The sequence below is a fragment of the Thunnus maccoyii genome, chromosome 16, assembly GCF_910596095.1.
Source record: "Thunnus maccoyii chromosome 16, fThuMac1.1, whole genome shotgun sequence".
Lineage (NCBI taxonomy): Eukaryota > Metazoa > Chordata > Actinopteri > Scombriformes > Scombridae > Thunnus > Thunnus maccoyii.
In genome coordinates, this window is record NC_056548.1 from 14,634,636 (window position 1) to 14,696,782 (window position 62,147).

The 62,147-nt window shown below is 39.0% G+C and overlaps 4 protein-coding genes across 7 annotated transcripts; 2 read left to right on the forward strand and 2 right to left on the reverse strand.

Moving 5' to 3' along the window:
* The first annotated feature begins 885 nt into the window (after positions 1–885).
* LOC121881214 (antimicrobial peptide NK-lysin-like) lies at positions 886–3,332 on the forward strand. The gene is made up of 5 exons (XM_042388896.1): positions 886–960; positions 1,055–1,140; positions 1,957–2,034; positions 2,112–2,266; positions 2,891–3,332. The coding sequence occupies exons 1-5, from the start codon at positions 912–914 to the stop codon at positions 2,982–2,984; spliced, it is 462 nt and encodes a 153-aa protein (XP_042244830.1). The 5' UTR covers positions 886–911; the 3' UTR covers positions 2,985–3,332.
* A 3,068-nt stretch (positions 3,333–6,400) lies between these two features.
* tonsl (tonsoku-like, DNA repair protein) lies at positions 6,401–20,524 on the reverse strand. Its single transcript, XM_042389004.1, has 28 exons — positions 20,333–20,524; positions 20,118–20,213; positions 18,824–18,966; positions 18,471–18,654; positions 18,196–18,325; positions 17,866–18,037; positions 17,652–17,766; positions 17,374–17,525; positions 17,082–17,234; positions 16,230–16,355; positions 15,243–15,441; positions 15,096–15,151; positions 14,892–14,981; positions 14,510–14,582; positions 14,230–14,393; positions 12,418–12,541; positions 12,069–12,310; positions 11,449–11,935; positions 11,128–11,324; positions 10,198–10,304; positions 9,894–10,050; positions 9,688–9,766; positions 9,289–9,596; positions 8,181–8,352; positions 7,781–7,956; positions 7,499–7,572; positions 7,152–7,285; positions 6,401–7,032 (listed from the first exon to the last, which is right to left on the reverse strand). Exons 1-28 carry the CDS (start codon positions 20,355–20,357, stop codon positions 6,833–6,835), a joined length of 4,335 nt encoding a protein of 1,444 aa, XP_042244938.1. The 5' UTR covers positions 20,358–20,524; the 3' UTR covers positions 6,401–6,832.
* A 412-nt stretch (positions 20,525–20,936) lies between these two features.
* LOC121881490 (gamma-aminobutyric acid receptor subunit rho-1-like) lies at positions 20,937–35,979 on the forward strand. 3 transcript variants are annotated; one of them, XM_042389297.1, is made up of 11 exons: positions 20,937–21,155; positions 24,622–24,819; positions 28,770–28,820; positions 28,965–29,071; positions 30,073–30,140; positions 30,233–30,456; positions 31,308–31,390; positions 31,944–32,084; positions 32,566–32,718; positions 33,210–33,406; positions 34,448–35,979. In XM_042389297.1, the coding sequence occupies exons 2-11, from the start codon at positions 24,713–24,715 to the stop codon at positions 34,748–34,750; spliced, it is 1,434 nt and encodes a 477-aa protein (XP_042245231.1). In that variant the 5' UTR covers positions 20,937–21,155; positions 24,622–24,712; the 3' UTR covers positions 34,751–35,979. The 3 variants fall into 3 exon arrangements, with proteins under 3 accessions (XP_042245231.1, XP_042245232.1, XP_042245233.1); XM_042389298.1 differs by lacking the exon at positions 24,622–24,819 and having other exon boundaries at positions 34,448–35,978; XM_042389299.1 differs by lacking the exons at positions 20,937–21,155; positions 24,622–24,819 and adding an exon at positions 25,001–25,241 and having other exon boundaries at positions 34,448–35,978.
* Positions 35,980–37,100: 1,121 nt separating this feature from the next.
* On the reverse strand, positions 37,101–42,273 carry LOC121880870 (peptidase M20 domain-containing protein 2-like). 2 transcript variants are annotated; one of them, XM_042388454.1, is made up of 7 exons: positions 40,977–42,273; positions 39,798–39,946; positions 39,557–39,699; positions 38,871–39,025; positions 38,369–38,495; positions 38,115–38,222; positions 37,101–37,958 (listed from the first exon to the last, which is right to left on the reverse strand). In XM_042388454.1, the coding sequence occupies exons 1-7, from the start codon at positions 41,376–41,378 to the stop codon at positions 37,819–37,821; spliced, it is 1,224 nt and encodes a 407-aa protein (XP_042244388.1). In that variant the 5' UTR covers positions 41,379–42,273; the 3' UTR covers positions 37,101–37,818. The 2 variants fall into 2 exon arrangements, 1 of the variants encoding a protein (XP_042244388.1); XR_006091652.1 differs by having other exon boundaries at positions 37,868–37,958; positions 38,115–38,251.
* Positions 42,274–62,147: the final 19,874 nt, after the last annotated feature.

Sequence of the window (62,147 nt, forward strand, 5' to 3'; positions counted from 1 at the left end):
CATTCAATATCAATAAGCTGGTATGGGTAAAGTTCTACTCAGTGTGATAATGTAATGACGATTTTGCTTCTAAGTCTTAAAACATTCTTAACTCAAACTCCAATTACTGTTTTTCTTCTGGAGCTTTCAGCAACACCTTTTCATCAGTAAATGGAGATTGCATTGTTGAAAACAGACCCATCTCCATGACAATGTAACAAACACCATTCGCTGATGAATGAGATGATGGCTGAAATCTCAGAAAAAATTCTGTTAAGTCAGCATTGAGTTAAGACTTTTTTTTGTGTGTGTGTGCACATTGTTTCAGAACACACATATAAAAGCCAACAATTGATTAATGGGATGTAATGAAATGTTTCATCTTGCGGAATGAAACAACTTCTCATAAACATATAATTTCCAGCCTTTAGCCCCATTCAAAACAAAACAAAACCTTTCAGCTGAGGGGAAGCTGCTGTGTAAAACAGCACAGCGTCGTTCTTCTGTATTCGAGTGCAACACAGATGAACTGCTCAGTGGGACTTTAATCCTCGAACAGACAGATCAGAAAATAAAACAAATATTGCAGTATTGTATGTGATATTCAGATAGTGAAACATTGTAGCAGAAATACTGTGGTTCTATCATTTCCTTTCATGGCAACAGCTGATGTGAGTGAGTGCAGCAACTGGAAAAGATGACGGAGTTGATGAGTAGGAAGTGTGAGCATTTTGTGTGAAGGTGGTCTTCAGGAAACCATGTGAGAATGTTCTGCACTGTGGTCGGCTACAGGTTGTGGTTTGAATTTCCGTCAGTGAAGGCTTTGCAGTGGGGTGTTGCTGTGTTCTCACTCACCTCCTCCAGGTATAAAAGATGCGTTATTGCACACTCTCAGAGACACACACTTTGAGGCCACTGACTCGCGGGTAACAATGGAAACATCTTCAGTCCTGCTTGTTTGTGTCCTGGTGACTTGTTCAGGTTTGCTGTTGTGTCCTGCATGTTTTCCATTTTTAATTTTGTTCATCATGTAAAGTGTACTTAAACGTTTTCTCCATTCTTTGTCCTGTCATAGTTTGGACAGTCCATGGGAGATCCTTCAAGGTCAACATTAATGATGAGGAGCAGACGGATATGGAAGTCTCCGTGGAGGCGGGCAAGGTAACGTAGTCCAGTGTTCATCATTAAACTATAGATGAGAACATGTTAGATGATCAACAAAGTGTCACATGCTTATTTGCTGAATCTCTGTAGACTAAGTAAGCCTGACCTTGACTTTGGACCTGACACCAACCAAATCTTTAAACATTTCATCCCAGCCTACACCTAATCTGACTAACCACAGCTCTGAGATAGACTCTGCAGGTCACTCCATCGCTTCAGACAGAGGTTCTCAGCCTGGGGACCAAAAAAATTAACAAAACAGGAAATAAGGAGGAAAAAAAGACACAAATTATGTTGACCTGACAAAAAAACACAAATTATGTTTTTTTTCTGACTTTTCTCTAATTCTTGCTGTTTTATTGTAAAATACTGGATAGTTTTACTGCTTAAGGCCTCTTAAAACTATTCTATCTGAGACAGGAACATATACTTTTGGTTGAACTGCTCATAACTCATAGACACAGACAACTGTGACAAGGAAACAGCAATCAGCAGACATAGCTTTAGTACAAAACCTAACCTGACATAAATAATATGCAGGTTGTCCAAACTTTATTCAGACCCACACAGTTTTATATCAGATTCTAGTGCAGAACCAAAAGTTTCATTACATGCTATGTATTTATTTGAAAGACACCTTTTTTCTCAAACCAATTTACAACTGCATTATAGTGTGTTACAAACCATTTAGTGGTTGTTTACATAAAGCTTATGAATGCTCTGTGGTATTCAACATTTTTCCATCACATTAAGTATTACTTTAAAGGCTCGTGCATTTGTTAACTTTGTTAACTGTGTCACTTACATGTGCAGCTTCCAGGTGTATGCTGGGCATGCAAGTGGGCTCTGAACAAGGTGAAGAAGTCCGTTAGTCAGAACGCCACTGTAGAGGTAAAATGCCCACTAGACTTACGGCACAGTAGTCGGTGCATCTCTGAAGGAGCAGTAATGTGATTTTTCTCTTACAGAAAATGAAATCAAAGTTGTTGAGCGTCTGCGATCAAATTGGCCTCTTGAAAAGTCTGTGCCGCAAATTTGTGAAGTCCAACCTCGCAGTATTAGTTGAGGAACTCACCACCACCGATGATGTGAGGACGATCTGTGTTAACACCAGAGCCTGCAAGTAAGTCACCAGCCTGCTAGTGTACTGACCTAAAACCACATATGTATTCATATTTGACTATTACTCACCTAAAATAGTCTATATTGAGAAAGTACTTTTACAATGTTCATTACTTACAATGTTGCAACTTTAATTACAGCTTAATACTCCACAGTGGTAGAAAGTAACTAATTTACTCGGGTACTGTGGTTAAGTATAACATTAAGGTACTTGTACTTTATGAGAAAACTTTTCAGAGGGGAAACATTGTACATTTTATTTGACAACTATAGTTGCTCGTTCAAGATTTTACATACACAACATATGACTTAAGTTTATCACATATGAACTGCAGTTATAGATTCAACTACCCAACAGTACTTGAAGTAGTTAAAATGAGCACCGCAATGACCAAATGTACAAAATCTAAGAATCACTTACAAAAGAAAACCATAATAATAACAATCTTATAGTGTACTCTAAAGTATACTTCACTTCTGCAAAAGTACAATTTTGAATGCAGGACTTTAACTTGTGATGGGGTATTTTTACAGCGTGGTATTGATACTTTTACTTATTATTTTGATACTTCTTCCACCACTGATACTTAATTATTTTAATCTTTTTCTGTTGTGTTCTCTTTAGGCCAAAGGAGTTGTTGGACCTGATCCCTTATTCAGGCGATGAAGATACACAAGTTGAAATTAATGTGTATCCCCGACGTCTTATGCATGGCTGATAGTTGGAGAGACATGGGTACGACATACAACAAAGGTCACTGGCTGGAATCAAACCAGGGATGTTGCAGTTATGTGGTATGCACAGTGACCCCTCGGCTACCGGGGTGCTCTGCTTAATTTGTAGGAAAAAAACTAACTAACCAGCTGACAAAATTTTTAAAAAATTCTGTTTTAGTGAATGATTAAGAGCGCATAAAAGTATATCATGAAGGATTTCTAATGATCTTTCAGTTTTCTCTTTGTCACTGCATTAACTTTATGTTGCATTATTTTCTTTTACCTTTTATTACTTTGCAATGCCTGTTATGTTTATTCCCATGTCTGTATCAGTTCACAGCTGATATCAATAAATGTTTGCATTTCAAAAAACTTTTTTTGAATAATCTTTGTTGGACTAGATGCAATGTCAGTTTTGAATTATATAATAATACATTTTATTTATATAGCATTTTTCTTAACAAAGTTACGAAGCACTTAACAGAAGAAAAAAAAAAGAAAGAATGAAACAATTTAAAACAAATAAAAACAAACAGATCATAAAACACAGGGGAATAAAATTAAGTTACACAAAAATATAAACTGTCAAGAGTGGGATAATAAGAAACATATCAAACATTCATAAAAGCTTTCTGATAAAAGAATGTTTTCAGAAGAGGTTTAATATTGCACTTACACCCTATGTTAAAATCTCATGACTCCATATCAACCCTGACAGGTCACACGCACCTATAGTCTGAGAAGATTCACAGAACAAAGGCTGTGCTTTAAAATGATGGTCAAGTTAAAAATAAATCTCTCACTGATGTTCATCGGTCAATGACTGTGTGTGGGCTCCATTTTAAGTTTGAAATGAGCAGTCTGATCAGTCATATCATGCATGTCAGTCAAACACAATATTAATAATGTGACTACAAAGTTTACTCATCACTGCTTCTGCTGAGCAAGGCCACATGTGAAACTTTGTGGTTTTTGTGGTGAAGCTTCTCAGAAACCATTCATGTCCTCAATTTAATTTGAATTTTACAGATAACAATAGCAACTGCAAAATGCATTCAACACTTTCAAAGACACAGATAACATTTAATCCCGGTAGTGATTCAAAGAAAATTGACTAGTGGAAAAATTGAACTGTTTCTTGTGGAATCAGTTTGTGTGTTTGAAATATCTAAAAAGATAAAACTAAAAAAAAAAAAAAAAGATCGAGAAAAAGACCTTCCTCTGACAGGATGTTGCTGGATGCTGTTATTACCCCGTTTCTTTGTACAGAAGCAATGATACAAAATAAACCACATTACTGACAATTATTATTTGCAGTTGGTGTGACATGGCTCACACAGGCCTGCATGCATGTGATGACTCACTGCAGCGGGACTCACCACATCAACCACCATACTTCTCCGTAGAGCAGTTGCTAGTATTGAATTCTTAATTGCTAAGATTCCTGGAATTAATTGCAGTAATTGACATGTTGGAGCCTGATTCTGCTCATATTTCACCACATGAATGTTTGCATGTGCAAAACTGCCTGCCCACATCCAATCCTATCCTATCTAAGAGATTTTAGTGCATGATAACATTAATGGGTAAGTCTAGTGATTTTTTCATTGTCACCTAATCCTATGGAAAGACCAAAACAACAATAAATTGATCTTACTATTGCTTATCTTTCTACTGTATATGATATAGAGCTCCATTGTTGTATAGGGGAGTGGTGGCCTAAAGGTTAGAGAATCGAGCTTGTGACCAGAGTGTCGCCAGTTCAATCGCCCAGACTGGCATGTTAAATCTGGGAGCGGGAAGTCAAGACGCAGTGCTTGCCCCTCCCTCATTACCACCACCATTAAGGTGCCGCTAACCCCAACTGCCCCAGTTTAGCTCTGACTGTGGTTGTACTATGCAACTGAATGTGAATGTGTGAATATGATCAGGGTCTTCTTGAAAAAGAGAGCATTACTCTAAATGAAATTACCCTGAAAAAAAACCCTGTTAAAACACATCAGTCAGCCATCTTGTTCCACTGGTTGACACGTCCCCTCTGTAACATGAACACAACCACTACAGTTTAAGTTAGTTTGAGTCAAACCAACGTACACCATCCTGCTGCTCTAAATGCTACAGTGCTCAGTTGTTTTAGGAAATTACTTTTCCCCTTTTAAAAATAAACAATATATTTGTGACAGTTTAAAAAAAAAAAAAAAAAAGATTTATCTTTACAAGGAACTTATGAGCCACAGATTGGCTGATAAAGTGGGAAAGTACTAAGACAGACTGAAACATTGTTGGGTTTGCATTTTCATGAGATTTGTTGATAATAAAAAAACTATACATTTATAAAATATCCCTAGTCTTGCTTAATAAGACCTCAAAGTTTACTTTATTTGCATGAATACTGATATGGAAGGGGTGTCAATATTAAAATGTAATAATTTAATCAATATGCACATGTATGCTAAATTGAAATGTAAAAACATTTCAAGTAACTCTCTGAAAAAATGCCCAAATTTGCTTATGCTAAGGAGACATTTGGCATACTAGGGAGTGGAATATGATTGGCGCGTTCCAGGCAATCCGATGCCACCATTCAATGATATGAATGGTTGAAATTGACAGAAAAGAGCTTAAAATACCATTTCTATTTTAATTTCAGCAGAAATGAGCTAAACTCAGGACATACTTTAGATGCATTTTAAAGTTTTGGTCATATAGTATTCATTTCAGTTTCAGTGTATGTTACACCATGAAATACAGTTTTTATACAAAAAAAATACAAAAAGTATATATGCCTGCTGTATGCATATATAATGATTCAATTATTTTATCTCTCTACATAAAGCAGGGAATCTCTGTATGTCTGCATGTTTTTCCTTCGTATATCTTAAGAACTGTTCATCCAATCTACTTCATACCTGGCAGGTGAATTGCTGGGGAAACGAGGAAGTGCAACGTCGTTGTGTGAAGTTGTTTGGATGAGCGGTTCTTGAGAACTATATAAAAAATACCTCATAAACAACGTAATTTTGCTTCTTCTTCTGCTCATGGAGTCAACAAGCGGAAATACAGACGGCATCACTGCTATTGCAACCCACATTGTCGGAGGTGGGATTACAGCTTTCATGTTAATAACTTGAAAAAGTTAAAGACTTTCTACTCCACTCTCTACTATTGAAATGTATACTGTGAATGAAACTTGACTATCAGCATGTTTAATCTCAAAATCCTAGCGTGTCAGGTAACCACTTTGGTTAGTTGGTAAATTTGGTAGTGATCAGAACGAAAGTGTAGTGGGACACCACAGACCTGTATGTATCTATGGTCAATATAAACTGAAACAGATGAATAAAATATGTTGTTCAGGATTTACTGTATGTGAACCATAAATAATACCTTCACAGAAATTAAAAATTGGCCACTGAAAGACAAACACATCATGAGTCACTTTAATTGTTTGTTTCTTTTAAATCAAATCATACAATAATTCAGAAGGTCGAGGACAAATGTGCCTCATGACACAAATACACTGCTAACATAAACTGTCTCTACACAACTGAGACTTTCACACATACACATAAATAAGGCGTACAAAAAACATGAACCAAATAAGCTATTTACACAGAATGGCTGTGGAGGCCATTTCTCTACATTTTTTGTGCAGTTTGTTTCTTTTGAAGATTTAGGTGTTCAGCCTCTGAACAAAAACCTTAAAAGAATAGCACCCTTATTATCAAAGTTGTGTCTTTACGATTTATTTAAAATACAAGATAGCTACTGATTTCACATGGATCAGCGTCAGTGATAAAGAGAAGAGGAAAGAAATGCAGATTTGTCATCATCTTTCATTTTCACTTCCTCATGAGGAGGCTGCAGCAGAGAGAAGGCACTTGGCGTTTCGGTCGAGAAAGCGTCCGTGTGACTGACTGTTGTCCCAGCTCTGCTTTAAGGCCTGCCGATCCAGCTTGTTGAGTCCTTGAGAGCAAAGACGGAGATCCCTCACCAGCTCTGACAAACCATCCAGACCTGCACTGTCCCAGGGGCCAGACACCTGACAACCTGACGATGAATCAACAAGCATAAATTCAAAATGTAAACATGAAAAAGAAGATTTAGTATCCAAACCTAGCCTTTGTTCATTTTTGCCTACATTTTGACCCACACACATACCCATTTACCTTGAAGGTTTAGAAGGGTCAGCGGTCGACAAGCTTCTCTAAGAGAGATCAGGATGCTGTGAAGTCCTTCTGAAGTGACAGACGGGTTTCCTGATAAGTTCAGACTCACCAGAGTCGGACATGAAGGCAGGCACCTAGAAAAGATTTTCCCATGTTTTAATTTCAAGGACATTTCTATACACTGATTATTAGGCAAGTTAAAATGTCATCACTGATAGTTTAATTCTGAATACATCAATATTTTCTGAAGACATCAATATTTTCACAGACTAAAATCAGGACTTTTTGCAGCATGTGTGGCAGCGATCATTGCCAGCAGACACACACACACACTCACACACACTAACCTGGCCAAGGTGGCTACACTGCTGTCCGTTAATTCGTTTGCTGCCAGACTCAGATGAGTCAGTGAACACTCATCCTACAAGAGAAGATGAATGTTTTCATTTCACTGTTCAGGTCAGGTGTCTTAATGGTATGTGTAATGCCTGTGTGTCATGTCAGCACAAGTAGGATACTGGAGACACAGGTGCATAAAAAAAACAAAAAAAAACCCATACATAAAAGTTATTTGTGGAATAAAAAAAGTGTTGTGTGCAGTGTACAGAATATGATTCATGTGTGTGTACCTGTGACAGGACTTTGGAGAGGTGTTCCAGTGCTGGGTAATCAGTGGGCCCCCTGCGGACAGCAGACAGGTCCAGGTGTGTGAGACTATGCAGAGGCAGAGTTTTCAGCACCAGCTCAAAGCCAGTGGAGCCAAGTGCATTGTGGGATAGACACACTGATTTCAAGTGGCCCGTGCCTGTAGGATAAAAGGATATTCGTTTATTAATTTACTCAATTTAAACCCCCAAAACGCATTTTTTCAAGCTAAAATTAAAAAAGAAAAAATCATAATTTATGCCCTATCTGCTGTTATCCATCCCTTTACTGAACCCTTTCTCTGAACTTCCAGTCACATAAGCTAAATGATTTTCAGAGAAAAGATCCCACTTGAAAAGAAAACAGTGACTTTCGAACTGTTACCTGTCAGAGCGCTGGCTAGCAGCAGACGATGCTGCTGAAGGAAACGAGCAGTGAGGCCACAGGCCTGCAGAGACAGCTTAGCTAACAGAGGGCAGCAGGACAGCAGACAGGACAGGGACTCAGATACACCGTCACCCAGCGGATTCATACTGAGGTCAAGCTCCTCCAGACACTATGAGAGATCAATTCATATTAAATATATGATGTCATTCCTCATATGATGTGAAATGCATGTTGACAGTTTGTTTTGAGACTGCGGTTTGTGGCAAGTCAACAGTACATGTAGGAAGGTGTTATGACTTAACTTACTAGTCACACGATGACGGTGCAAAGAAAGACTGTGTCACAGTTGAAATCTACATGAGAATAAAAAGCCTTTTGCTTTCCTTCAGCAAACGGTCAACTGTGTGACTCACTGAGAATCTGCTAATAAACTCAAAAATTAAACTCTGCTTCTGCAGCCTTAAAAAAAAAAAACAACAACAAAAAAAACCAAACACTTGACGGCCTTTTCATGCACTATGATATCTGAATTCAATCTGCCACCACAGCAATGACATTTTTTTTTGTGTTTTGCTTTTATCTTTTTGAAATATTTATCTGTAAGAATTCTGCCACCAACGCAATAAAATAAAGATGACTAGGTGTTTGTGGCATTAAAAATTATATTTTAAAAACTTTAAGAGCAGCATGTTTTGGTGTGTTTTCACTGGAATTTTTCTACAGAAGAAATCAATAGTCATGATATCTGCTGACAAAAACATCTGTGGAATATCCAAAGTAAGTTAGACACTGGTTCTAGAGAGGCATGTTATTCGGTGTTTTTAGTTTCATTTTTCAGTGCTTTCAGTAGCTCAAAGAATTGTATCTTTAGGAGGCAGCAGAAGTTTCAGAAGTAAAAGAAATTATCTGTACTGCCCAGAGTAGAATTTATTGTGATTTTAAGCAAATATATCCTTTAAAGTTACTATGATATAAATATATATAATTTAACTACTATAATTACCATTTATAAACATAATCAGGATCCAAACAGTGTCATATATGGGACCAAATTATCACCAAATGCTGCACAGCTGCATGTAATTACAGCAGAAACACTCTTTACCGGAAATGCAGGATGGCTCTGACCCTTTAAAGCATTTACAGCCTTCTCGAGTCCTTCCCCTGTGACGTGATTGGCAGAAATGTCCAGCAGCCGAAGTCGTGGCATAGTGATTGTTGTGGCAACCAGTTCGGGGAGAAGGCTGTCGTGGAGACGGTTGCCGGAAATACGCAGCTCAGTGAGGCTGGCCTGCAGTTTTAGGGCACGGAGGAGGGGGTTGAGGGACGAGGGGGTCAAGCTGAGGCCACACACCGACACAGACGAACTCCCGTCCTGCGCCTCGCACAGCCGTGTGACACGCTTATTTTCATCTGCAGACACAGACACACCACGTTTTATAGCGGATCATCAAAATTTGCATGCCCGCGCTTGTGTGCATTTGTGTGTGTGTGTGTTGCTCACCCACTGCCAGGCTGTGACAGGCCTTCTTGTAGCGCTCAGGGAGAGGAGGGAGATCCCAGGAGGACACTTCAGCCAAGACCTGCAACACACCACGATATTACACCCGGTCTCAAAAAAAAAAAAGTCTCATATTATTGTGAAATTAAGTAAAACAGATCTTAAGGCAGCCTTTAATAACTTAATGCCTGTCCTCAAATTGGCCGAACCTCCTCATTGGTGTGCAGGACAGCCAGCAGCAGGTCCTGCGGGGAGAGCAGAGCACCTTCCTTCTGCAGCGAGAGACGAGGCAGGAGGCCACACTTCTGGTAGTAACGCTGAGCTGCCTGTTCACACAGCCACGACACAGTGCAGGAGTCCGCCTCACTGGAACACAGTGGAAGAAAATGAGCGTCAAGTCGAAACTGTTAAACCAATGTTTAATTCCCAATTTGTTAAAAAAAAAACTGCACCCAATGTAGGTGTTAGAGAGCAGGATCATTTTCAGGAAAATAAATAACAGAGTCATTCAACCTTTGTGGAACTGGGATGAGGAAAACGTCCTCCTGAACTCTGACCCTCATTCTGATTGGTGGAGGCAGTGATGTGGGGATGGGAGCGGCCAGTGTTTGAGTTGGAGGCTGAAAAAAACAAAAATCGACAAATTAACAAGAAAAAAACTAAACATAAATATAATCAAAACAAACAGGCTTGTATCATTTAAGTCCATAATGTATGTGATCACATACACATGAGTCTGAAAATATATGGAAAAGAAATTTTGCCAGGAATGGAATTACATTACTATAATAATATTACTGTTTTGTCAGAAAAAAGAACACATTTTTTTATCCACTTGCAGATACACTTTTATTGTGAATTCATAAACTTATATGTTCAATGTTGCCAGCTTATTATGAATATTAGAAACAGCCTAAAGAGACAAAAGAGAGACAAAAACTGACCATTATAGCATTCATGAAGCTGCTGTATTAAACTGTGTTGTTTTAGCTAGGTGCACCCAAACTGTGCATAACACTGACCTTTATCCTGAAACAAAAATCTGCAAATTCTGAAACTGAACATATGCACTTTGAGTTCTGATGGTATAATTCACACACTCATCCTAGATCCTCGATAGAAAGCTGCTGGTATTCAAGCTGCAGCAGCATCTTAAAAATTGAATTACCTTCCTTCCTCCTTCAGCTCTTTCTCATTTTCCACCACTTTTATCACTGTCTAATCAAGAATGATGACAGATTCCTGACAAATGATGCTCCAGTTACAACCTCATTAGTGATGCTGCAACATTAATAATTCTCTATCTCTCCCTGAATTTTGACTCTTTCGACCTTGAAGTGAGTCTTTTTTTTTTTTGGTACAGCAGCTTTTTCCCACGGCAAATAATACTGTTCTATGTGCATGTATTTAGAGGATGTAGAGATATAGCTCTTCTCTTCTAACCTGCATGTGTATTTGTGGGGGCGGCGGTGTCTCCGGTCTGATGTCGTCATCAACAGTTGGGCTGTGTGACCTGTTGACCTCTCGTCTGCCCAGCCTGACCATTCCTGGCATCTGAGTCATTTTGACCTGGTGAGGCTTCAGTGAGCCGTTCTTTTTCAGAGAGAGACCCCTGCTGGAGGAGGAAGGAACTGCAGAACCTGGAAGAGAAGAGGGCCACAGTGAAGCTGTACAAAAAAAGCAAATTATGGGAGAATTAACATGTTCACACACAAGACTTTAAACGTGTGCATTTGAAATGTTGTGGCCAGTCTGAGCACTCACTTCTGCAGGATGTCTCAGAGTTTGACAGCCTGTTTGGACTTCTGGCTGCTGAAGACAAAGCAGTGTGTTCCCCTCGCACCCCATTCTGTTCCACCCCAACCCTCCTCTTCTTCTTCGGCTGGATTTCCCCCAAATCGTCCTCCAACCAATCATCTGCCAGATACTCCTCCTCAGGAACCAGAGCTGATCTGTTGCTGGATGAGACAGCAGGTGTGCTGGAGAACTGGGGCTGCGACAGACCCTGGAGACGAGTTTTGGCGCTGCCCAAGCCTCGAATGGCGCTGTGGTACTCCTCTCGTGCAAAGACGGACGGCGCAGGGGCCTCCCTGATACTCTCTCGATCAGAGTTGGGGATTGAGCTGGCTTCCTTGTTTGGGGGAACGTCCTTTTGACTTGGGGCTGCTGGGAAATTGTGTCTTGGGCGGACGGGACGGAGGGGACTGACCGGGCAGTCAGAGTCGCTGTCCTCTGAGCAGCTGCTGTTATTCTAAGACACAAATATACATACAAATCATATAATGTAAATATAAAGTCGGTTTCAGTTTGTACAATCTCAATCTTTTGTGAGAAGTCTACAGTATTGTTTTCTAGCGACATATAAAGCAAACACCAGACATTACCCCATACAGGACAGCAGCCTCTGTTCCTCTGGCTCTGTGCCGCTGTGTTGAGCCATTGCACTGCCACCTTTTGTGGCTGGCAGGTTCTGAGTTCACCTCAGAGTTCCTGCTGCTCCGAGACCAGTCCTGGCTGGAGGAACAGCCCCCTCCAGAGGACGACAGCGGCTCCGAGTTCTCTGCATCAAACAGCTGGCTGTCCTGCAGGGCATCGAACGGCTTAGCTGGGGCCGGAGCAGCAGGCACTGTGGTAGGCAGAGATAAGTGGGAAAATAGTGTTTGAGAGAATATTTAGAGGGCAAACCAAGGCTGACATGGTATAATGATCTAAAAAAAAAAAAAAAAAACTCACCTCCCCCTGCTAGCGCCTTCCTCAGGAGTCTCTCTGTTGCTGTGCACTCCTGCTTGGTGTCCTGGTCCAGCTCTCTGCTGTACGTCCGCTGCCACTGACGCAGGGTGTCCATGGCGGTATCACCCTGACAGAGGAGAGTAAAAGATAGACAGGACTTATTTCTCTAGATGAGGTGTAGTGATTTCAATATTACCTGTGCTGATCAGTGATTTTAGCCCCAGTAATAATAACAACCCTGATTACCAACTGTTTTTTTAGCTGACTCACTGGTTTACCTGTAATTTAAGTTCAGTTCGGAGAGATGCTTTGCATTTCAATAGTGTATGTCTGAATTTTTACATACATGGAGCTGTTTACTGTCAGTTTAATCAGCTCAGCACACAGTAACAACTGAAGGAGTAGAAAAGGATTTTGCTAAACTAATAGATCACTTGTTAAGTCAACTCATACAATAAAGTAAACATAAACAAACGCAGCCCAATTGACATTTGGAAAGAGACACTGGAGATGTTTGCAACTGCCTGTGTCAATAATTTCATTACAGCTAAATAATTACCAGTAACTTAAAATACTATTAAAATTAAGCCTGCCGTTGATGAAGGTCACATGGTTTCCCTGCAGCGCATCACCATCCATTATACAACCAGCTCTTGTAATGTGCTGGTGGCTGTTTCTTTTATCATGAGGGAGGAGGGGAAATGTTTTATTACACATCCTCTCTTGTAATATGAGTATTACAAGAAGCCTCTGTTCAACTGTCTTCTCTTAAGTGTTACTGGGGTTTACTTTCCATATGCTAAGATAAATCAGTGAACTACAGCACTGGTAATTAGAAGTAGAAACCTTAATGATTTTAACAAAGTTAAACAAGCATTAAAAAAAAAAAAAAAAAACTACAGCTCAAGTGAATATTTACCAACTTTCATAATCTTTGCTGTGTAAAACTTTGACACTTATTAGTTCTCTCTGTCCTGCTGTAATTACATAATAACAACAACAATAATAATAATAATAATAACAATAACAATAACAATAATAATAATATTACATTTAATTTGTACCACAAATGTAAATGTCTGAACCATCCTCTGAACTAGCCCCTTGACTCGCCAACGAACTCTTCTGTGGAGTCGTGACGTTTAGCCTGCAAAGTTCCAGGGCTTATGGAAATGGCGTTCATTAAAGGCTGCTACAAACTGAAATATTGAGTTAACACCAGTATTAAGTCATTAAAAAAATAAATAAAATACTGTACTTCTCGAGACATATACGTGACGTACTGTAGAGTAAGGTGATAATGATTATGATAAGACTGGCTTTTTTGTTACTTCCTTTATTACAAATTAAATTAAGTTAATGGGATTATTAATGAGGGTTTTCATAAGGTACAGTCACATTACAGTTCCATCAGACAAATATTAGCTTAGTCTCCCATTCATTTGTATTGAAGCACGTACAAAGGACAAATACAAGCATGCGTTTCCTGTTTCGCTGCAATCTCCAGCCGGCCCCAACAGACTTGCAGGTCAGTCTTGGATGTGTCCAATAGAAACACTGCTGCATTGCTGCTATGGTGATGATCATCACCACATTTAATACATTATCACACTACCAGACTACAAACTGTAGTGTCACTCACACTCTTTACAGTTTGTGATCTCTCCGATCAATATTTATTTACTACCTGCATCAGAAACATGACATCATGTCGGGACAACGGGAACATTTTGTTCAGAAATGTAATGTGACTGAACCTTTACTTCAGGTCTCTACAGATGATGATTCTGTTAACACACATGTAACCGCACACACCTTAGAGTTGCGTAGGGTGACAGAAGCCCCTCGTTCCAACAAGAGTCTGGCCACCTTAAAGTTGCCGCAAGCAAGGGCATCATGGAGAGGAGTCACTCCTTCACATAAGGGACCACCAGGGTCGTTGATGTTAGCGCCTCGCTCCAGTAGCACGGCTACAATCTCTGATGACGGAAAGAGTGAGAACGGATGAGATAGAGAAGGGAGTGAACAGCTGAATAAAAGAGTACAGTCTTCTTAAGGTGTTAATATACTGTAGGTATAATCTTAAATCAGTTACCTTGGTGACCGTGGTTGCAGGCCTCATGCAGGGGAGTCCAGCCACAGTAGTCCCTGGGATTCACTGGGTGACCCTGACATACAGACAGGCAGGATGACATTAATCATGATATGATGTAGGTTGTATTATGCAGACTTAGACAAAAAGCTACAGTCCAAGATGTTTGGTTATTTGGCTTCTGCTGAGAGCAACACAGATATTCCACAGTTTACAGAGGATTCTCATCTGTCTGACTTTTATTGTGTTTTGCTTTAGTGCATTGCTTCCTTCAGGCTGCCTCCAGATTGTCTTGATTGAGCTTTTTTAGACAAATTTCCGATGAGGACACAATTTTTTTTTTTTGAACAAATCAACAAAAAAATATGGATCTTATTTTGCTCACCTGTTCCACCAGGTACTGGACCTGCTTCAAGTTCCCATCTATACACGCTCTGTGGAGAGATGTTTCACCCTTCTCATTCCTCTTGTTCCACTGAATCAGAAAGACAGACAGAAGCAGCAGGAAACACGAGGTAAGAAAAGGAATCCAAATATGAGATGATTGCTTGTGCAAAGTGCCAAATGATATGACGATATTTGCCCTTACTCTTCCTGCCTTCCTCCTTCCTGACACCATCTTGTCATAGCCCTCCAAATCGTCATCTAGAAACCGTGTGAAACAAAAATAAGATCATTTTGGCAAATAATATAAGCCATAGGTCTAAAGGTGGATAATTGATATAACACAGCCTACCCGAGTCTGAAAGGACAACATCACTGTCATCCAGCGGTTCACTGTTGTCCATCTCCTCTTCTTCATCGTCTTCACCATCGCTGTTGTCTGGACTCCAGCCCTCTGAAGCACACAGCTCATGCAGCCTTGCTTCAGTGTCATCAGCATCCGATGAGCCGTTTCGTCTCTGAACCGCCAAGCAAAGCCTCAGCACACGCTTCTGTAGGAGACAAAGTGAACCTTCATACACATTATACACCCAGAATACCCGAAGTCTTTGTTGAGTATTGTTGAAGTGATGAGACAATATGATGATTATCTTATCATTTTAATGTACAGAATTGTGGAAGTAAGATCATTTGCTCCTTTGCTTCGGTTCTGTGTGCATGTCATTGAGAGAAAGAATTAACTCTAGGAGGACCACTTCTTTCCTTCCATCCTTGTTTAGGCCCAAATAAGGTGACATTCTGGGTCTTGGTGTACACAGAACATGTTAAGGGGTCAAAGGCCATATGGCATGGAGCCCTTGGTTTCTTGAGTCTTGGGTAGATGTAACACTCACATAACTTACATGTGCATGCAGATGTATATCTCGTGGCTGTGTGCCATTGACTGTAATGATATAAGTTGATACATTGACCAATCTCAGATTATTTCACTGTTCCTTCAGAAACTATATAGATTAGGTTTGCTCTTTGTTCGATGAGACAAGTTGATGCAAATCTTTGTGTGTTCTGTCTCCTTATTAAACTATAATATTTTTTAATCTTCAAGTGTTTCGTGTCTTATTTCATATGTGTGTTTAGTATTTTCAGACAATTCCCACAACCGTATCATTCTTTAACAACAAATATTACAGTTTGCATTGCATGCATTTGGATTTACCGCTAAATAAGAAGGCTGATTGGAGAACTTTTTTTTAGACTTATTAAAATCTTAAAACTTTTTGAGATTTTAATGAATTGATTTCCAGTGTTTCACAACTTTCAGTTGGTAATGCCTCCTCACCTGTAGTCTGGCCTGCCCAGACTTCTGAGCGCAACGTAACGCTGTACTATAGCTGTTGTCTATATCCTCGAAGGCACAGCCGCTCTCCTCCTGAGCTGTTGCAATGTTCAGCCAAGTGCTACATTCCTGATACAGAAACATACAGTTGATTAGTTACATACACAAGTATGGACGACATACAGTATGAGATTTTTCATTTATCATTGTCTACTATGATTATATTATTGGATTTTTTTAAATAATGTATATCAGATAGGGCTGCGGCCAACAATTATTTTCATTATCGATTATTCTGCCAATTGTTTACTCATTAATCGTTTTGTCTATAAAATATCAGAAAATAGTGAAAATGCTCTTTATAATTTTCCAGAGTCAATGGTTACGTCTTTAAATGTCTTATTTTGTCCGAACAAGGGTTCAAAACCCAAAGATATTCAGTTTACTATCATGTATGACAAAGAATCACATTTGAGAAGGTAAAACCAGCATTTTTTGGCATATTTGCTAAAAAATGACATAAAAAAATGATAAAACTATTATTCAGTTATCAAAATAGATTAATTTTTTCTCTATCGACTAATCAATAATCATTGCATCTCCAATGTCCTGTTTGTGAGTCATCTAAATTAACAGAACCGATCATTTGTAAAGTCAGATTTTCTCCCACAGTCATGGAGGTCGAATTGGTGATTTTCTATTCCCTGAACTAATATACATGATTGTGGAATCAGAAAAAAGGTGCTACAGTTTTTGTGATCGATCCACATAAACCTGACAACATTCCTGTGACTATAGAATGGGCCTTTAAATAGAGAGCAATGCTGTGTAACGATGCAGGTTGTTCATGATTACCTCAGTAGGGCTGCCCTGTCGTAAAGCCAGCTCCTGTCTGTAGTGCTCCACCGCCTTGCTGTGCTGTCTCAAGTCTGTGTAGGTCGCAGCCAGTGACACATGGATGACAGCCAGCTCCCTGGCAGGCTTTCCCAACGCCTTGGCACCTGTAAGCTACACCACATTGACAACAAACCTTTATGTAATTCATTGTGGTATCAATCTGCTATGGAGTCAATAAACTCAAATTGTAGAGGAACTAAAATGCATTTAATAAGGCTGAGATGCATTTAAATATTTTCATGTTTCTCACCTGAGCTTGATATGCATCCAAAGCTTTCTTGTAGCAGAGGACTTTACAGTAGAGGTCCCCGAGCTGTTCTGCCAGCCCCACTGCCTGATGGGATGGGAGTCTTTTGCCCTGATCCTCCCCCAACTCCTCCTCTAATTTACAGCCTTGGTCAGCTATGAAATTAGAGAAACAAATCATGTAATAAACTCAGCCATCTTTGAAATATACAATGAAAACAAATCAAACTAAATAATCTTGAATAAATACATATAATCAACAAGATTGAATAGCTCTTTCACCATATTTGAACACTTTCTTCACTGCCTGCCGGTCCAGTGGCTGCTGGGAACCCAACATGAGAGCTTTCTTCAGAGATCGTCTAGCTGCTACGAAATCACCCAGAGACAGCTGGACCTGTGAATAAATGTCACAGAGACACACATGTTGAGCCACAGCGACAGAAAATGGGAGTTGTTTGATTTCAATCAACTATTGTTGCTATATTTTACATACCTTGCCGATGCAGTGGAAGCACTCACTCTCACTGAACTTGTCTTTGATCTTTCGGGCACACTCTTTGGCCTGTTCCAGGCAGCGCACAGCATTAGAGTGCTGACCGTTACGAAAGCAGATGTTGCCGAGGTTAAAGTTTGCACGGTAGAGATCCTCCAGCAGTTGGCCCTTTCTTTACAGGATGAATAAAGGAAGACAAGAGAATCAACAATACTTTACGGTGAACTTTTTAGAGAAAAAAGAAGGCACAATCATCAAATCACAGACTATTTACCCGCTGTCAACCTGAGAATTTACAGTAGGATTAAAAGTAACAAAGGACATTCTTACTCAGCAATAAAGACACTGCGTCGGATCAATTCACTGCAGCGCTTGTGCTGCCCCAGATGATCATAAACCAGACCGAGATTGAGGAAGAGACGAGCCTTCATCTCACTAATCTCTCGCCCAGGCACAGTTCCTGGAGAACAGAGACAAACAAAGATTACTAACCCCAGAAAGTGAAGCAAAATGTAAAATGTTAGAAAAAACTGGTAAAATTATAATTTAATATTTTCCACAAATTCCTGAAGATACACAATGTCTTCATGACAAATCATGCGCACCTTCTAGATGATCATTCACAATGGCGAGGCTCTTCATAAAGGTATCCTCTGCTTGCTCTAAACTGTTCCTTGATTGGTCTGATTCATAACGGAAGAGGTAGGTTCGACCAATAGTGGCCAGCGCTCGCTGCTCCTCAGCATGATCTCTGACAGACCGAGCCAGGTCCAGGTGACGGTGTTGATGCTGGAGAAAACACATATACAGAAAACCCTTTAAGTGCTTCCAAAACATCCTTTGATACAACATCTGTACCACTTTAGTATTTCAAAATGAGAGCTTTCAAGAATTGGTTCAATAGCCACAAAAAATACTTTGTGCATGCATTTTGAAAAAGGCAGAATTATCTATTCACTTTCAAAGCAGCTTCAATATTTCCCATCTCTGCGTAGCACTCTCCAATCTTTCGATTGGCCACAGCTCGTCCAATCACATCATTTGACACCTCAGAGAGAGACAACTCCTGCTGGTGCTCCCTAATGGCAGCTTCATAGTCACCTGGAACACAGAGAGATAAGACAGGACAAAGTGGTTAAACAAGAGGTCAATAAAGGAAATGTAGACATGACTATTAAGCTTTCAAAGAGAGGAGAAAAAACATAAGAGAGGCATGCAACAAAAACAGATTGAGGGTAGGACCTAAATAATAACTACACTTTACATTACTGGAGAACATCACACAGGTTACTGTGACTAAGTGGCACAATAACATGTCTTCATAATGTGCACAAAATATACAACAGAGAGACAAGGAATGACAGCAGACTTCAGGCGACACACTGCCATAAATGTACACCACAGTATGGAGGTAGTGGGGAGGGCAAAAGTCGATAACTATAGGTTTTTGAGGACAATCGGACATGACTAAACAACTGCACATTGATAGGGTTTAAATCCAGAAGGAGGCAGTAAAGCGACATCAAGGATACCAACTCCTGTAAACTGTCTAATAAGAAGAACAATGAATGAACTGCAAGAATGAAGCTGCCAGTTGAAAACTATTCTAAATCCAGTAATTGCATGTATATTTGTAAATGGACACAAGCTTAGTTTGAAAATTAGAAATTGTGTCTGTTTACACCACCTCCATCTGTATATTTCACATAATGATGAGTATAGAGCTGTTACGATTAGTCGCTTGATTGATTAGTTGCCATCTATTAAATTAATTGCCAGTTGTTTTGATAATACCAGTTTCTCAAATGTGATTATTTTCTGGTTTCTTTTTGTAATCTATGACAGTAAACTGAATATCTTCAGGTTGTGGACTGTTAAGGACAAAACAAAACATTTGAGGACGTCACTTTGGGACTGAGTGTATATTCTGTAAATGGACAAGCTGAGTTTTAAAGTCACAAGTGGGATCTGTTAACACAACCCCCATCTATATATTTCACATAATTATGAGTAACTACTGTATGTATATTCATGATTTATGTTGTTTGAAAAAAATTCTAATCTCTTCCATGTCCTTATCACTGTATTACACACAGTACCAGTCAAAAGTTTGGACACACCTTTTCATCCTCTTGAATGAGACAGTGTGTCCAAACCTTTGACTGGTACTGTATGATACATGGTTTTGGACAGATCTCTGTAACTTACACATTTTTACTACATATTAGTAGTTGTTATATAAAACTACTTACCATTTCTGGACAGCAGCTCTCCCAGCTGATTACAGATGTTGGCTTCCTCTTTCAGGTTGTTGCTGTTCTGGGCTTTGCTCTTTGCTTTCTGCAGCTCTGTAGGACGTTTACAGATTAAACGTAACGTTAACCATCAACAGCGCAAACGAGCGAAGTACACTGGGGATTATACGTCTGCCAACTTGCAAATACAGTTAAAGTAAGGCGATACTTACGTTTTATCTCCCGTGAGAAGCTCATCGTGGTTAAGCTCTGGTAGCTAACAGCCAGCTAACTTACAGCTGGTGGTCAATGACAACGGAGCGCGCCTCACTGTAGCTAAACGGATGCTAACTTACAACTCACAAATTTACAGAATCAACCACCTTTTTCACTTCCCTTTCACTAACACACATCTCTGCTAATCCGTTGATATCATTTTCCTAACCGATCGTGCTCGTCATGTCTCATCAAACAGCAGACAAACAGCAAATATTTGTTTGCCTTAGCTCTCTGTTCAGGAACTTTTACAATGCCCCGCCAGGACTGTGGGAACCAATAACGTCACTTCATGTATTTTGAGTTTTTTACACCCTGATTACAGCCTCACAGGCATGAATTCCCCCTCACTCGTCAGGATTAAAAGGTTGTATGTCCAACCCTGCACCTCAAACATGATCATCTGCTATAACCTAGCTCTTGAACATAATATATTCAACTTGTAGACGTTTCTTAGGACAGAAAGATAGAGTGCGCTTGCCTGACAGACAAAAGAAAGGGCAAAAATATTAGCGAAAACATAACGATCTTTCATTGGCTAACGCCAGAGCGTGACGTAGTACCACCTAGTAACAGTGGTGTACTCTACACTGAGACCAGACACCTGTCAGTTTTTGTACTAATTTAACATCTGGTGATAGTTTGTGCACTCAGTACAAAACTAAACAAACAAACAAAGTACAGGATCTCATTATGATGAGTAGCTTGTCCCTGTTGTCTGGTCTGACTTGTTTACTGTACCATATGTGGGCCAAGTTAATCAGGATAAAGGCAGAGGAGGTAAGATTCAACTAATTCCTGACAGTTTTGAAGAAAATCGTTACATCTAAATCCTGTTTCACAGTGGTGAATTGATTAGGGCTGTAACTAACAATTATTTTCATTATTGATGATTTGTTTGGCCTATAAAATGTCAGGAAAAAATGACTGTTAAGATGTCCCAGTCAAAGGTGACATCCTCAGATGTCTTGTTTTGTCTGACCAATGGTCCAAAACCAAAAAGATACCGAGTTTACTATCATGTGTGACACATAAAAGCATTAAATCATCATATTTGATAAGTTGAAAACAGTACATCTTTTGTATTTAAAATGACTAAAATGGTGAATCAATTATCAATGTGCTGTAGTTTCCAATTTGTTTTCTTTCAGTTGATTAATCGTTGCAGCTCTTAAACTGATACATTTTTGCTGTAAGCATCTCTATTTGTCACAAAGTCTTTTTTTACAAATAGTGAGGTGTAATATATGCGAGCCCAGTTCTGCAGGGGAAATAGTCTCAGATCAGGAATAATAGAAAAGTAGTAATTTATGAACAACGTCAACATCACTTATGTAAGTTAGAATTCTTCAATGACTAAATTTAATGTGTCAAAAATACATATTGGTTGATGTACAGTACATCCAGATGGTGTTCAAACCCTGTCACTATTTTCACATTTTATGTTGCAGCCTTATTCTAAAATTGTTTAAATTAATTTTTTCCCTTCATCAATCTACAATCAATACCCCATAATGGCAAAACGAAAACATGATTTTAGAATTTTGTTGCAAATTTATTAAAAAGGAAAAGCTGATATATCACATTGACATAAATATTCAGACCCTTTACTCAGTACTTAGTTTGAAGCACCTTAGTTTGAAGCACCTTTGGCAGCGATTATAGCCTTGAGTCTTCTTGGGTATGATACAACAAGCTTTTCACACCTGGATTCAGGGATTTTCTGCTGTTCTTCTCTGCAGATCCCCTTAAGCTCTGTCAAGTTGTCGGTGACATTGTCAGGTCTCTCCAGAGATGTTCGATCAGGTTCAAGTCAGAACTCTAGCAGGGCCACTCAAGGACATTCACAGAGTTGTCCCTAAGCCACTCCTGCGTTGTCTTGGCTGTGTGCTTGGGGTCATTGTCCTGTCGGAAGGTGAACCTTTAGCCCAGTCTGAGGTCCTGAGCACTCTGGACCAGGTTTTTATTAAGGATATCTCTGTACTTTGCTCCGTTCAGCTTTCACTCAACCCTGACCAGTCTCCCAGTCCCTGCTGCAGAAAAACACCCCTACAGCATGATGCTGCCACCACTAAGCTTCACTGTTGGGATGGTATTGGGCCGGTGATGAGCAGTGCCTGGTTTCCTTCAGACATGACGCTTAGAATTGAGGCCAAACAGTTAAATCTTGGTGTCATCGGACCAGAGAATCTTGTTTCTCACAGTCTGAGAGTCCTTTAGATTCTTTTTTTGCAAACTCCAAGCAGGCTTTCCTGTGTCTCTCACTGAAGAGAGGCTTCCATCTGGCCACTCTACCATAAAACCCAGATGGAGGGTAGAGTGTTGCAGTGATGGTTGTTCCTCTTGAAGTTTCTCCCATCTCCACACAGGATCTCTGAAGCTCAGCCAGAGTGACCATCAGGTTCTTGGTCACCTCTCTTATCGAGGCCCTTCTCCCCCGATTGCTCAGTTTGGCCGGGCAGCCAGATCTAGGAAGAGTCCTGGTTGTTCCAAACTTCTTCCATTTAAGAGTTTTGGAGGCCACTGTGTTCTTGGGAACCTTCAATGCAACAGATCTGTGCTTTGACACAACCCTGTCTCTGAGCTCTGCAGGCAGTTCCTTCAACCTAATGGCTTGGTTTTTGCTCTGATATGCATTGTCAGCTGTGAGACCATATACAGACGGATGTGTGCCTTTTCAAATCATGTCCAATCAATTGAATTTACCACAAGTGGACTTTTTGGCTACAAATATTGATGTCAGCTTAAAAATCCAGTCTCTGCACATGCAGGTGGCCAAGTGGTAAGATGTTTACTATATAATACCAAAGAAAAAGCTGCTCTAATAACTATCACTGTGATTATGAAGCCACAATTATGAGACATTCAGGAGTTTTACTTGTATTCTTACTACTGCAGTCAAAGTATACGACTGGACTAAGCTGCAGCCATATAATCTTTTACAACATCATCAAACAGTTTTCTGTCCATTTAAATTCAATTTACATATGATGTCTCAACTATAGGCTTAATGTGAATCATGAATATTTTTAAATGCATAATATACGAGACTGATTTTATCCACACAGTCAGTAAGTCTACTGTAAAGAAAGACCCACAAATCTGAAACACAAACAATACCTCACATTACTCACACCAATTTTCAGATTGACGTCCATGGCGCTAACCCAAATTCATGATCTTATAATCCAACTGTCAGTCTGCTAAAAAAAAAAAAAAAGAAAAGGGAGACACATGGTCTGGCTGACGGTGACGTTGGCACAGAGACGATTCTTGATTGGTGCGTTCAGATGGACAGCATGCCTTGACAGACAAATAGTGATACAGCCTCCAGTGTGTCACCAAATTAAACAAACACACCCATTTATTAATTTTATTATGAGTTCGTAAAGGAGACTGGTAGGTGTGTGATGATCAGAATGGTGTCGTCTGTTGGGACCTGCAGTTTTTATCCATCGTCTTACAAAATAACATTTTAAAAAAGTGAAATAAATGCAGAAAAAAAGGTTTCTATACTATCTCAATATTGCATATTACATTACCTGCCAGTTATTCGTGAGCTTCTTGATTAAAAACTATATTGGCCTTATTTCTGCAGGGATTGCCTAAGCATTTTTGGAACATCCCAAAATATTCTAAAATCTGGATCCTCTGAGATAAAAACAAAAACACCACAGCATGTAAATAATTCAGCAACCATAAAATCTTACATTTACTGCACAGTTTCATGTCAGAGATTCAATTTCTTGTCAACCAGACACTCATCAAACATCACGAACCACCAAGCAGAGACGCAGCGTTGTCAGTTTTTGGCAGAATGTGAAAAAAACATCTTTGACATGCCAGACACGGGACTGCCAGCATCAGAGGAATCCTTTCACATCAGACGCAGACTTCCTCCCAGCCTCTCTGTGTAAAGCGTTGACCTTACAAATGAGCACGCTGCATCATTGTGAGAATTGGTGTTTCTGGGCGGTGCAAAGTAGAGTAGAGCACATCATAGTGCAGGATATCTGAGCACAGCAGAGCACAGAGAGGCAGGCACATCCGCCGCTGGAGGGATCAAATCTGTACCATCTGACGCTCAAGGATTTATGGGTTTAGTCAAAATTGCTTTTCCCACTGTGGAGATTAAGCACCGTAGGATGTTTTCCACTCAGGCCGTAGAATAACCCAGTGTAGCTGCTGCTACTGCTGCTGCTGTTGCTGTTTTTCTCCCCTCTTATCGGCTCCGACGCTGGAGAAGGGAATGTCTCAGGAAGGCAGAGTGCTCCAAGCCCTGGAGGGGAGTAGATTCTGACTGACAGGAGAGGTTCGTCCTCTGGGGAATGTGAACCATGCAGGTGGATGCTGTTCTTGTGCTCTTCTGTGTTTGGCTCGCGGGTGCAGCTGGGAAGATGGCTCAGCCGAGGGGTCACAAGCTGGAGACTTACAAACAAAGCAGGTAATGTCAAAGGAGTTATGAATGGGCTGTGCATCAGTTATAATGCATGTTTTCATTGTTTCAACAGGATGTTATTTGCTTCCATTAAGCTTTTAATATTAAATCTGCAAACAGACTGATTTGTTAAAAGTCTCTTTCCCATAAGGACTTCATGAGAGTTCTATGGATGTTTTATTTTAGGTTTACACGATGTTGTCCTGTGTTTCCTGTGTCACCTGTGTTTCTCCCTCCCCCTCTGAAAACACACTTATTCAGACAGCAGATTGGAGAGCAGAGAGAGAGAGAGAGAGAGGGAGACCTAAATCCCCACATCTATTTATGTACTACTGGTGAATGCTGTGTTCTCTTGCCCCACAACTGCTGCAGGCCAGTTAATGACTGTTTTCCCCACCGGGAGCAGTTGTAGTCAATGTCATTTTCAGGTGATTATTTAGGCTAATTGCTGCCTCGTTAATGCATCATTGGATTAAACGTTTTAGTCGGGACTGAACTAGATGTGGGAATTGATAAAAGGTCCTCAGTTCAACTTTCTATTGATTAGATTGGCTATGACATTTAGGAGTGGAGATAGAAAGATTTTTAAGGGTTTGTACATAAGAATATTAGATGTTTTATTTATATGTGGAGATGCAGTCTGACAAATCTGTTGTGGAGGAAATGTGACATTTACACTACAAAACTTTTATATTAAATGTTAACAAAGTATCTTAGCTTTTGTAAAGTAAATGATGCTTACTTTAAATGATTCTGTTCATTTTGCGCATATTAGTCAGTTGGAATGATCCTTTGTGTAGGAAACATGGAATCGCTTCAATGTGTTTGTCAAAATGCTATCGGGTATTTAAAAAATCTGAAGGTTTACATACATACCAAAACTGTCAGAGGGAATTCAATTCTCCAATTCTTCATTGTTACTTAATTTGTCAATTATTGTCTTGGTTAATTGTGTGGTCTATAAAAGAAAATTGTGAAAGAGTCCCTCACAATTTCCTAAAGCCCGATTTGATGTCTTCATATTGCTTGTTTTATTCGGCCAACACAACAAAATCCAAATATATTCATTTACCTTCACATAAGACAGAGACAAGCAGGGAATCATCCCACTTGAGAGGCTAAAACTAAATGTTTGACATTTTTGCTAAAAAGATGACTCAGATTATTAATCCGTTATCAGAATAGTTGCTGATTAATTATGTGGAATTACTAATCGATCAATCGACTAATGCTTTCAGCTCTAGTCCAAAGTTCAAAGTTTATTAAACACCCTTAGATTACTCCAAACATTGGCTGAAAGCAAGATCAACTCAGAAAAATACTAATTTACACTGGAATATTGACTGTTATCTGATACATAAAAATACACATTTTCAGACAAAAGTTTCCCATTAAAGATTCAAATGTAAATTGGACACCTTTCCCATCATTCCACTTGTAAATAAAACATTTTTTCTCATAGAAATATCCGTAAAGAGTTCAACTGCAGCCTGCAGCCTCAAGTGAGAAACTGTTTTTGCATTAATCTGTGGTGAAGATGATAAGATTTTCCTAAGCATGCAAAGTACAGCACTGTGCGCCTCATAATGCTATCAGCATTGAATGATTTGCATTCACTTAATATATTCAACAAACCCTGTCAAATCATAATCCCCCCCCCCCCCCGCCTTTAGATACAGTATCACTTTTCATGCTGTAACTGCTGTTATTTATAGATCAGAGGCGACATTAAACAGCAATCTGCTCGCTATTAGGATCATCTGAGTGAGATAAATGTTTTGATATAATGCACAGCTTCTTTATGACATACTGTCAGAATAAATGACAGGGTAACATTTATGGTTAAACAGAATAGGGTTAAAACTGTCTTTTTAAATCTAAACAATACTCTGAAATTACAGTCATTTAAAGTGATCGTCTCTGCCCTAAGGTGACTAAGATGATCGTTAAGTATGAGAGGAGCACAATCGTAATCATCTGTGGAAATTCTGCCAAAGACAGAGAGCACAAGTGGTTCAAAGCAGTGATGTAATCTCTAGACACCAGCGTCATCTTGTTATCAAATCTGTGCAACACTTTTTTTTTTCTCCCTCCAACTAGTTAAAAGTCCTCTCACATCAGTCTTCTCTCTGCTGACACACAGTCTGAGAATACAAATCAAATGTAAATCTCTGATTCTTCTTCCAGCAGGGGGAATATCTCATACGCTTGTTCAGAAGTCAAACTCTTCTTCTCCCTGTTTCTCCTCACTCTATTCCTCCTCTCCGTGTGTGAAATTGTAAAAGCGGCTGGATTGGGTTGTGGGAGTTTTCGCTATATTGCTTCGATTTTTTTTCTTTTCTTTTTTTCACTCGCTGCCTTGAGGAGGAGGAATGAAGAGGGGGGATTTGTGTAGGACAGCAGAGTCCCACATCCAAGAAGAAAACCCTTGTGAGCTTCAAAAGAAATTTTTGAGAAGTCTATAGAGGATTTATGGGACAAAAAAAAAAACACACTTGGATGAGTTTTTTTCAGATCTCTCTCCCACTTTTGCTTTTTTCTCACTTCCACATGAACATCTAAAGCATACAAACTAAAAAAATAACTGCACTGTCTGACTTTAAAGAGCCTCACAGTATCATATACATCAATACTGTCACGCATTAGTATACATTAATGCATCCAGAGTGACCTCTGCAAGAATCTAGCCTTCTGACCCTGATGCAACCCCTGCAGAGATGCATGTAGGCCCCACAGCTGGAGACAACAGCAGAAACAGCGGCGGCCACACAGAGTAGAGCAGTGTGCAGACAGACAGTCGGCTGTGTGGTGTAGGCACGCAGAGAGGGGATTGGAGAGGCATTTCTGCCAAGAGGATTAGGAACCAGCTGCTGGATGGACGCAGAAGAGTAGCACCCATTGCCCATCACAACAGTGCAGCCAGCACCCAGTGAAACCCTCTCCTTTGCTTCTCATCTTATGTTGGTGTTTTTCTGGGGGGGGGGGGTTCTCTCCCCCCTCTTTCTTTCTCTGTAGTATTTCCTTAATGCATGTCTGTGGTTGTCACAGGGATTTGGCCCTGTCTATCACAGCATGCTCTACTCTATTAATCCATTTTAGGGTTTTTGGAATTCATCTCTTTTTCTCCCAATCTTTCTCTCTCTCTGCCTGTGGCCTGAAAATGCTGCCTGAAAGACAAGAATACAGAGGCAGCCCTCTTGAAAAGTGACACCAGAGAACATCTGGCTTCCTTCAAATTGAGTGATGCGATGAGGAAATGCACTTGTGCCCTTTGTGTGATGTAACCGGATATAATACGTCTCCTTAGGAAGTGAGAAGCGTCAAAACAAAACAGAAATTGCAAAGTTGTTGTTGTTACTCTAAACACATGGAGACTTAGCCTTTAAAATAACACACACATCATCATTCATTTCAAACTTTAAGCTGCAACTTATGATTATTTTGATTTTGATTAATCCAATTAAACAATTATTTTCTCAATTAACTGATTAATAGTTTAGTCTATTAAATGTCAGAAAATGAAAAAAATGTAATTCCCCAGAGCCCAAGGTGATATATTAAAATTACTTGTTCTATCTCACCAAAAGTCCAAAACCCCAAGATATTCAGTTTACCATCATATATGACAAAGAAAAGCATAAAATCTGCACATCTGAGAAGCTGCAACCTGCGAATGACTTTTGACGATTAATTGTCCAAATATCTGTTGTTCAACAAATTGTTTCAACTGTAGTCAAAATATATCATATCATATATTACAAGTGAAAAAGAAAAAAAAAGTTTGTAAAGAAAAGTAAAAAGACATCACCCAGTTTTTCCAACACAGAAATGTTGCATTTTAGAAGAAAAACATAAATAAATAATAAAATTGCAACATTTTCTACTTTTTACAGTGCTGCATCGTTGCCATAACAGATCCTCTTATTAATTAATTTATTACTGTTGTCAATCAACAGGTCGCGAAGAGAGACCAGAATGGATGGGGGTTCAGGTCACAAATCTGGGAGGTGAGTTTTAAAAATGAAAACATTATGATGATTTTTACTTTATTTGTTAGTTTAATTCATTTGCTTATTGTACTGGACTGGAAAAGGATGTTTTACAGCCTCACTGTGACCAAATTTGTCTTTTTTTTTTTTTTTATTCTACAGCCCAATCTACAAACGAAGTCCAGACATGACAAAATCTCTGATGACAAAATCTGAGCAGCTCCTGAGAATAGAAGACCACGATTTCACCATGAGGCCAGCGTTTGGAGGTCAGAAAAAAAAATGCATCTAAGTGTTTTAAATGCAAGCTGTGTCCATGATTGCAACTCGGTGAGGATACTGTAGAGGCTGCGTGGTCAGTCATCAAGTGCAGCAGGATAAGATCTGTGCAGTGGTCATTGGTTTGGTCTGAACTGTCCTAGCTAAGCTCTTGGAGCCCTTAATGACACCATCCATGCAAGCTGTGCTGGAGTTTCCAATTGTCGCAGGCAGAGCTCAGCTCTTTACATCACAAGAGTGTTAATACATGTCTTTTGCATTACTGTATATTAGAGGGATTTGATGTCAGCTTTTAGGACTGCAGGATTACTTCGAGATAAAGGCACACAGGCTTTTGTTTTTACTAGAAGATTGTCGTGGAATATATATTTAGAATCTGTTTATCTGTCTTTATCTTTTTATTCATCTTATAAGGTAAATAACCTCAGACACGAGAGCTGTATTTAACTAAAAAAATCTGCCATGAGGGCTTTCATTTTCATGCCGAAGAGATAAACACGTGCCGTTTTTCTATCAGACTTCAACTTCTTTTAATCACACAACAATCTGCTGCTGACAGACACACCAAGTGACCCTGCAGTATTCTTTTCGCTGCGTCCCGCTTTGACCATCAAGTGCGTCTGTGCTGAAAGTGGAAAAGAGAGCTGGATTTCATCCACCGCTGCATCAACTTTGATCCATTCTTGTGACCTAATTGTATTTGTGTACTATTAGAGGATGATGCTGCAGAGTACAAAGGCTGAAATAGGTCAAAAATAGAATCCCAGCCAGCCCGACGCAGTCGTGGCACGAGCAGTTGATCTGAATTTTTAGAAATGAGATATCAGAAGCTAAAGGTTAAAGCAGTCTCTGTAATGGTCGCGTTGACTTCTCAGCCCACTGTCACATTTACAATGAAGCAGAAAAGCATGTTCAACAAGCATTTATGTAGAAATATTTTTAAATTTGTTACTGTATGCATTTAATGGACTCATGGTCCATTGAATTTCAGGTCCTCCAATTCCAGTCGGAGTAGATGTTCAGGTTGAAAGTCTGGACACCATCTCTGAGGTGGATATGGTAAGTATGGAATAATGTGTCTAAGATTAATTAGTTTTTAGGTTGGTTATATGTTGCAAGATACAACACTCTATTTTGTTTTCTTTCCACAGGATTTTACCATGACACTGTATCTGCGTCACTACTGGAAGGACGAGCGGCTGGCGTTCCCCAGCACCAACAACCAGAGCATGACCTTCGACAGTCGCCTGGTGAAGAAGATCTGGGTTCCTGACATGTTCTTCGTCCACTCCAAGCGCTCGTTCATCCACGACACCACCACCGACAATGTCATGCTGAGGGTTTATCCAGACGGCAACGTCCTCTACAGTCTCAGGTAAACACAGCAGCAGCAGAACTTTTTTTTCTTAGGTTTGTTAGAGCCCACACTAATTTTTAAAAGTCCTGTTTAAAAAACCCTAACAACCACTTTTATAAAATTAAAGACGTTGGCCATTCCTCTCAGAGAACTGCATTCAAAGGAATACAGTGGTCAAATGAAGAGTTTATTTCACTGTAGCATAAAAAATATAGGCAGATATTTAAAAGATACATATTTAAAACCAACTATATAAAAAAGAGAGAAACAGAAATGTCACCAAAACAAACCACATCCGAAGATCAGTTTACACTGCTAAAGGTCACTACTGATTTGCTTTGATGAATTTCACAGCAGGTGAAAGGTCAACCAGCATGGCTGCGATACATTTTGTCGAACATCATTTTCAAAATTGTAATCAGTGTAGCAATCAAGAGTGACAACAGTAGGTTATCAGAAGAGAATGCCAAATTCTTGCCACTATTACATCTGCCAGTTCACTGCAAGGACTTCTTAACCTTTATTTAAGCAAGCAAGTAATCTGTGAACAAATTCATATTTACAAAGACAGCTTGGCATAAGGATGATTGATGGGAATATAGGAGAAAAGACAGAAAAAGGGCACAAACAACACTTCAAAAAGAAGACTAAAATGTGCTAAAAAAATCACAAAGAGAAAACAAATGTCACAACAAACAATGGAAGCCAGCAGTCCTACGCACACAGCTCAAGTCTCTTTTCCCTCCATTTGTTTTGGTTTTGGACAACTAACAAAAGCAGCCATATACAGAAATTTAACTGTCATTCTTGCTGTTTCTGTAAGAAGTTAAATTACAGTAAATGTTTTTTACTGTGATCTTTTACTGCAGAGTCACTGTCACTGCCATGTGCAACATGGACCTCAGCCGCTTCCCTCTGGACACCCAAACCTGCTCACTGGAGATTGAGAGCTGTGAGTGGATTATCAACATATCAATAAAGTATTTCACACCTTTTTTCCCCTTGCTAACTAGTGACCAGATTGCTATGAAACTTGGCAACAGCAGTGGGTGATATGACAATATATACCTCGAGACAAGATTAATTAAAACAAATATAAATTAGTCTTTTGCCATACCCTTTATACCATGATCTCTTTAACATCACTTGGCATATTGGGCCATTTTGGCAATTTTGGAAATCAATGAACAGGACTGTTTTATGGCAATATTGGATTTTTGCATAAATGTGAAGTCTGGTTATTCTACCAATTAACAACATATTTACACATGAAATCTCAGATGTCTTTCACCATGAAAGACACCGTCCTTGTAGCTCCACTAATGATGAGCCTCTAAGACAACAAAATCATAGTGTGTAATGAACACTGTAGTCACTAGGGACTGCTAGCGGTGCTTTCGACTTCATTTTATCTTTTCTTCACATTCACATCCAGTATTTTTCACACAAAATCTGCTTTGATTTACTTTGTTACACATGTGCTGACTTCTACTTTTTCCTTCCAGATGCATACACAGATGACGATCTGATGCTGTACTGGAAGAAAGGCAATGAATCCCTGAACACCGATGACAGAATATCTCTCTCCCAGTTCCTCATCCAGAAATTTCACACCACCACCAAGCTGGCTTTCTACAGCAGCACAGGTAATCCACAAAACAAGTATTTTATATACAGCACAGTCAACTGAAGTGATTATGCAAATAGCCCGAATACATCATGTATGTAAAAACTCCATCACAATTGAATTACAACTTCAATGAATCTCATTTAACTTTATAAGCCTTTCCCAACTAAAGTATCAAGTCTTCCTTAAATAAAATCGGTGTTCCTTGAATGTAACACCAAGAAGAATGTACAAATGTTTAATCCTTACTCTGAAACGAAATGAATCAAACTACTGCCAACTACTTGTACTGTGCTGAAAAGCTACTGTGAAAGCCTTGCAGCTGTCTTATAACCACATGCCACTTTCCAGCTCACAAGAGCAACCTGAAGCATAAAAAGGATTTTGTGTTCTATCTTTCCGTGCCAGAATAGCCGAGAACCTTTGGTTCAAGTGTTTGTTCTGTGTATCAGCAGCTAGCGTATGACATTGTGTTTAACGGTGATATTTCTCCTTTGCAGGCTGGTACAATCGTTTGTACATCCACTTCACCCTGCGGCGCCACATCTTCTTCTTCCTGCTGCAGACTTACTTCCCTGCCACCCTGATGGTCATGTTGTCCTGGGTGTCCTTCTGGATTGACCGCAGGGCCGTCCCCGCCAGGGTCCCTCTAGGTAGGATAGATTCTCCCTCTCAGGGCACGATCTTTGCAAACAAGCTTAGTGCTACTAAAAAATTATTTAGTTTGAGAAATGAAGGCTTATTCCTAAAAGAAATGACTGACTGAGTGATGAAGTTACACCAATGGTAACTTACACCAACCTTTGGCCGACCAATAGTGTAACTTCATCAGTCGACCGAATGTCGTCACTTCCTGTATCCGTTGTTTCAAATTGAAAGGCCTCTAGCGTTTCATACACAGTCCAGCCATATACAAGGTTTTGACCAAATCTTGTTTGACCTTGCTGTGAAAGTTGGGGAGCAAAAAGAATTTCCCTACAGTGAAACATCAGAAAAACCAAACAAGTAGACAAATAATAAGCATCTAAATATATTACTGCACAATTTAAAAATATCAGAAACTCTCTCTGTGTTATTTAGCGTTTAGTTGTATCGGTGCATAAAAGGGCTGCTGTGATCAAACAGTTTGTGTGCTTCCCTCCAGGCATCACCACAGTGCTGACCATGTCCACCATCATCACCGGGGTCAACGCCTCCATGCCGCGAGTCTCCTACATCAAGGCAGTGGACATTTACCTGTGGGTCAGTTTTGTCTTTGTCTTCTTATCGGTGATAGAGTACGCGGCAGTCAACTACCTCTCCACCGTACAGGAGAGGAAAGAGAGGAAGCTGAGGGAGAGAGTAAGTGTCATTTCTTGTTATTTTTTCTTTGGTTCTTCATTGCCTGCAGTTAGAAGTACAGTTAATCTTTGAAACGTTGGTCTTTTAACTATCACATTTTTTAAACCAGTGTAATGATCTTTGGCAGTTTTTGTGGCCGGAAGTCATAATCTGCTCCAAAAAAAGAAAAAAAAAAAGCGAATGTGAGCAAGTGCAACATTGCCAAGCTTAATTTTAGGCCACAATGATCTGAAAGCTGGCTGTAAATATAAGCAAGCAAATGTCGCTCTGATCTCTTGCATAAATTATTAATGAAAAACAGTCTGGGTATGCAACACACATTTATTCCTTGCTGGGTGCTTGTTCCTTCTGAATTTGAACATTACCTCATAGATTTAGAGCTGTGCGCAGAGGGCAGATGCAAAGATTTAATCAAATTATCAAAGAAATACTAAAATCAAACCCACAGTTTTGTATGGCTAATATAATTTAAAAGCTCTCTCGTGGCTGATTTAAACACAGATAAGTCTTAAGTCTCCTCTTGTAGTTAAAATTGCTGTTGTTGCTTCCTGGATTGCTGCAAATATGAAAAGTTAGATGGAAAAGATGCTTTAATAGCTCTCTCTAAATGAACACAAGACAAAGCTAACCTAATTTTATACTGACATATTTAAAAATATTTCTAAACTGGTAGAAGCACAAATCAATAATTTATGTGCATTTCCAAAAACCATAAATATTTTTCTAAATTGGCTCACTTTAAACTGCTCTTGGGGCGATTGCAAATTATTTCTAAGACTACAGCTTGCGTGCTATATTGCTATTCTTAATCTGCCAAATGCTGCAGCATATGGAGCCAAATTGCCCACGTACCCCGGGGAACATTTCAAGCACAAACATCCTTTTATAAATGTTTCATGCTGAAGTTATGTAAAGGCCCTGAGTTTGCAGAAAAATGATAAACATTTAAAAAACTAATGAATTCTTGTTTTAGTTTGCGTTATGACTTTGCAAAAAGTAAAAGTGTCAAAATGACTTAATCCCTTCTTTATGCTCACTCAGCTGCCGTGTACATGCGGCATTGGCAACCCGGACGAGATGATGATAGACCCCCAAATCACTGGCTACGGGTCTATGGATATCAACACCACAGGGAATTATGGGATGCCAGAGAACGGTGGCCGCCAGGAGCGAATGTTGGCTCAGATGGCGCTGAATGACCCACAGATTGCAAGCCAGGTGAAGCCATCCAGGGGCTACGTGAACATTTGGATAGACACCCACGCCATAGACAAGTACTCGCGGGTTGTCTTTCCTGGAGCTTACATCCTCTTTAATATCATCTACTGGTCCATCTACTCATAACCAGAAATGTAGAGGTGCATCGTCAGTGAGAGCCATCCATGATGGGACTCCAGTAAACTTGGCTCATATTTGAAGAGCAGGAAAAAGACTTTGCACTTGATGCTTTTCACTGGATGCAGAGACAGAGAAACTGTATGTAAGATGCATGAGGACCACTGCCAGATGGGGACTATTGCCTTCTTGACCCAGCCACTTAAAACTGATGAGTTGCACTGGTTTCACTCAAATGTACAGTATGTGGTTTCATGTGGTGTTGATGGAAAGACATTTGTTTTTTTGCTATTTTTTTTTGCCGTCGCCTGATGTTCTAACTGCACAGAGAGATGAAACACAAACTGTGTTATCACGCAGCTGAACTCTGCTACGCTTTCAGTTCTCAATGCAGTGACTTTTGAAATAAAAACCCTAACGCTCACAAAAACGGATCTCCGACATCTCCTCCCCTCCTGCATATGAGCTAGACTTGACAATCAACAGAACACAAAAAAAATCTTTTTAAAAACCTGACAATCAGGTTCTTTTTGAAGTCTTGAAGTTTCGCTTTTCTTTTGCAGCACGTTAGTATGACTCAGTATATGTTACATTTTTTTGTGATCTTTGTATCAATGCACTTTGCTGTCGAGCTACTGCATTGCATTTGTGTGATTTGACAAAGTTTAGTAAAAGAAAGCAATTAAAACTTAAAATTACACATGTAAAACTATATGTTTAGTAAATCCCAAACACTGATTATTGTATTGACTTTTTTTAAATGTCCTTATTTCTTCTTTTTTTTTTATATACAACTGACGCTCATCTCCTCTGTTGGTGTTGTGAGGCTTTGAGGGTTCACTGTGACCTTTTAGTTGCTAGTGTTATCATATTTTTCAGCTTAAAAAAACTTTATACTTTGTTAAGCAAACGATACATACAAAATATCTTTTGGTGGTTTATAAGAAAACATATTGACCAAAAAATACAAGTATTAAATTCCAAATCTGAAAGGATGTTATATGTGAGAAGATGTTAAATAAATGTTTTGTTTTTTGGGAAAATGTGAAAATTCTTTGAGCAGAGCTTATGCTGAACAATAAAACCACACTACTGTACGTTTTAAATCTCCACATGTAATAATTTTGTGAGACGCATGGCTTAATCTTGCTTTCTATCAACAGACATCAATTAAAATCGACTAAAATACAAACAGACACATTTGTGACTACAGACTCCGTTGTCAGTTGAAGGACTTGGTGCCATTTTTCATTTCCGACCTCTTCAAGTCTTGATCCCCAAATTCTTTATCCTATTTTCCTGCTCTCTTATACAGTATATTTCAACCGTGCTGCAGGATAAGCTTTCACAGTTATTAGACGCTGGATTGCTACTAGCTCCGGGGTTTCTCTCTCTCGTTGCCTGGCACAAAGTCTGATTGCTAATGTGCATTCATACCAAAGCATATAAACTACGCATTCTGTAATACCATTAACTGCTCACATGTGAAGTGAAAGGATATATATACATTACATAAATTAGTTCTCTCATTTTTCACAGGGAAAAGTGTGGATTGTACTGAATAACGCTTCCTCTTTCTTTATCAAAGCATGGTCCTGAGGGCATGGTGAAAATTCAAACTTTGTGCATCATCATCCTCTAAAAAACATGAACAAAGGCATCACTAAAAAGGATTAAGTATCAAAAGGTTTTGAATTGACCTGTGTGCTGAAAGCATGGCCAGAAATCTAAATGTGTGAATGCAGAATGACTGCAAAAAGATGCAGAACTCAAATACCACAATACCACTGCCTCATCACGTCAAGAGGGAAAAATGAGCAAGAATAGAAATTATATTCTATATAAATACTGTTTGTATGACTGTTAAGTTTAGCTCAGAGGTTTTGAAAGTGGGAACCGGACCTCCCAAGGGGGGCTCCAAACAGTTTCAGGGGAGGTTCAGTGAGTGGAAGTGAAAAGATATTACATTAATTATTACATTAGTCAAATCAAAAGCAGATCACATAGAATAGCCTAAATGTGTGTGATTTGGTGAAAGACATAGCTCAGAAATACAGTCATTTTGGGGAATTTTACTGTTTTTCCTACTTTCTCAGAGTCAGAAACTAATGAATGCCTTCAGACAGACCTTTTTTTATGTATTTGGTGTAGTCTGAAGTCTATCTATCTATCTATATATATATATATATATATATAAATATATATATCTGTCTATCTTTGCTCAATTGTTGGGTGTCTGTGGGATCAAATAACATAATCATGATCCCATAGGCATCCAGGAATTGAGCGAAACTAAGCAAGTAAACTAAGGGGGCACACCTTTTTCCAAGCTTTGTCTGAGGGGAGACTCACAGTCTCAGACTTTGAAAAACCCCTGGTTTAGTTTATTTGACATTACAAAAAGGAAGAATTCAGTCAGATGCACAAAAATGTCAAGGATGGCATTATTGTGTCAGGATGACACAATAAGGTTTTAAGCTAACTTCCATTGTGGTTACAGTACAATAAATCAAAACAAAACAAAACAAAAAAAAACCTATCATCATCAATAAAATCACATTGAAGTCAAAGTCAAACATCTAAAATAAAGACTAAGAGTCTGCCGTCATGCTAGCAGCTCTGTGGGTCTGTAGGATGGTTAGCTTACACTTGTATACTCTCCATAAGCTATATTTGTTTTTAAAATTGTGGTGGTTACAGTATTACTTCATGTGCAAAGGTAACAGTTCCTGGCACCACACCACCTAAAAGAACATTACACACGACCAACCTCGCCAAGCACAAGTCAACAACACAATTTGGCTCTAAGTTTGTGCCCATGAGTTCCTCCAACTCTACGAAGGAAGTATTTGTTGTTATAAATATTACGTACCACACTGAGCTGCAGTTGTACTGCTCAATCCTGCGATGGTTACCACCCGAGCAAATTGCTGTTTGCCAAAATGTGCTCTTTGGCTCTAGTGACACAATCCTGACTGCTGTCAGCTATAAAATGTCCTAAAATTCTTTATTGTTTTTTCCTATTATTATTATTAGTGTATTCGTGGAGCTCCAAAAGCTGCGCTGCTGCCCTCTAGTCATTTCTCGTGTTTCAGTTTGACTAGCCTGAAGTCCTCTTTCACTTGCATCAGCAGATCAGGGTTGCACACCACATCCACAGCTGTCATAGCCAAGGCTTTGGCTGCCCTCAGGGTGTACAACTGGGCCTTTTCAGCTCCTGGCACAGGACAGAAAGCAGAGGAGGTAAATAGAAACTAAACAGGCAAACCAAGTGACCTGGAAAGAGATGATGGCTAAAAAAACGTCTGATCGTAGCGCAATTCAATTTCATTACAGCAACAACGGCTGTTCTCAAAAGACACAACCTGCCTACCTGCTGCTTCGTTGTATTCCTCTGTGTGGTTAAACGCATCGGTGCAGATGTAGAAGAAAGGATGGATACCCGGGACTATGAATGATACGTTGCCAAAGTCTGTGGAACCTGCCAGATAATTAGAAATTCACTGTGATCTGTGAAATACAAAAAAAGCCTGTGAAACTAGATCAGAGTTTTGCTGCATACATTTCTTCTGCACAGACCAGAGAGAGAAAGAATCCTGTATTTATGAAATTTTCATTTTTACCCACCAGAGAAGTTGGCTGGCTGCTCTGGAAACTGAATCCCTAAAGCTTTCCCATTATTTTCATACAGATTTGCCAGTGTAGCATTGGGCAGAATGTTGTAGTAGGCATGGGTTGGGTAGGTTATCTCCACCTAAAGGAAACACAAGTATACCCCCACTCATAAAACATAGGGTACAAAAATTTGACGTCAAATCACAGAAGAGATCATATATTAACAATATATGAAGCCATACATGCTCTGTAATACGAGTAAAAACTGCTTGAAGCAAGTACAGACATAGGAGAAAAGCAGCCTGAAGATAACGGTGAGTTATGTAACAATAACACAGCACTCTGAGCATAATTACAGGAATATGTTAAAAAAGGGCGATGTTATATAACAGCGGAGTCAACTCCAACATTCATCAAAATCCACTGTTTGTTCCTACGTGTGTACTTTGTCGATGTACATATCAGGGATCTAAGAGGGAAGCAAATGGAAGACGACACTTTTAGGTGAGCTTACTTGGCAGCCGGTAGCTGCAGCGGCTGCCCTGAAGCAAGCCTCCGCTTTAGCCTTCAGGTCAAAAAGATCCTTAACCAGCGGTGTGCGTAGATAGAACTCTAACTCGGTGTAGGAGGGGATAATGTTGGGCTTCAGCCCTCCGTGTCTGATGATGCCTGTGGTAAAGAAAATGGAGACAATGTGCAAGATGGAGGATAAGAAGGGATGCAGTTTACACAATTTATACGGGTTTGGAAGCCAAAGTTGTGCGTCATTTCACATTTCCAGTGAAGAGATCAAAAAAATCCCTTTACATTTGACTGTGTACTTTTCTATAATATAAAAAGACAATACACAGAAGCAAAAGTTACTACAGATGGTGATTTTTGAGCACTGCTTACTACTTCAGAAACGAGAAAAGCTAATGATGCTAATAATGAATAATTTCACATCCACGGAATCAATTTGGTAGCTGATGTGGAGCTTTTGATCGTATCACACGACCTTCCTGAGAAGATGGAGTTTGCTCAGTTATCGTAGAATTATAGATGTTTTAGTCTCCTTTTTTCTGAGCACATTGAGGAAATCTCATTCATGTTGGCTTAAAAGCAAACAGACCTTGGGGTGAGATTGTTTTGGCAACTGCTGCTTCTTAAAAAATGAACTTAGCTCAACTAATGCTATTACAGTTTCTGCATGGTCCTCACCGTGAAGCCTCCACTCTGGTTTGAGCTGCTGTCTGAGTACAGAGATGTTATTGTAGGCAAGCACTGCAGCGTCTAAGGCGTTCACTCCCTCCCAGGGGTATGCAGATGCGTGAGATGCCTTCCCATGGTACTTCACTGACACCCTGTGTGACATCAACATAAAGGGTTGTCAAGGTTATGGTGCTGACTGAGAGAGGACGCAGAGAAGTTGTGAATACAAGCTGTAAAAAATAGAACATACTCATGGAGCGCAACACAAGGGAGGAATGAAGCATCCTGCTGAGCTGGATGAGCCATGAAGACGAGGTCGATGTCAGCAAAAGCCCCTGCTTTGATCAGGTCGATCTTTCCTCCTATATCTTCCTCTGCAGGTGTTCCCAGAACAGTTACCTGGTGTAAAAGTATTTAATTTAGTTATTTCAGTTCATGTGTGTCAGTCATCCTGATACTGATTTTGGTTTGAAGGTGAAGGTTCATTCTTGACCTGGGAAACGGTGGAAACAACTGTTTTTTTCTATTTCTAATATTTTCCTTGGTTGTTCAAAATGAGCAAGGAAGCATGTCATTCGAAAGGACATTGGGGTGAATCAATAACCACCACACGACGAAACGGCAACATTGTTAACTGGTCTTCACTTGGTTGTACAATGAAGTGAATAAACTACCAGCACACAGGTCCGGCCCTGACTATGTTGGTGCCCCAGGTTAGATTTTAGATTGGAGCCCCCCCAAAAAAGTGCAGCAACAGTTCCTCCAGTCCTCCCAGTTCTCTGAACAAAAAGGCAAGTGGGCGTCAAGATGCCATTCAATGAGTGTTTGCTGGCAGGGCCTGAGGTAGCACATGAGGTTTGGTGGCTGTCAGACAAAAACTGACCAACCAATAAGGCTTTGAAAATCACACCAGATACAAACCTGTACAGGTTTATGGAGGAAAACGGGAGGAAAAGTGTTAAGAGGGTAGAACAAGTGTGTATTTCCAAAAACTGTATAGAAGCACACAAGAAAAACCCTCCCCACTCATTTGGTTCCCTACTTTTATAATAATTTATTTTCATTATAATTCCATCCATAAGGGTTAGGGTTAGTGACACAATGACTAATGAAAAACTAAAATCTGATCAGATGGGGGGCCCTGGGACAAAATCTAATCAAATGGGGGTCCGTAGTCTAATTTATGTCAGTTTAGGGGTCCTTGACATGAAAATGTTTGAGAACCACTGCTCTAGGTGACCGCCTATGTGGCCACGGCCGCCCCTGCCAACATATGACGTAAACAACGTCGTCAGATGGTAAGTCAGAAAAACAAAAATAGGTGACGTCGTCAGTCACATGGTTTTCTGCCGGGCACAAAGATGCTTGAAAGTTTCACTTGTAGCTGTTTATTTTTTGAACTGTACCTGCAGAGACACTTCACAGTTACCTTCACTCGGACTGGTAGTTCAGTCTGGCTTTCTAAAGCTGCTTTCAGCCCCAGACCGGCCGCAGCTCCCACCTCTGCAATCAGGTTGTGCCCACATGCGTGCCCGATACCGGGCAGCGCGTCATACTCGCACAGGAACCCCACATTCAGCACCGGGTCACCCTCCCCGCCGCCGACCGGACCCCAGCTGGCCCGAAATGCGGTCGGCAGCTTGTAGTGACTTTCCACCGTCCATGCCTGGTCCTCCTGAGAGAAAAAGCGGACGAGTCTCTCCTGCGCATGTGTTTCATTACCGGCGAGTTCAGGACGGCTCCAAATGTCCCGACTCAAACTGTGTAGCTCGTCTTGATGTCTGTCTACGCACAGCTGGAGGGTGTTTTTCATCTGCTGCACTTTCTCCATGATGATTTAACACAGCACTCTGTACAGTCAGATGAGCTGCAGTCCAAAGCACATCAATGACTTTCCTAACAGATGATTTTACCAGTTAAATAATTGATTTGATCCACTCTGCATGTAACTTTGGTGCTTTACAAAGATCATCTATTGGCAAAATGTATCAGCTCTTACACATAAATTCTGTACCATAAGAAAGACCATTAAGAGGGCGGAGCCACATATCCCGGAAGTAGTTTAACAAGTGCATTTGTAGTTGAGGGTTTTAATTATTGCTTATCCATTGCATGTTGCATCATTTACAGCTTCACAATTTTTATTTGAATCTGCAAACTGTTGCTCAGAATTCAGTGGCTTCAGCAGCCTCATTAAACATCTCAGTCTCACTTATAGTTCAGTGGTTTTTGGGATTTGTTTTGCTTTTTAGTTTCCCTGCTGTATGTACAGCACTCATTTTGACCAGTGTGAGACTGTTGTTTTTGCTACTGCATAAGGAATTAAGGGGGAAATGCCTGAAGAAGTCTTTTATACATGTTTGCAAGTTTTACCAATTAAAGTTTGGTTACAGCTGCAACTCTCAGTTCTTTTAAATCAAAGCTTAGACTTTTCTTTTATTAAAGTAAGTTTGGGATGATTTATTCATATCTCACACTGCACCATAGCTGCACTGTTATTTTTACTCTCTTGTTTTGTCTCTTATTCTATTTTAGTTTATTTCTCATTTAAGTTCAATTTAAATGTGTCTTTTTATAATGTCTTGTGTTTCCTTTCTTAATGCCTTTTATGTTTTATGTAAAACACTTTTGCCTTGTTGTTGAAAGGTACTATACAAAGGTGTCTTGCCTTACCATTCTTGTGAACTGCTTGTGAAATGTTAAAATTTAAGAACGCTATAAACAATCCGTTGAAAATCGATAATTTTGTCTTTTTTTCCTGTGTTTAAAGATGAAGATTTGAAGTCATAGTTTTGCCATTGCAAACATTTTGAAAAGGAAGTCTATACAACACAACTTAACTTGTAACTCAGCTAAAGTTACATTTTCTTTTAATTTAGCCTTTATTTTACCAGGAGAACCTCATTCAGATCAAAAATCTCTTTTGCACGAGACATATGCTCATGTGCAACTTCAAACATTACAAGCAAAGCAACAGATTTGCTTGTATTTGAGTCAATGACAGCTTCACCTCAATCCTCCTTTAGAAATAGGTTAAGTTAAATCACCTCTTTCTTCTATTCTAGGGTATAGGTGATCTGACAAAACCAGTCATTATTTCAAGAGTTGAAGTCTGATGGATCAGCTGCACAGACCGTACAGAGGACAAAGACCTTCCAACAGGCTACCACCTGCGTGATCTGCAGCTGTGCTCTTTTTTCCATTAAAATAAGAAGATATACTATATAGTAATTTCTGAAATTGTCAGTCATTTAGTGTTTTAAACAGAACACGTTTGCCTGTGCCTTTGTGGATATTTCACTCAATGCAACAATGCTTTCTCCCTGTTTAACACAGGATAATGAAAATTTTGCAAACTAGAGATAGGGAGAAAATATTATACTTCCTTTTTTGTTGTCATCAGGCTCTATTTGAGTCTCTTTGAAGCAAGACATGGATTGGTTGCCATCTGCTGGCCAGGAACACATTCAGTCCATGCACATCTTTCTTTTTAACTGATCAAAACAGCCTTGAACTGCATGGCCTTCATCACATTTCATTTAAATATTAAATGCTATGAGATTTCATTCAGGAACCTTGGATGGCGGATTTGGAAAGAATCAATAGATTCAATAGCATCTATTATACATATAAACTGACTGATGGTTATTAAATATCAAAAAGGTCCTGAAATATAGTCTTAATATAAAAAATTGCACATTGTTTGCGTGTTAGTCATATACATGTATTAAAACCATGCTTCTCCGCTGTGATTTACTTTATCAAGGTCAATCTCAAGCCTTCTATGTGATGCATAATGAATGAGAGAGAGTGAATAGAGACATGGGCTCAAATCCAATTTCCATCACTCTGTTATCACACTAGAGGGACCCAGACTCCTTTTGCACATGGGGCTGCATTCATTTTCAAAGCATGAAGGACTAAGGATGTGAGAATGAATAAGTATGCTGGACGATATTCATGTTTTAGCTTGGACATTTTAAGAAAGGCCTTTAGGAAAAAAAACCTTGACTATTATCTAGAAGTTATATATTTATTCATGTATTTATTGCCTGTGGCTACTCAGATGACTGCACGCAAACAATGCTTTCCCTTCCCGAGGATGAACTGAGCTCTGTAAAACAAGGTCAATTAGCACCGAATGAATAAAGACAAAACTCCACAGCTGTCATCCACCCAGCCAGAGTGTCTGTATGTGTGTGTGTGTGTGTGTGTGTGTGTGTGTGTGTGTGTGTGTGTGAGGGAGGGAGCAGGTGTAAATGTATGTGTTTTCTGTCTGTATCTGAGTTGGAGGTTAATTGGGGGTGGTTGTCAGTCACATCAGGAGACATGTTGAACAGCGCTCAGCAAGCTGACACTAAGACTGCCTCCTGACATGGTCTGTCTGTCAGTTTACTTTACGCCCCGCTGGGTACGGTGACACTCTCCATTGTGTATCAATTAAGTGACATCGAAGGGAGGCAGCCATGTGTCACTCCATTGTTTTATTCAAGGATTTGCCCTGTGAGTCATGTGTTTAATTTCACATGATGTTTCAGGCCTCACATATTGGTCAGTGCTTCCACAACTGAAAAACATGAAGAGTGTAAATGTTATGTGGACTAATGTATAAGATGATCATCATTTCATATACTACATCACACAAAAGGATAGAAAGTCTGGTGATGAAATAGAGGCGCTGCTGATAAAACCACATCAGCTTCAGAGGAGGAAGACAATCAGCTGTCACCAGAGACAAATGTAAAAGTGATTGCAAAGCAACGAATAAAACCTCTGTCCGCTCCCCTTATGCAGAAGAGCTCAATATTTCAGGCAGCGCAGATATTTTTGGTTGAACCTCAAGTCATCATACCAAGCTTGAACTATGATATATGCATGCAGGCGTCACAACAGCAGGATGCCCCAGAGGAAGGTGGGCTTGACAGCTACAGTGAATGGATGTACTCCTGATGACAGCATGTCTCTGAAATGGGAGATGAAACAAATAAAAGTCTATACTGTGTGTGTGTGTGTGTGTGTGTGTGTGTGTGTGTGTGTGTGTGTGTGTGTGGTCACAGCAAGAGTGTGGTCCACATATTAATATTAAAATTTGACATATTCCAAGTGATTATTTAGAGATGAAAATGTTCACCAATCCTTAATAGATTAACTATTTGTGAGTGAGTGCTTTTTGTAAATGGTAGACAGATGTTATTAATAATAAACTAAACTATGAACTTATTAAGTCAAAATTTTGATTTGTCTTACTACAAGATTTTGGCATACTATCTCATAGCTTTTTTTTCCTTTTTTTCATAATCTTATTTTATATTATATTATTACTTACTACTTCATTATTTTGATTTACTATCTCAAGATTTTGGCATACTATCTCATAGCTTTCTCTTAGTATCTAATTTTAACTTACCATCCCATAATTTTGACTTTGTAATTTGAATTTTTGACTTATGATCCCCTAATTTAAATGTTTTAACTCATAATTGTGACTTACTATCTCCAGATTTGGCACACAGTCCCATAGTTTTCACTTATTATCTACAATGTTTACTTACTACTGGTAAGTAAACATTATGATTTCCTAATTTCACTCTCATTATTTTGACTTATTATCTAAAATTTTGGTATACTATCTCGTAGCTTAGACTTTTCTCAAAATTTTAACTTCTTATCTCATATTTCTGACCTTAGTACTCGAGATTTTGATTTACTATCTCATAATTTTGACTTAGTAATTCAAAAAAATTGACTTAGTGTCTCATCATTTTGTCCTATATCTCATATTTTTACTCATTATTTCATAATTGTGGCTTATACGTCATCATTTTGACTTACTATCTCAAAATCTTGGCTTCCTGTCTTATAATTTTAACTTAATATGTCTTACCACTGTCATTTTTTTTTTCATCATGACAAATATTTCATCTTTTTTTTTCCTTCTGGGCGGAAACTGACTTCCATATAAACCTCAAATCTCCTAGCTCATTTTGTTTCCAACAGAGAAGCGCAAACCTTGACAAGTTGTTGATAAGCCTGATTTTAAACATGAGGTTCCAGCTGACTGAAGGAAACTGACAATGTGTCAGTTGTGCTTTGGTCTGTCCTGTCAGCATCACTATTTAACAAAACTCACCCTCAGAGGAGTCCCTGGAAATCCAGACAGAAATGTTCAATATCGCCCAGCAAGCCGCTTGGTAGTTGGAAAACATCCCCTGAGGGCCTCTGAAATGTGTGTATGTATGTATGTTTGTGTGTGTATGTGTGCGTGTATGTGTGTGGGTGCAACTTGACAGTCCTGTTTCTGTCATTAATGTCACATCAGTGCACACAGTGCGCCTCTGCGTTCTCCATGCTGGAATACATTAACACCTCGGATTATCAAGTCGTCCTGTATCTTCAGGGGGTGGAGTGGGGGTGGGATTCCACTGTACAACATTTGTTCTCCTTTTTGTGATGTTTGAAGGTTTATGATGGAACATAGCTTCACTTTGGTCTCTAAAAAACTCTAAACCCTGAAAAAATGGCTAGGTTTTTACTGTCAGGGCTCATGCGTTCTATTAAAATTGGCTTCTTTAGCACCATAATCCACATTATCATAGAAATTGGTGTGTATTTCATTTCCCTGCGTCACTGATTGAAATTATATAATGCTGTAAATAAAGACTTTTACATTTGCTGTTCCCAACATCCTGATTGGAAAAATTTTCTTGCACACAGATAATGACACATTTTTTTCATGTCGCGCTGCAGCAGACAGTAAGTGATTTGTGTTGCTGTAATGGATAGAAGAAGAACTTGAGAATCTGTATGGGTGGTTAAAGATATTATTGCTGTGCAGATGAACTGAAGAGCATCACAAAGAATGAGAGACTTGGTAAAAGAGAGAAATCACAGTGCAAAAACATCACAGCAATAACCACAAAGAACAACAATATCACCAAAACAAGAAAACCTATAGATTTTAGTTTGATTAAAACACATTTCTTTATCCCTGTTGTTTGTCCTCCTGAGAAGTCCACACAGCTGCCCTCGCTTCTTCAGCCGCAGCCCTGCCGTAGCATTGCCCTTTCTTTGTTTGACAGCGCTGAAAAGGCTCCTGTCTGCCCCAATAACATCAGCCTTTGTGGGCGGTCTGTTGAACAGTGGGAATACATGTAGTCCCTCGAACCACAAAAGAGCCGCAGTCTGCAGGGTGTGTGCAATGTGGAGCTTAAGTGCAGATTTGAAAATGTTACCTTCCTAAGTCGTTGTGCTGCATGGTCTTTTATAATGACAACAAATAAATCAGATAACACAAGTAGCTTTAATAAGATAACAGAAATGCTGAATTCCACATATTTGATAATACGCAACACTTTATTCATATAAGTCAGTGAAAGAAAAGTAAAACTGAAAACAAGGAGACTTGTTAAAAAGCATTGTTAAGCCCTGAGACATTGATTGTGCAAAGCAGACCACAACTCAGCCCAATATTTATATGACTCACATGTATTGCATTTGAAACCTTGATACTCTCCTTGGTACACTGTAAGCTTAATTTGTAGTTTTCAAAATTCACTCGGTGTGCTCCTGTGGTGGAGGATTGATTTCAGTTTTGTGCTCCAGAGGAGGGAGGAAACACCTACTCTTTTCTTCTCTTCTTTTCTCTTCAGAGGATCCTCCTGCTCTGATAATTGCCACAAGCAGAAACCGTTTAAATAAAACATAGAATATGGTGATGCTGGGCGACTGGGGGCCAAAAGTCTGCAGGGAGGACAGAGAGAACAAGCAGGGATCTTTATTTCTCTGTAATAGTGGAACAGCTTCCGACAACACAACACAAATGTCAGTTCCCTCTACTTTTCAAGGGCCAAGGGAGGGGAAACTGCTGCGTCACAGTGGACCCACTCACGGTTAGGTTTTGACAGCCTTTGTGAAGCAAAACACAAGGGGAGCTGCTGTGGATTAGATACAGGCAGATAAAGAAGAGCCTGCACACTGAGCAGCTTTTTAACAGGTGTAGACAAAACTAAAAGTATAATTTATCATCCTTTTTTTTATTGTAAAATATATCAGTGTTACACTTGCTCACAATATGAGCAACAAAAAAAAATCCAGCCTTTATATAGACTAATATCAGTAACAGAAATAATGAGATTGCCTGTGTTTGTTGACAGAGTAACAAGTCTAGCAGCCTACAGCTATGCCAGCGGCTCTGTGAGGCTGTATAGGCTCTTAGTGCTGGTGTTTTAAACTAAATGCTAAAGTCAGCTTGCTAAGACCAAATATTTGGACACTATGAACCAAATGGGTAATGTTAATGTTAAGTCTTCTGTCTTTGGTTGTGTATGAGTGTTTTTATGTGTGCACATGTCTTCAATGATTGTTGAAAGTACTGACTGACCACCTAGACCATTTATGTTATTATTTCGAAAAGTTTACAGATAATATAAGATTTTTCTTTCCCCTGTTCCTTTTGAATCATGTGTATTTTGCTGTTGTTACAAATTGTAGCTTATACTTTGTGTAAAAAAAATTGTGGTGGATGTGTACTGTACACTGAAGAATGAGAATAAGAATGCTAACATGTTGATGTTACTGAGGGAGACATGAATATTTGCAAGACATTTCATGGCAATCCATCCAATAGCTGTCAAGACTCAAAACCAAAATACACGATCTGAACCTCATGGTGGCGCAGGAGAAAAAGGATGTTGATAGGTTTCACTAGATGAGTACACATCTTGACTTGTTGGTGGCACCAGAGGAAAATTTAAGGGACCACCACAGTCATTAGGATTCCTCATCTGCACACCATGAATGTCTCTTTTAAATTTCATGACAATCCATGAAATAGTTTTTGAGATATTTCAGTCCGGACCAATCGGCAACTAAACTACCACAGCTTGAGGTTAAAACCAATTCGGAAGTGTTTTAAAGTGCAATGCCACCAACTGCCGCTAGATGTTGGCTCCAAAAATCCCCGACTATATTAGACTCCCATTCAAAGAGTTCTTCTCCCTATAAAAACTAAGTCAATTATTTTTTTTCAACAAATCATTATGGTCCTCTAATAATTGTGCTGCTGGTCATTTTGGAAATTTTTGCTCCATTAATAAGATTTGAAGACTTGTAGCTTTGATGTCTGCCATGTGGGTGTTGATTGACAGCTGTGATTGACAGTTGGCTCAGTGGCTGCTCTCACCCCGGGACTCACATTGAGTCGGACTATTGGTGCAATATTTCAATAAGTTTAATGTCACTTTATTACCTGCCCTGTTAGCACAATTTAGCTACAGTAACGGTAGCCCCTAATGTGCACTGCTCAATTTTCCCAGTAAGCTAGTGTTCACTTCGGTCTGAGGTAGCGGGACGTGTTTCCAGAGTGTGAAAGGAAACATCCTGCACTCCTCATTTGGAAGGTCCTGGCTCCAAACATAAAGATGTCGCTGACTATAAACAGTAACTCTGGGCTTCAAAATGGCTCCAATGCAAAGCAATGGGTGACTTCACAACTCGCTATGTCCCTCTTTATATACAGTCTATTCTGGACTGAAGTGGTGGACAGACTGACTGGCTGACTACAGTGCTTGCAAAACTAAAAGTGCAAAAAAAAACCAAACAATAACAACAACAACAACAAAAAAGGACACTTGGGAAATAATAAAAAAGGTTAACCAGACCATGTAAATAAGAAAATATGAAATTCAGTGTCTTCGGTGCATTCATTTTTCTACCTAAACCTAAATTCACATACGATACGTATACATTTAAAAAACAATGCACTCCCTCTCTATGCCCGAGTGCTCTCTGTGTCTCTCCATCTCTTCACATTCTTGAGACATCTAACATGTCAGGGAGAAAGCTTGAGTGTTAATTGGAAGCTCTCCCACGGGAACTCGTAGGCGTTGTCCTTGTCCTCTGTGTTTATCGGCTAATGTGATTGCCACGGCTCTCTTGGATTCATAGCTACTCCTGAATAATGATCATACTTAATATTCCTTTCAGACTCTTGTGACCTGTTGTGCATGAATAATGTTTAAGCATTCAAAAATTACACCCCAGCTGACACAACTGGATTTATTGTACTACAAGAGACACAGTGGTGTGTGTGTGTTGTGATGGTTGTTTTGTCCCTGGGCTACATGAAACCAGTTTTGATGCATGCCCTCTTGCAGCGTTTTAGTGTTTTCAAGAAATCATCTCACATATGAAATAGTGTAGGTTCAAAGGAATAGTTTGACATTATTACTAAATATGATTTGCATGCTGAGATGAGAAGATTGATACCACTTTTAAGTATGTATGGTAAATATGAAGCTATCCAGCAGCCAGGGCTGGATTAACCAGCTGAGGGGCCTCTGGGCAAAAATGAGCTGCTGGGCCCCTATTAACCCCTCTTTCTTTGCCCTCTCTGTGCAGTATGAATTATACAGGTTTTGTGCCAATTTAATTAAACACAAATTAATTAAGGAGTATGCACCTTGTAAACAAAAAATCATCTGAAATAACTGAGGTCTTTGACACCGCGGCCTTCTTCAAAACAGGCCAGACAACCACAATCAACAAAGAATTATTAAAAGCAATTACAAGACTCATTAAAAACATCAGATAATAAAGCTATAAAGGTTATACAGGTAGGGTCGTCATCATGCTAACTGATCCGTGAACCTGGAGGTTTTGGGGCCATGTGCTAGAGTTCTGCACGGGCCTAAAACAAAGACCCAAACCTGGCCTGTACCCGTACCTTTCAGACCCAACCTGATAGAATCCGCCTGGTCCCACAGAATTTGAGACTCGAACCCAAACCCAAACCGTGGCAAAATTTTTGTTAATATTAATATTCTTGTGAGGAATTCACAAATCATTTGGTATTTTAAGAGGGTCCCCTTTTGTAAGTTTTTGCTTTATTTCAGCCATCACTGACCGCTAGCTTGCTAGGCTAATGTTAATGCATTCACTGCACTCTGTTTATCTTCCCGCTGGGCACGGCATGTCAACTTGCAGCACATGACACGCATCGTCTCAGATGATTGGCAGAGAGTCAGTGAGAAGAGAGAGATAATTTTCTTATTAAATTACATTTGAAAATACTAAAAACCAAGCCTGAAGCTTTATGCAAAAAACTGAATTCTACCCTGGGGCAGTCGCCCACTTTGCCCAGTTTTTAACCCAGCCTTGCTAGCAGCTGGTTAGCTTAGCTCAGCACAAACTGGAAACAGGGAAACAGCAAACAGGTCACAAGATCCAGATCCAGATTAAACAACCAAGATACTGTATAGAGTGTTAATTAATGAGCTTTAGAACTAACAGTTTCCCTTTGTTTCCAGTCTTTGTGCTAAGCTAAGCTAGCCAACGACAGGATGTAGCTTTATATTTACCGTATAGACATGAGAGTTATATTGATCTTCTCATTTACTGAAACTGAAGAAGAAAGCGGATAAGTGTTTTACCCAAAATGTCAAACTATTCCTGTAAATGAGTCAGTGATGGCTGATCCTGATAATGATATCATGCAGGGCTGATATCTGAGACTTAACTCACTGTAAGAAGATCCTCTCTGACATTAACAATACATGTCATGGGCATCTTGATCTGGATCTTCTGTTGCCTCAGTGGTGTGACTGGGGGATTGTTAAAAAGAAATTAAATTAATTTCGCTCCACAAATCTTCGGTTAAGCTTTGCTCATGTCTGTCTACTATGCTGCCTGCAGGCCCAGAGGTCACATTTTCAAGGCTGAGAAGTGAAAGTCTTTCCATGCATGAATTACACACTTACTTAAGACAGATAATGTTCGCACATGAAATTGCTTTTGTCTAATTAGATTTTGTAGAAGATACTGTCACAGGCTAATCCTTCTCATAAAATTTTCCATTTTTTTTATCTTATTTTTTGATGGCATTAAACACACTCTGGCCTGTTTGAGTGAGATGGTGTTTCAGCAGAGAAATGAATCTAATTATTATTGCACAGCCTGTTGTTTATTCAGACAATATGATTCAACACTGTTTATCAGACAGAACAATGCTAGCATGCACTCTACACCACTGGTATTGATATTCAATAAGTAACTGTAAATAAATGCCCTCACATACATACAACTGAATATCTAGATGATATATAGTATATATAATAATAATAATGGTTTTAAATGTTAAATAATGCTGTTTCAAAGTGCTATAGATTACATGTGGCACTTTAATTAAGATACACGTTACTGTAGCTGTAATTTACACAAAGACTCACTCAACAGCCATTTGATTACTATCATACCACTCACACTTTAACAATCAGACAGTCATCATACAGGATGTGAAGACACCACAGGATGCCGTTCGCAGTCTGATTAAAATGGGAAGCAGCAGTGTCATATGCAGAGCCTATTGCAAAAGTGTTTCCTGTTTTCGGGTAATCAGTGATTACTCCCAAAAAAATAGCTTAATAACAGCTTGATTAAAAAAAGAAAAGACAAAAGCTTTGTATCTATTTTTCACCAACAGATGTGTGGTTGTGATGTTGAGCTTGGCTCGTTTATCTTCCCGTGACAAGATCATAGAAATGTGTGCAGAACATTCTTTTGTTATGTCCTCTCTGCTATAGTCTATTTTCTTCATCTCTGTTTTGTTCTGTAAGTACTTTTCCTTTATTGAATATGAAAGTGTGCAAGGTCAGAAAAGAACTGCAGAGAGGAAGGATCCAGCATGCATCCTACCCATCTTTTATTGTTGTGATGCATATGTTTTGTGTTAATGTGTGTAGGCAGTAACTGGAAAGCTTTTGTATTCTTTATTTTCTTAAATGGACATTAAATACAAATCTTGCATGTCACTGGTCTACTATTACTGTGGCATCGATTGGTCTATCCATCCGTTTGTCCAATACTGTGGTCCACAGCACTGTACCTGTACAGCTGCTAGTCAGGTTCTCAGGAAAAATATTAATTTTAAGTATCATAAGTATATATAAGTCTCATATGTCATGAAACTTATTATAAGTATTATTAATCAGAGGATGATCCCTCTCCCTTTCAGGTTAAATATCACCCCTGACCAAAGTTTTGGTCAATACCAGTTGCTGTATTTTCTTTTTTTTTCATAATTTTATTGGCTTTCCACAAGGGCCACCATGAGATTTCAAAATCATTTTTTCAAATCATAATTTTTCATTTATACACAGTAAATATAAATGTAAATCTAATGCCATAGCAGCAGAACCTAAAGATGGCAAGATCAGTTAGTCAGTTGATCATTATTTATTGATTCCAGTAGATGATTCCTAATAATGTTGACCCAGTGTCTTTTCTTCTACCAACTCTAACAAGTCAAAGTTTTCACTTGTACACAAGTATCATAATTTCAACATCGAGTGGGCAGATTGCCACAAAATATACTGATCACGTTCGTCACATGTGGACTTCCTATTAGCTTTCTTCTAGCAGCACTTTCAGTCAAAATATCAACTTTGCATACAGTATGTCACAATATAAATGGCAGATGACCATTTATTAAGCATATTCATGCTCCCAAGAGGATGAGCCCTTCAGATTTTAACAATCCTAGTGTCTTTTCTTCTAGCACCACCAACTTTAGGATAAACATCACATTCAAAGTATCTCTGGTAAGGCTTGTAGAAAAGCAAAATCATGTTTGTCCCACAGTGCAGAAAGAACAGCCTTGTGAGGCGTGTTATTCGGAAAATTGCCTGCATTTTATCATTTTTAGGATGCTTTAGGATGTTTTCAAACCACGTTGCTTATTTTCTCTTTTTTGCTTTAAGCTTCAAGGGAGAGAAAACAGTCATACTATCAAACTCCAGCTTTCATTCAATCCTTACATCTAACCTCCTGCTTCTACATTTCCAACTCCCCCCATATTTATCTCTTCTCAACACCACCCCTGATCTGTTGGGGTCTTTGTGTGCGTGCAGCAGCGACAATGCCTTTTATTTTCAGACTGGAAGAAAGGTGCCATCCTTTTTCGTCATTCTGTTGGCATAGGTTTGTATTTTGCTGCCACAAAAAACATACATAAAGCAAACAAACAAACAATCAAATAGAAGCATTGTTTTATGTTAGCAGAGGTAGAATGCAAAGTCACATTTCCCACTTACACCAGAAAGTAAATTAATACATAAATAATAACATCAGGTTTTTCTTAAGTTGTCAGAGGTATATGTGCATTTGATCCTATTCAAAATTGGACGATAAGGGAACTTTCAGATTAAACTATTTTGCTTTTGATATTTCAAGAAAATTGAAGACATACTATACATTATTGTAAAGAAGAGTGTTAATGTTCACTTTCTAGAGCAAAAGCAGTTTGGTCAGTAACGACACCTGAAAGATGAGATGAAAAATAAATCACTGCTAATACGTTTAACAGCATGCATTACGACTTCACATGAATTCCATTTTCTGATGATTAAAGCCTAAAACCTGTTGGCTATAATAACGTAATATTAGATGGTCCACCCCAAACTCCCAGAGCTCATACATCAAAGAAATAATTGACACACCTTCTCTGACGCCACAGACACTAACTCTCTTAAACATTAACACACACACACACACACACTTGGAAAATCAATCTGAGATTGTCATCATGATGCTCAGAAAGCCTCGCATTCAGTGAATCTGAATTTGAGAATAATCTGAAAACAAATATGTAATATGCTGATTTCTTTGTGGGAACAGGTGCTGTTGCGTGACACACCATTAATCAATCAAAACTCAACAATGAACTCCTGACTCTGGTGGTCATGACCTTTGGCCTCATCCATGAACATGTATTTGAGAATGACTGATGAGGGTTGAACCTTTGTGAACCCCAAACTGGGTTAAACTGATGAGCCAAAACTGATATAACATGTGTCCTAACATTGCTGAAAAAACCATAAGCAAACCTGTGAACCTGCAGATCGTACATGACTACACTGCATTTAAAGATTTAATCGTCACTACACCTTGTACGGTGAAATACTTTTACCATCTCCATTCAGCATTGTGCAAATAATAATAAAATACAAGAACATTTCTGAAGAGGGAACAATATAAAGAGCAAATGTAGAAAAAATAGAAAAACTAGGAGCAAAAGTGAAGTTAAACAATGTAAGTGGATAAAAAAGTGGATATGGAACAAGGTTATGAAAGATGGAGCAGTATGGTATGGTTTTGCAGAACAAAATGGGAATATTGACACTGTAAAGGATAAAAAAATATATAGAGGTAAGATTAAATGTAAGATAATGCAGCAACATGTAGATGTTTGCATATCTGACCACCAGTTTGATGAAGAAAAAGAAAAAAAAATCATATTCATTCTGAATCAGTAGTTAATATTGGCAGTTTCATATTTCTATGAGATGCATGTGTCTGAAAGGTCCTTTTTCTATGTAATTGGATTCCAGATATTTTATTGACATATAAATTGATGTATGAACTGACTGTAAATTCAGTCAGTCATTAACTGAATGTCAGTGAAGTGTTCACTATTCACTATTGAACTCAAAAGTGACTTGATCATTTGTTAATGGTGAGCAACAGACAGAAATTTATGACACATGAATTAATTCATGCACCATACATCAGATATGCATTACCTAAACATGTATTTATAGGCCTACCCTTGTTATAAAGTGTCCCCATGTAAGGTTTAGGCCTTCATGGTAGTGATGCAATAGTGCAACAGAAGTGAAATATTAAATATTGTTCTTCATTACAAAAATTGTTATCTACAAAATATGTATTTGTGTTGTAATTTTTGACAAAAAGCAATTGTAAATGTCATCTGAAATGGAGAAAAATACAAATATTAACCATTTTTCAAAGACGTTCACACTGGAACAGGATGATTATCTATCTGAGCAAATGTTTCAAGCAGTGAGTCAGCACACAATCAAATACAAACATAATAATTAAGTCACTCACTTTTATTCAGCCCTAAAAAATACTGTGTAAAGGATTTAAACTCTGGAGTGGCAGAGATATAAACACATGCAAACAAATAATGCAAGAAAAATGGAGGGGAACCAGCTTATGAAAATAAACACAGACCAAAAGCTGTTCCATTATAGATGATTCACATGGTGTCATAATGATGTGAAATGATTTCCTCTGTGAATCTGAGGCGTTTGCATGAAGCTTAAGGAAGGTAGGAGAAGGTGTGTGTACAACAGACCAACTGGCACACACAATCAATAAGCAAAGAAAAAGCAATCTGACATGAAGGATCACAACAATCTTGACATGGGAGAACAAGCATAAAGCCCAACCAAACTCAAGACATTCATCCACAGTTTTTCAAATGCGCTATGATCAAACTGATTACTTCTTTTGTGCTGTCTCAGAGTCTCTGCAGAGTTAAACACGCAAACATGAACACACACACACACACACACACACACACACACACACACACACACACACACAAACACACAAAACCAAGCCAGTGTAAAACAGGTGACCTTGTGCAGTTGTGATGCAGCAGAGTCTCCATGGTGATGTGCCTGAAATGCTAACAAAGACACAGTGCAGCCTTTATATTTCTCCCTAGCTTGTAACTCAGAAATGAAATTGATAATTGTTCTTGTCTAGACACAAAACGAATAGCTTTCTGCACGGCACCCAGTGTTATTACCTGAGAGTTGGATAAGAAATAAATATATACAGCAATGCAAGCAGAGCAGTGGAAAACAAATCTGTCAAAGGAAGGAAAATGGAAGTTTTAAAGTAGCTTGAAAAATATGAATTCCATTGAAATTGCATCTGTGAGGCGTCTCATACAAGTGACAAGATGGAACCACAGATTAATATTAAAAAGGTTCAAATGTAAAACATGATTTCTCAGACATGTACTAAAGTTATTTCTTCACTTTTTGATTGTGTACTGATGTACTGTAACATAGCGCTGTCTCTCTGAGTAATATTCACAGATTATTGAAGTTTAGTCCACATACTGTATGTGTCAGTCTGAAGTCAATTAGGCCACAAGCTGTGAAGTGATGAGAAGTGGGGGGTTGTAGGTGTAAGGAATCGTCTCCGTTCGCCAAGTTCAACATGATAGCTGGCGGCAGGCTGCCAGCAGAGTTGTTTATGCTCTGTAAGCCATCGATCTATTTTCCAGCCCAGGCGGCTGTGATTACTTTTGGAGGGGGAGATATGAGCCCCACCTGAAAAGGATTATAATCAAATCTGTCTTTGTGTGCTATTATTTGCTTTACTGATGTACACAGATATATTTTGGTTAGTATCAACTCATGTCCAAGTTTTGACCCTGCAAGTCGTCCAGGATGTGTGGAAAATGAAAAATGCCTTCAGACATCACAATGAGCAATCATAAAGCACTCTGTGTGGGTCAGCTAGACCCTCATGGGTCCCACTGCAATAAATCAAGACATAATAAAGTATTCACATGAATATGGATTTTGAATTGGGAGAAAACCCTCCTCCTTTGTTTACTTGTGAAAATTGATTTACAAAAATTGCGTAATGCTTTATTTTTAGTGATAATTTCCTGGAAACAACTACTTGTATGCAACTTGCAATAAATTTTAGGTGAAATAGAGAATGTTCAACTGGTATACTTTCAATTAAATGCTAAGCTAGCATAGCATAGAGTCTTTTACTCAGTACATAGCAGGTCAGCTTAACATTCAAAAATGTCAGATTTGTAATCAGCTTTCATACAAAGTTTTGTGGTTAAGTGGAAAAGTTCTTCCTCTATTAGCAAAAAAAGGACTGTAAAATAAAGTATTACCCCAAATATTGTAATGTACACATTGGAATACGATTTATGTTTTACAGACGTTTATTCTAGTTTAAAGACCACAAGCTCACATAATTTGCACACCACAAAACAAATCACCAGTAAGAATCCCTGCAGTTGTGTTTTTTCTGTGATAGTGAACCAGATATTCGATTTAACTCCGAGGATACGACTCACTGTTTGACACCACCAGCTTGATTTTAGAACGTTACCTTTGGCCTCACAGCGGTTAAAATGTCATCCGCCACTAATGTTCATTTTTGACCCTAACCTTTTTCTAAAGTGGGTCTTGGCATATAGTATATATGATATTATCTTCATGACCTGATACTTTATTCTACCTCCTGTGGCTTACTGTAAGTGTGTATTGCCATCCTGGAGGAACGAGCTTGCATGAAATATTCATAGATCATTGGATTTAAGGATCTTTTCACAATTGATTGCACACAAAAAAATCGAAAATGCATATATTTGTGGGGGGATTTCAAGGGAAAATAACATTTTTGTGGAGATAAAAGAAACTTTTATTAGCATCAGATGTTTTTTTTTCTCTTCCATGAGTCAATCTTGGTTTTGTTCTCACCCCACGCTGATGACTTCACACACAACCCACATGACCAACATACAATACTAATGCTTCATGTGCAATTGATGACAAAACACTAAGACCAACTAAGTCAGGCTGCCACAAGCTGCTCATTACTGCTCACCACAATAGACTGATGGGCTGGACAGTCTGTTCTGCACTTGAATTATTATTTTGTTCCCCAATATGCAAACAAATACACTCGCACCAGGTGTATTTTGCACCGTCTTTATGTTTATCTTTAACAAGACAATGTAGCATTTAAATTCCTCATTGCACTGAAAGCAGCCAAAGAAATTTAAATAAATAAATGATTATAAAAGTTTCACCTCTCCACTAACCAAGAAACCAAAGTAATTTTAAACTCTTTGTTCTTTAATGTCAGCTAATTTGTGGCGGAGTCTCTTCATCTTGTGATAAAGCTGAAACATCCCTGTGATGAAAGAACTCTCGCAGGATGTGAGAGCACTCTGAAATTGTTTGCTGGATGCATTTGCCAGTAATGGGTGAATAAACATGATGGAGTGAGCGGAATGAAAATTGATACTGCGGTGGGTAGGAAATGTATTCATGGATGTGTGAGGTAGGAATCAAGCTCATGCTGTGATGCACATTACAAGCAACAGTGGTGGAAAGTCTCTACATACATTTACTCAAGTACTGTAATCATTTTTTGTATTTGATCATTATTATTTAAGTTCATTGTTGAAGAGCTGCTACTTTTTCTCCAACAATCCAAATCCAAATATTGAAATTGTGTCATTATTTAATACATCATGTTTATTTAACAGCTGTTTTTAGCTATTTTGCAGTTTTTAAAATAAGATACCTTGTTCGAATAGCCTTTGCAACTCACAGAAATATGTATCTTTATTTTGTACAGTAAATCTTTATCTGTAATCAATTTGTACTGATTGTTTCATGATTGTTGGATAATTATATCTTAGACTTTTACAAAGTGACCACTCTCTAAACTTCCTCATTCAGTATTTTGTGAGTACTTTACTGTGTTTCTTCATTTTAATGAGGCAACACACTGACTAATTAAAGGATATGGCTGTTGATTTTCTATATTTTTCTTATTGTCAATAAATCTCATGTGCAGAGCCAAACCAACAATGAACTCTACTACTACTACTACTATTAAGTATTGCATGTGTATCCAAAGCCTGATATAACTTATTCCTCCTTCCTAAAAACTCTTTAAAACACATAAGTGAGCCACACCGCTTCACTGGGTGACATGTTCCTTTTTAGGTCACATTAATTTGTTAAGAAACGGCTCCAAAGATTAATAACAGCAATCACGTTTTCAGTCTCAGGAGAGTAGTTCTTTGTATGGCAGATACCACATGTGCTACATGTCACAACCTCTTGACTTTGTACTACATTATAAATTTCTCAAAGAACTTTAGTACAATATCAAGAGGTTTTGATATGTAGCACAACAAGCTAGCGAAACACTGGAAAGAGCATGCGCAGTGGCATTTGCAATACAAAGAACTACTCTCCTGAGACTGAAAACATGATTGCTGTTTTTAGACTTTGGAGTTGTTTCTAAACAAACTATCGTGACCATAATCTTTGTGTTGAAGGAACTAAAGTCTCAAAAAGTTCCTTTATAAAATTGTAAATTCTGTAATTTTCAAAGGGTTTTTAGACATATTCCACCACAAATGTTTCAGCATGACAAACACTGAGTGTTTGCATAAAGGTAAGACTTTAAAAATAAACGTGTATTTAATAGAAAATCAGAACTGGAAAAACGAGGAGGTGGATATTTAAAAATAAATTCAATTTCACATCTCCTCTTCATCATGACAGAAACGGGCCATGTGATTACAGGTAAAGTAACTGTTGGTGTTATGGCAGTCAAGTGCATTTGGGTTTCTCGTCAGTCTCTGAAGCTCTGCGGCTGGGTGTGGGGCAAATGAATTATTCTTTGGCTGTGAATCAGCCAGTGACATAGCAAGACGAGTTTGGATTAAGCTCTTGCTTCTCTGGCTGTGCAGGGAGTGAAGTTTCATGAACATCTCCTGAGTGTATCCTCAGTCAGGAAGGTGACACATGCATACAGATCTCATCTAATGCCGCAGGGCTACTACTGTAGGTATTCTTCATCACTGATTCGCTCTTCATCCTCAAAACCATGAGGGATAACGCAGTGAAACAGTTCAACAGAGCTGTGATTTGAAGCTCTGCATTGCTGCCTGAGTAATTCATCTGTGCCTGTAGCGTTCATTTGCATGGTGCTTGCACAAAGTGAGCATTCACTGAACCACCTGCTAAGTCTTTGTGATTACCACTGTGTTCTGACGAGACAGAAAAAAGAAATCTTTATATGACTAAATGGTGCATGAAGGAGATTCTACCCACTGACCATTATGCTGTTAGTATGTCTGTTTTGTAGCAAGAAAATCCACCGTTTCTGCAACGGAAATTCATGCAACTGAACATATTGCTTTAAATGTTTAGCACAAATAAAAGTGCAATGAATTCCTATTTATTTCTTTTTTATCATATTTTTACTGTTTTTAGTTGACACATCTGATCTTTTTTTTATACACAGAGAAAATTCAGTCACAGAAGGTATCAAGACACAACTTTTCATCCTTTCTGCTGTGCTGTTGCTCCCTGCGAGGAAGATCTTGTCCCTGCAGAAAATCTGATAAACGAGACAAACATGGCAGGGAACTTCCGCAGCGGATTTCACTTTTACTTGCCCCTGTTTATTTCCCTGATGTAGTTTCCTATGTGTGGAGCTGTGTGATCAATTAAAAATCTTTGAAAAATGGAACAACAAACACCTTTGATTTGCCTAATGAAGCCAGATTGATACACATAGTTGCTTGATGAAGTGAATAATGAGAAGGCAGATGGGTGATAGGTAATGATGCATATGACTCTTCTGTGGATGATATGGAGAATCTGTTGGTGAATAAAATAATAATGAATACATTTCATAAACATTTGGGCTTTTTGTTCTTGAACAAAATGAACTCATTCTGTGGTGCCACCTCGGCTACAATATTAAGTGTCTCCAGCTGGGGATTAACAGAATATAGAAGTGGCAAATTAGGAAACAGTTAAGAGCTGTCAGTGTTCAGTCACAGCCTCCTCCCCTTCTCTATTTATGCATCTTTTCCTCCTCACTCGCCCTCTCTCCACCCCTCCCCACACTCTCCCATCTTCCAGCCGCTCCACACAAACACATCAGAGACAGACCGCCTGCTTTAGAGTCTTGTCTGCTAACACGCTGTGTGTGTAACCACTATATTTCAAGCCCAAAAATGCCTCTGGCTTTCTGATTTTTCACCAAATAAGTAACTTGTCCCTCAGAATGATCTTGTGGATGCGCAACAGCGTGAAAAAATATGATAGAAATATAATTGAATTCACATGGCTTTGCATGTAAGTGCTTGGATGTGTATGTGAAGCCGATTTTGGAGGACTTGAGCCTGTGTGGACTGAAAGTAATGATTTCATAATGTAGGCAACCACTCAAATAACAATTGACTGTAAATGGGGGAGGATCAATATTAAATGAGATGCATTATGGTGCTTTTCAAGAGGAATCCTGCTAAAATCAATCACTCTAATCACTTGCCATATTCACCATTGAAGAAGATGGATGTGAAACAATAGCAGCTTCCTCCCATAACTGCGCCGCCCACGTGGTGGAAGTAGATTTAGAAAAATGGAACTTCTACAAGTCGCTGTTGCACACAGGCCTTTTGTCATCACAGACAGCTTTGTCTTTAAAATATCTCCCTCCCTCCCTCATGACACTGAAATAATGACGATAATTATTATGATGGATGTTGATTGCAATATTCTGCCCCCCCCCCCCCCAATCCCCCCACCCCACCAACCCCCATCCTCACCCACCCCCTGCTTTGAAAGACGATAAATGCCACTTTCAGCCCCAAAACCACGTTAAAACTTTATCCTGATGGAAAAGAAGACACCAGTAAGCAATGAAACAGAAGTCATTTAGCATATATCAGAATTAATTGCAGATGAATTCTACAATCGCCAGTCATTAATAAGATGTTTCACTCACACTGTCTGTGTAAACTATCCTCATGAAAAGGACATATTGGATATACTGTTCTGCCACAAGTGATCAATGGCTGCTTGAATCTGCTTCGAGCACAGCATAACAAGTGTTCAGTAATTACTTGGATGACTCCTCAGCCTCTTCTGTTCTGCCAAAACTGGAGGCTGTGGCATCATGTGCAGTGCCTTTCATTGTTTTCCCATGATGTTGCATC

Excerpts from the sequence above, each read along its gene's own strand:
- LOC121881214 (XM_042388896.1), top strand. The coding sequence starts at position 912 with ATGGAAACATCTTCAGTCCTGCTTGTTTGTGTCCTGGTGACTTGTTCA. Across the intron at positions 1,141-1,956 it reads TCTCCGTGGAGGCGGGCAAG|CTTCCAGGTGTATGCTGGGC; the intron begins GTAACGTAGTCC and ends TTACATGTGCAG. Across the intron at positions 2,035-2,111 it reads GTCAGAACGCCACTGTAGAG|AAAATGAAATCAAAGTTGTT; the intron begins GTAAAATGCCCA and ends TTTCTCTTACAG.
- tonsl (XM_042389004.1), bottom strand. The coding sequence starts at position 20,357 with ATGAGCTTCTCACGGGAGATAAAAC. Across the intron at positions 14,394-14,509 it reads CTGCAACCACGGTCACCAAG|AGATTGTAGCCGTGCTACTG; the intron begins GTAACTGATTTA and ends TTCCGTCATCAG. Across the intron at positions 10,051-10,197 it reads CTCATCCCAGTTCCACAAAG|TGAGGCGGACTCCTGCACTG; the intron begins GTTGAATGACTC and ends ACTGTGTTCCAG.
- LOC121881490 (XM_042389297.1), top strand. The coding sequence starts at position 24,713 with ATGCAGGTGGATGCTGTTCTTGTGCTCTTCTGTGTTTGGCTCGCGGGT. Across the intron at positions 29,072-30,072 it reads CATGAGGCCAGCGTTTGGAG|GTCCTCCAATTCCAGTCGGA; the intron begins GTCAGAAAAAAA and ends ATTGAATTTCAG. Across the intron at positions 32,085-32,565 it reads GGCTTTCTACAGCAGCACAG|GCTGGTACAATCGTTTGTAC; the intron begins GTAATCCACAAA and ends TCTCCTTTGCAG.
- LOC121880870 (XM_042388454.1), bottom strand. The coding sequence starts at position 41,378 with ATGGAGAAAGTGCAGCAGATGAAAAACACCCTCCAGCTGTGCGTAGAC. Across the intron at positions 39,026-39,556 it reads ACCAGAGTGGAGGCTTCACG|GCATCATCAGACACGGAGGG; the intron begins GTGAGGACCATG and ends TCTTTACCACAG. Across the intron at positions 38,223-38,368 it reads GCAGCCAGCCAACTTCTCTG|GTTCCACAGACTTTGGCAAC; the intron begins GTGGGTAAAAAT and ends ATTATCTGGCAG.